At 31.7% G+C, this 60,948-nt stretch overlaps 2 protein-coding genes across 9 annotated transcripts; one reads left to right on the top strand and one right to left on the bottom strand.

Annotated features, from left to right (window-relative positions):
* The first annotated feature begins 1,028 nt into the window (after nucleotides 1-1,028).
* On the top strand, nucleotides 1,029-6,944 carry LOC139517602 (nucleoside diphosphate kinase homolog 7-like). Its single transcript, XM_071308829.1, has 9 exons — nucleotides 1,029-1,152; nucleotides 2,178-2,282; nucleotides 2,745-2,914; nucleotides 3,261-3,422; nucleotides 4,188-4,342; nucleotides 4,884-5,039; nucleotides 5,615-5,850; nucleotides 6,056-6,163; nucleotides 6,713-6,944. Exons 1-9 carry the CDS (start codon nucleotides 1,147-1,149, stop codon nucleotides 6,743-6,745), a joined length of 1,131 nt encoding a protein of 376 aa, XP_071164930.1. The 5' UTR covers nucleotides 1,029-1,146; the 3' UTR covers nucleotides 6,746-6,944.
* Nucleotides 6,945-15,645: 8,701 nt separating this feature from the next.
* LOC139517603 (ATP-dependent RNA helicase DDX3X-like) lies at nucleotides 15,646-58,683 on the bottom strand. 8 transcript variants are annotated; one of them, XM_071308830.1, is made up of 19 exons: nucleotides 58,538-58,683; nucleotides 57,845-57,896; nucleotides 55,255-55,317; nucleotides 52,721-52,831; nucleotides 51,343-51,447; nucleotides 50,737-50,793; nucleotides 48,536-48,734; nucleotides 47,893-48,264; nucleotides 42,163-42,262; nucleotides 41,093-41,228; nucleotides 38,799-38,881; nucleotides 35,681-35,776; nucleotides 32,859-33,019; nucleotides 31,597-31,741; nucleotides 30,859-31,003; nucleotides 25,037-25,221; nucleotides 23,576-23,693; nucleotides 22,956-23,112; nucleotides 15,646-22,543 (listed from the first exon to the last, which is right to left on the bottom strand). In XM_071308830.1, exons 1-19 carry the CDS (start codon nucleotides 58,580-58,582, stop codon nucleotides 22,354-22,356), a joined length of 2,520 nt encoding a protein of 839 aa, XP_071164931.1. In that variant the 5' UTR covers nucleotides 58,583-58,683; the 3' UTR covers nucleotides 15,646-22,353. The 8 variants fall into 8 exon arrangements, with proteins under 8 accessions (XP_071164931.1, XP_071164933.1, XP_071164934.1 ...); XM_071308832.1 differs by lacking the exon at nucleotides 55,255-55,317; XM_071308833.1 differs by lacking the exon at nucleotides 52,721-52,831.
* Nucleotides 58,684-60,948: the final 2,265 nt, after the last annotated feature.

The following is a 60,948-nucleotide window of genomic DNA, read 5'->3' on the forward strand; positions in this document are numbered from 1 at the left end:
TTCCTTTTTTTGATACTAGATAATATTTTTAGAGCACAAATTTGTAATAAGCTAAAACAGGGGAAGTAACTCCAAAATTAATTTCCAACAGGTTTGCGTCAATTAAAAACTGTGCTTGTCGCTAACAAGTTGAGATGGAATGCATTTCTGTGAAGGCATAGTTTTATTTTGATGACTTAAATTCAATTCTAAAGTCATGAAAGTCTTCATTTATACACTCTTCCATTGTGACTTGGAAATCGAAAATGCAGACCCAAGCTAAACACACTCCTGACACATTCATCAAATGTATGACAAAAAGATACATTGTCCTAATTAAATTACCTAGATATTAACACCTTTGAAGTCTTTATCATTGTAATTGATTGTAATGACATGATTAACCTGGGGGCAATCACACAGGTGTCATATATGTAATTAACTTGGAGATCAGAAATCGATGAAACAAAAGGCAATTTTACCAAAACGGCACAAGAGAATTTTGGAAAAAGACGTCAGGGCAGAAGGGCGCGGATGAAGGCACCCAGGGCGCGGCTAGAGGGCATCCAGGGCTCGGCGCCCTTCTATTTTGGGCTAGCGAGACCACTGTAATCTATCACTTGCGAGGATCAACTGCCATTCCCCATATAGTAAACTGATTAACGAGTATTCTTATTGGCGGTAATTACGCAGATGAAACATTTGAAATTGTGTTGTAGTTATTCCTTTCAATATTTCTTCCATGGGGATTGGCCGTATCGACTTTGACTATTGAATTTTGGGCCTAGCGACTTGGTTTGTGGTCGGAACGACCGGAAACTGTAACATTGTCATGCATCACAGGCGCTTAGGATTTGGCTTATTTCTCTTTTTGTTTGCACTGAATATTCAATTTTCTGTTTTTAAACAGCATACCCTACATAGTTTGTCTAAGTACCTTCTTTTCAGGTTGAAAAACAGTAAACAATATTTTTTTCTGCCACCCAAAACATTACAACTTCCGGTTTCATTCAAAGGAAGTGTTCACGGTATCCAATCAGAAAACTCTTAACAAATCAGGTTTTAAAGTTTGTTGCCAACAACAACTTGTACGGACTGCAACACATTTTCAAATATTATTAAGGATCAACACCTCCTACCATAGCATATATACGTACCAGTGTCAACATGGGGGTAAGAGAAAATTTTAAAACGAAATCATCGAAAGAAATCAAATGATTAGATAATAATTTTATTAGTTTAATCATGTTTGAACAGGACCAGGCAAATGCAGGAGCTCTGAAAGCAAATATAGTTTGCTTGATTTGCTTTGGTGTGTACTGTATTTAAATATAGACAGGTGCTATCTGATAAACTCTTGATCATCTTGTCGCCCCACGTAAAATGACTCGTCACATGTAAAATGACTCTTCATGTGCTCACATCCCACATCGAATTCTAGTCAAATCGGCACCTGGTTAAATCAGCATCTGGTCAAATTGGCACCTAGTCAATTTGGCACCTGGTTAAATCGGCACCTGATATTGTAATTTTGGCACCCGTATTAGATATGTTTAATATATGTTTTTTTTCAGTATTTTAAGCAAAAAGATGTTTTAACCGATTTAACCAGGTGTCGATTTGACTTTTTCTATGGGTGCCGATTTGACTTGTACACCCACAACAATCATGACTGTGACTTTCAATAAAAATACACAAACATCGTAGAGAGACAAGAAACTAGAAATAGCAGATCATACAAATTGATTGACTACAAAACAGACATCCGAAAGAACCCTTTTTTTCCCAAATCAATAGTCCAGTGGAACCATCTGGACAAGGATATTGAATGCCCAAAGTCAGTTGAGGGTTTCAGGCCTGCCCTCCTAGAGTTGGACTAACCAACCAGCTCTCCTTCCAATGCGCATATATCCGTGATCGGATCCTGCACTGTGTAACATACATATACAGACAGAACAATCCAATTTTCCAGCCGAAAGTTGGGAGCGGAAAGTTGGTTGCATTCACCAGTTAAATCTAAAATCAGACCCTTCAAATTCTGAACATAATTCAGAACCAAATGACATTTTGGTAACAAGACAATATGAAATCTAGTCACGTTAACTTAGCACCTGGTATAATCAAAACCTGGATATAGTCAATTTAGCATCCCATAATTTATTAACCTTTATATCATGTATATTATATTGTTTATTTAGGAAGAAGACCGTTATTGTTTCATTGCTGAATGGTATGACCCACATGCAGCCTTCATACGCAGATATCAGTTTATGTATTATGTCAAAGATCAAACAGCAGAAATGGTAATACCATAAAAGGTCCATTACATTAAATGTTTTACCAGTTTGATAGCTGGAAATAATAAAATTTAAAATGAAAAGTTGTTTCTTAAATTCAATGATTTTTTTTAAGATTACAAAAAAGAATATGTTAAATTCAATTCATCATTTCTAGTGTTTAAAATCTTAATTTTCACAAGATAGAAATAAAATTCAAAGTAGACCAGCTGGTAGTTAGAGGGTAATATCAATTATGCCCATTAGCTATTACATTCTTATAAATTATTCATTGGGGACATCAACATTTATAATTCAACACAAATCTTTAGTGTTTATCCTGTAAAAAAATTCTCACACTTACAAATGTATAATATGATAAATTTAAATGTTACACCTAATAACTTGAATAATACATTTGATATGTTATGACAAAGTTTTATATCCATTTGCAATACATATATATATATATGATGTTATATCTTTCAGTTTGACATTAAAAATCACAGAGTATTTCTGAAGAAGACAAAAGTTAGTGACTGTTTACGGCTAGAAGATTTATATATTGGTAGTACAGTAAACATCTTGTCTAGACAGCTGAAATTTGTAGATTATGGAGATGATTACACTAGGACCAGATTTTCTCATAAAAAAGAAAGGTTTGTAGAAATAAAATTAGTATATAAAGCAGTTACTTATACTATATTTAACAGGAATACAGTTATTAATAGTCAAATTGTCATTAATAATCATAGTTTTCTTTGCATATTTCAATACTACTTTTCATATTCAAATTTTTAACTAATGTGAATTTCAGGATATACATGAAATAAAAAAAAATAAGATCTGTGCTGTATTGGATAATGAAGGATTGTGCGACATTACAATTTTTCAAACAACAAAATCCCAACATTGAAGTTTTGTTGTGCTGATTTTGAAATAAAATAAAGATCTGTATACATGCAGTTTACTTTCATGAGAGTTTGTGTTACTTTCTATTTGTAGAACTTTGGGTATCATAAAACCCGATTCCACAGCCAAAATGGGTCAAATATTAGATGTGATATATCAAAAAGGATTTATGATTACACAGTTAAAGATGTGTCAGCTGAATAGAAATGAAGCTTTCCAATTTTATCAAGAGCATCAGGGAAAACCATTTTTAGAGTGAGTACTAAAATTATCTGTGTGATTACCATTGTTGCAAATTAAGGTTACTTGAATATATAAAACTGGAAGTGAATCCTAAATCGTATACTGATTTTTTTACTGTTACAAATCTTTAATGATCACTATTTAAATTTAATTTGCACCTGAAAAATGTACTACCATAGATGAACTGTTATACCCCAGTAATACTTTTATTTCTCCATGAAAGAATTGATCTAGAACTTAAATTTACTTTTGTTTGGTAATGCTAATAATGCTAAAATTTAATCAATTGATGTAAATTAGATTTTTCATGAAAAATAAAGCATAAATAGAATTTGTTTTCAGAAGCAATTTAATAAACAAATGTTAAGAAAATATTGTACAAAGAACTCAATGTACCGAAGATGCTGAAATCAGCAAAGAAACCATGAAACAGACACGTATATGTTAAAAGAACACAACTGTTAAAGAAAATAAAATTTGAATAACAATTTTGTTAAACAATGAAACTTTTATCCACAAATAAAATGCAAGAGATCAAAGAAAGAGGAGTAAACAACTATAGGTTACCTTTTGGCCATCAACAATGATCATAGTGTTAAAGCTATTACAGGCCCTGGCAGGAAAAATGTGAAACAGTCTGAAAGAAAAAAAATTTAATAAAAATACATACTGGCAAACAGCAACCATTTAAGACAACCACTAAAATAACATGCTCCTGGCTGAAATACAATAGTTATATGACTTATTAAAGGTAAATAACTTTTCTCTCCAACACAGCAATTTATTAAATTTTATAACTCGAGGACCAGTGATAGCTTTTGAAATGATGGGACCTGGAGTAATCTCTGCCTGGAGAGAGTTACTTGGTCCAACAGACTCAGCTGAAGCAAGAAAAGTGGCACCCCAGTCAATACGGGCAAGATTTGGAAAAGGTTTGTGCTCAATTATTTTAAATAAAGGGATTGTTAGTTTTTATTACAGTAAAACAGCAATCTTAAACACAATTTTTCTGGATTATGAGTTTAGAACATTTACTATTGTTATATTTTGGTTGTCAATTGTCAATATACAAAAAACTATATTTTGATCACATTTTTGTTAAAGAAATGTAACAGAAAGGTTACATTAGTAATTTGTACATTAAGAAATTAATATGATGTTTTTATAAATGCTTATAAAATCACATTTTCTTTACCAATTTTAAGTTTCTCATTTCAGTTTGTAAAGTGTCAATCTACTATCAAACAAACACAATACAGTTTCAGGAATTACATAATAAATTGTTCCTTTTGAAACCTTTGCAGAAATGTATTTAAATTAAAGGTGATGTTGGGTATATATTTGTACTTTGATATGAGACAGCATTCACAGCAAACCAACAACACACTACCAACAGACACATGAAGTCCTTATAACTATATTTTTCATGTCCACATGATCTAACTTGATATATAAAGTGTTGGTAATTTTCAGACAACACAGAAAATGCCTGCCATGGTTCAGACAGTACAACATCAGCTGCTAGAGAGGTGGAGTTTTTCTTCCCCAGCACTGGACCTGGACGACAGAACACTGCTAAATATAGTGAATGTACATGTTGTGTCATCAAACCACATGCAGTGAAAGCAGGTATGGTTTTGAAATAATCTTATGTTTGTATTAATCATTTAATACTTGTCCTTTTCAATATCAATCAAAAATTCTTTCTGATGCATTTGATGTAAGACTGATATAAGCAATGGTATATTTTTATAATACCGCCAAAAAATTGATTGTAATTAAGTTTGAAGATTGTGTCCATTTTTGCCCTAACTGTTCAGGGTTGGACGTACATCTGCTGTCGTATCCAGCTGTGCTAGGCGAAGCCATTTATTATCATTGTAATACTAGCTTTTTGCCAACTGGTTATTAAGTAATGTATGCGTGTTAATATTAATAATATAGGAATCTGGTTACACATCAATGAGACAGTGCCACCAAACACACTGTAGCTAGAAAATTATTTCATAACAAAACTCAGATCAACACTATGAGGTTCAACTATATAAGTGAATATTGAATACTTTTAATAGCTGATTGATAGGAAAATGATTTTGTTTCTTTTTTAACTTTTTACTTTGTAGATGCTTGCAAATAACACTATCTTCAGTAGTAAAAGATTATGACATGAAAATAAATGAAATCTATTCAATGAAATATTGTAGGTCTTTCTGGACAAATTATCAGTGCTATCATGGAGGCAGGTTTTGAAATATCGGTGTTAGAAATATTCCACATGGAGAAGGCAAATGCTGAAGAATTTTATGAGGTGTATAAAGGAGTAGTACAGGAATATGGTTCTATGGTATCAGAATTAACGTCAGGTCCATGCATTGCTATGGAGATCAGGGCACAGGAAGCACCAACAAAATTCAGAGAAATGGTTGGACCAGCAGATCCAGTAAGTTGTGAAGTTTTAAACATGATAAATGTAAAATTAAGGATACAAGTAAAAGAATATGTGCATTTTATGTCTACAAGGCAGCACTAATCAAGATCAAAATAGGAATCTAGAGGCCAACATATAATTCCCAACTATGGATAAAAAAACTTAAAAAACAAAATTTCTGTCACCAATAAACATATTTCTGTTTTTTCTTTTTCAGGAAATAGCACGCCATTTAAGACCTAGAACTCTACGAGCCTTGTTTGGTGTAGACAAAGTACAAAATGCTGTCCACTGCACAGACTTACCTGAGGATGGATTGTTAGAGGTAAGAATTAATGCTGAAAAGATGTATGTTTGTTTATAACATTGATGTTGGGGTGAGGTCAACACACAATAGTATCTGTGGTTCTAATAATGTTTTAATAGGTATACATGGACAACATGCAAACTTGCACTATATAAATCACATTTGACAGGTTGATTTATTGTAAACAGGACATTTAATTCCATTATACTATATACATGTAGCTAGATTATCAGAAAAGAAAAGTAATGATTTTAATTTTTTTTAAATAAAAAACATTTAAAATTGTCAATTTCTAATGTCAAAAGGGGATGGAATGATAAACATACATACTGTATCCACATGCAAATCTAAATCCATAGTAAAGTTACAGTCATTTACTAAGCTTAAAAGACACACATCAGGAAAGTACAAGAAGCCTATTATTATTTATTTCATACACAACATTCATCAGAAATGGAGTACAAAGGATTTAACTTTTTTATTTCATTTAAAAAAAGATTCTGGAAGATAAAGCCAGAAGACTGGCAAATGATGAAACTGAAATATTAATATTACATTTGTTTTCAGGTTGAATATTTCTTCAAGATTTTGGATCGCTGAAGCACCTAGAGACATTTTATTGAATCAGATCATTAAACTCTATAGACAGCTGTGATATCATGTATTGTAGAAGGGAATGAACCACTTCAGCATTTTATTGAAGACTTAATGCATTGACATCAATCTTTTCAAAATGTCCAACTGTAAATATCTAAATCTTTCTATCAATTTTTACCATAAAATGAATTATATATATATATATACTATATTCTCTTTTTCTTATCTTCTTGGCCTCTTGCTATGAAAAGGTGATGGGTATAATGAAACTTACACAAAAAACTTTTCTAGCATGAAATGTTTATTTTCATGGTTTGGTCTATAAGCAATAGGTAAATTTTATTCAGTATATGTCTGACTATTGTGGTTTTATATAATATAGATATAAGAAGATGTAGTATGAGTGCCAATGAGACAACTCTCCATCCATGTCACAATTTGTAAATTTTAAACAATTATAATTCAAAGTACAGTCTTAAAAATGGAGCATTGGCTCACACCGAACAGCAAGATCTAAAGGGCCCCAACAATGACTAGTGTTAAACCATTCAAACAGAACAATGAAAATAAAATGAGAAATGAGAAACACTTATGAACCACATCGACAAATGACAACCACTAAACTTCAGGTTACTAACCTCACATTCTTAAATCTTTAATGTTTACAGCTTTTACATTAACGCTAGCAAGACAAATCTTTGTTTGGCTTGCTTGCTTTGTGTGTATCAATGTTTGCTCAAGCATGGCAATTAAGATAGGTGGGGCTTCAGCTTGTATACATCATACTTAAATTTTATTGGACGTTACGTTTGAGGTTTAGGACACTTAATTTTAAAACATCACATGACAAATATTCTCACATGTTTCCTCACCTGTAAAAATACAATAATTGGTCAATGAAAGAAAAATGTAAATTTATATTGGTTTTTTTTTTTATAACATATCAATCTATAAGTTCAGTTGTTTCCGTGTCTGCCCTTTCATTTATGTAACTGAAGAAAAAATTCCAATAAATGGGTAACAATTGTATCGAAAAGAGAAAATCGAGTGCACCTTTTTTTATGTTAGGGTGTGTTTGAGATGAATATTTTGTCTTGAAAACGTGCAAAGGAAGAGTATTTAATACATCATCTCGCTTCAAATTCTATCATTTTTATATAGCAAAGCTACAGGTTGACTTTATAACATAAAAAAATCACAATACTAAAAGATGAAATGTAGGGGTCTAGTGAAATACCTATCCAATGAATCACAAAATCAGAGTAGGTGTGTTCGAATAGCTATTTTACTAAAAGTATTTGACGACAATCTTTAAGTTGGATGATGAAAATGCATATCTTCGAAAAATTTTTGGTTTCCATTTCTACGATTGTGAAAATGAACTGCCGTAATGGGGAGATAATTTTGACGAAATAGAATCCTGACTGTATTGTATATTTATTTACAGGTAAGGAAACATGTGAGAATATTTGTCATATGATGTTTTAAAATGTAGTGTCCTTAACCTCAAACATAACGTCCAATAAAATTTAAGTATGATGTATACAAGCTGAAACCCCGCCTATCTTAATTGCCATGCTTGAGCAAACATTGATAACAACAAAGCAAGCAAGCCAAACAAAGATTTATCTTGCTAGCATTAATGTAAAAGCTGTAAGTTATGAGATACTTCAAGTATCATACTTGTATTAAAACTATATCTTTAGGATTATCAAGGTAAAATAAAATTTGAAAAAAGTAATACAGGCCAGACTTTCAGCGTTTACACTCATGAGACTGATAAACAAATTAAATGGTCTGAGTTAGCATTTAGTGTTTGTTCTAACTTCAATGCAGCTATCAAATCTAAGGTACTTAACAATTGTGATAATGAATTTTTACTTTGTCCATACTTTCCTCAAATGATTGATTGCATGCATGTTGTTGCTCTAAGGCCATGTTCAGCAGGCTTTGCTGTATCATAGTGACCACTTTTTATTAGTTGAGGAATTTAGTGTGTCCACAAAGAACAACCTCCCTTCAATAAAAAAAAAACCTGGCAATCAAGTTCATGGTTCAAATCAAATGCATCTTGCCACAAGCAGGGTCTACCTTAATTAAATCAATTGTAGATGACAAATTGCTTTATTACAACTATCACATAAGATTAACATGATCCAAGAAAATGAGGTCAAGGTCAAATAAACCAATTTGGAAGTTAATTTATAACTGACAGTCATTCCATACACCAAATATGCTTCAAACATAGCTGACATATTGCCCATAGTTTCTAAGAAACAAATTTAACCAGGAAATCATATTGATCAATGAAACATGAAAATGAGGTCAAGGTCAGATGGACCCTACTAGACAGCCATGTACACCTTACGATCATTATATGCTGTACATATAGTTGACATATTGTATAATATGTAAGTCTGAGAAACTAGTTTAACCAGGAAAACCTAAGATTGACCAATGAACCATAAAAATAAATTTAAGATTAGAAGACAATTGATAGACAGACATGTACACCTTAGGCCCAAAACAATTATACATGTGTTTCCGTTTACCCTGCCTACCCTAATTTTTAGTGCCTATCCTAACACTTTTTGTGCCATTTTAGAATAAGCAATGTTAAAGTTGGACTGATTCCCTAGAAGTAACCAGCTATAAACTATGTTTGTAAAATAAAACTATATTGCCTACATACCTACCCTATTTTTAACACATTTATTATTATTTTGGCCTTACAATTATTCCATACCCCAAATATAGTCGACATACCAGTATTGCTAAGAGTATTAAAAAAACAATAAAACTTAAGATTGAGCAATGGACTATAAAACTAAGGTCACAGTCAAATAAAACATGCCAGGCAGATGTGCATTGTAAAATTCTTTCATACACCAAATATAGTTGACCAATTGCATACAGTATTTGAAAAAAACAGACCAAAAACACAAAAACTGAACTGTAAACACTGAACCATGAAAATGAGGTCAAGGTTGGACGACACCTGCTATTTGGACATGTGTACCTTACAATCATTCTATACACCAAATATAGACCTATTGCTTATCATATGAGTTATGGGAATTGACCATGAAACTTAACCTTGTTCATTCATCCATGAAATGAGGTTGAGGTCAAGTGAAAACTGTGACAGGCATAAGGACCTTGCAAGTTATGAACATACAAAATAGTTATCCTATTACTCATATAAGAGAGAAATTAAGAATACTAAAATCTTTACTTTTTTTCAAGTAAGTCAGTGAACCATGAAAATGAGTGACATGGACAATGGACATACCACAGCACAAATTTCACAACATAAGGCATCTTTATAACTAGAGGCTCTAAAGAGCCTGTGTCGCTCACCTTGGTCTATGTGCATATCAAACACAAAGGACACAGATGGATTCATGACAAAATTGTGTTTTGATGATAGGGATGTGTTTGTAGATCTTACTTTACTGAACATTCTTGCTGCTTACAATTATCTCTATCTATGATGAGCTTGGCAGTGGTAAATATTTTGTATAAATTTACAAAATTTATGAAAATTGTTAAAAATTTACTATAAAGGACAATAACTCCTTAAGGGGTAAATTGACCACTTTGGTCAAGTTGACTTATTTGTAGGTCTTACTTTGCTGTACACTATTGCTATTAACAGTTCTATCTATAATAATATTCAAGATAATAACCAAAAGCTGCAAAATGTTCTTAAAATTACCAGTTCAGGGGCAGCAGCCCAACAAGTTGCCCAATTAGTCTGAAAATTTCAGGACAGATAGATCTTGACCTAATAAACAATTTTTATTATTTTATTATTTTCTCTAAATGCTTTGGTTTTAGAGATATGAGCCAACCAGGTGCTCCGCAGGGCGCAGCTTTATACGACCCCAGTGGTTACCCCCTGAACAGATGGGGCAAATTTGGTCACAATATTCAAGCTTGATTCTGTCTGAAATTGGATTGTGATCAAATTTTTGATATAATATAGGTTTTTGTCACAAAATTAATGTGGTCAAAGATCTTACAAATCTATTGCACTATACTGTGCAATTGAAGATTTCTTCTCGAAACTTTTCAAATTTGAAATTTGAAAATTTTTGAAAAAAGGAAGCCCTTCAAAAAATGGTAAACAAAAAATCCCCCCCCCCCAACGTTTTGATACCCCCTTGGAGCAATAACCCTTAAAATCAATCCCATGCTTTCCATTGCAGTATTGAACCTTGTAGTACAATTTCAGAGAGATCCATACACTGAAACACAAGTTATTGTCATGATTGTTTGGAAACTAGAAACATGCTTCTTTTAGGCCCTTTTTGGCCCCTTATCCCTACATATTTTGGGCAATTAACCCAAAACTTAATCCCAGCCTCCCCTTTGTTATATGGTACATTGTGGTACAATTTCAGAGAGATCCATACAATTACACATAAGTTATTGTCTTGAAACTAGAACCAGATGCTCCGCAGGGCGTAGCTTTATACGACCGCAGAGGTTGAACCCTGAATGGTTGGGGCAAGTATGGACACAACATTCAAGCTGGATTCAGCTCTAAATTTGGATTGTGATTAAATAGTTGACACAGCATAGGTTTCTGACACAGAATGAATGTGTTCTAATAAACTTAAAATTTTTGTTTTCTCTTAGAGCAATTCACTATGCTGTTGAATATTAATCCTCTCAAAAAAATGTTTGAAGAAATTTTCTTTTTTATTTATGAAATTTCAAATGAGAAAAATTGAACCCAATTTTTTTAATCACGTCCCCCTTTCCCTTATTCCAAAACTAATCTCAATTAAAATTTCTAATGGAGTTTGCAACAATAACTACTCATTTAAATACATCATAAAATATTAAGATGTAAAAAAACTGCTTGTTATCACTGAATGGTAAAGATTATTTTAATTTATCAGTTGGTAGTAAAAAGTGAATATACATTGTATATTGTATATAACAAAGATTTAAGTTGATTCTGGACAAAGAAAGATAACTCCAATTAAAAAAAATCTTACTATTGCACAATATTTTGCAATTAGATATTTCTTGCTTACTATTCTGGACAAAGAAAGATAACTCTAATTAAAAAAAAATTTGCTATTTCACAATATTGTGCAATTAGATATTTCTTGCCATTGCTCAATACTGTGCAATTGAAAAGACTTGCTATTGCACAATACTTAATATAATAATTTTAGATCCTGATTTGGACCAACTTGAAAACTGGGTCCATAATAAAAAATCTAAGTACATTTTTGGATTTAGCATATCAAAGAACCCCAAGATTTCAATTTTTGTTAAAATCAGACTAAGTTTAATTTTGGGCCCTTTGGACTTTAGTGTAGACCAATTTGAAAACAGGACCAAAAATGAAGAATCTACATACACAGTTAGATTTGGTATATCAAAGAACCCCATTTATTCAATTTTTGATGAAATCAAACAAAGTTTAATTTTGGACCCCGATTTGGACCAACTTGAAAACTGGGCCAATAATCAAGAATCTAAGTACATTTTTAGATTCAGCATATCAAAGAACCTAACTGATTCATTTTTTGTCAAAATCAAACTAAGTTTAATTTTGGACCCTTTGGACCTTAATGTAGACCAATTTGAAAACGGGACCAAAAGTTAAGAATCTACATACACAGTCATGACAGTTAGATTCGGCACATCAAAGAACCCCAATTATTCAATTTTGATGAAATCAAACAAAGTTTAATTTTGGACCCTTTGGGCCCCTTATTCTGTTGGGACCAAAACTCCCAAAATCAATACCAACCTTCCTTTTATGGTCATAAACCTTGTGTTTAAATTTCATAGATTTCTATTTACTTATACTAACGTTATGGTGCGAAAACCAAGAAAAATGCTTATTTGGGTCCCTTTTTGGCCCTTAATTCCTAAACTGTTGGGACCAAAACTCCCAAAATCAATACCAACCTTCCTTTTGTAGTCATTAACATTGTGTTTAAATTTCATTGATTTCTATTTACTTAAACTAAAGTTATTGTGCGAAAACCAAGAATAATGCTTATTTGGGCCCTTTTTTTGGCCCCTAATTCCTAAACTGTTGAAACCTAAACTCCCAAAATCAATCCCAACCGTTCTTTTGTGGTCATAAACCTTGTGTCAAAATTTCATAGATTTCCATTAACTTAAACTAAAGTTATAGTGCGAAAACCAAGAAAATGCTTATTTGGGCCCTTTTTGGCCCCTAATTCCTAAAATGTTGGGACCAAAACTCCCAAAATCAATACCAACCTTCCTTTTGTGGTCATAAACCTTGTGTTAAAATTTCATAGATTTCCATTCACTTTTACTAAAGTTAGAGTGCGAAAACTAAAAGTATTCGGACGCCGGACAACGACGACGACGACGACGCAGACGCCAACGTGATAGCAATATACGACGAAAAATTTCAAATTTTTCGGTCGTATAAAAATGCTTGTTTGGTCCCCTTTTTGGCCCTTAATTCCTAAACTTTGACCCCATAACCCCTAAAATGAATCAAAACCTACTACTTGTGGTTTTAAACATTGCAGTATTATTTCAGAGCAATTGAAATACTTCTACACAAGTTATTATCCTGAAACTGAAAAATGCTTGTTTTGGGCCCCTTTTGGGCCCCTAATTCCTAATCAGTTGGGACCATTATCCCCAAAATCAATCCCAACCTTCCTTTTGTGGTATTGAACCTTCTGAAAAAATTTCATGAAGATCTATTCACTTAAACTAAAGTTATTATTATTGAAACCAATGTGTCTTAGGACGACGCAGACGATGACATCATACAAATTATACGATCCCAAAAAATTTTTGGGGTTGTATAAAAACTGCATTTTACCCCATGTACAATTTTTAGCCATGTTGGCCATCTTGGTTCACGGGCGGGGTCATCATACATTTTTTTAATCTAGATACCCTAATGATGATTGTGGACAAGTTTGGTTAAATTTGTCTTAGTAGCTTCAGAGAAGATTTTTGTAAAAGATTACAAAAATTTACAAAAATTTGTTAAAAATTTACTATAAAGGGCAATTACTCCTTAAGGGGTCAACTGACCATTTTGGTCATGTTGACTTATTTGTAGATCTTACTTTGCTGAACATTATTGCTGTTTACACTTTATCACTTTCTATAATAATATTCAAGATACTAACCGAAAACAGAAAAATTACCTTTAAATTACCAATTTAGGGGCAGCAACCCAACAACGGGTTCTCTGATTCATCTGAAAATTTCAGGGAATAGATTTTGACCTGATTAACAATTTAACCCATGTCAGATTAGCTTTAAATGCTTTGGTTACAGAGATATAAGCCAAAATCTACATTTTAACCCCTATGTTCTATTTTTAGCCATGGCGGCCATCTTGGTTGGTTGGCCAGGTCACCGGACACATTTTAAAACTAGATACTCCAATGATGATTGTGGCCAAGTTTGGTTTAATTTGGCCCAGTAGTTTCAGAGGAGAAGATTATTGTAAAAGTTAACGACGACGGACAACAAACTCCAAGTGATGAGAAAAAGATGAAATTTAAAGCTTTGAAGAGGTTTGTCATTGTTGTGTCCATGCTGCATTATCCCTATCCATGTGTCAAGCTTGACAAAAATCTTTTGTTTTGAAAATATTTATGTCCAATTATCCATGACCCTCAAGTTATAGTGAGCATTAGCCCAAGATCTACAATATATCATCTAAGTCAGATATTTGAAACACGATTTACTATGAGCTTTCTAATTTTACCCTCACTTTTCACCTTAAGGATGTACTTGGGTGAAATTATATATATAAAATTTTAAATTGATATGATAAGCTGAAGAGCATTAGTTAAGGATAAAAATAAGCTAAAAATATTGATAGGTCATGAAGCTCCTTTTCGAGATATTTGATTTTTAAAATATGGCAGGAACCGACTTTTACCTCACAATTGCATTGGTATTATGGTCTCAAATCAAAAGAATGAAAATCAAAAATCTGCCTAAATTTTGTTAAATTACTTTTATGAGCTATTAAGCCTTTTAAGAAAAGATATATGGCTGTTATGGGACAAAATATCTTACCTTGTATTGTATGGAAAAACACTTGGAGTCTGTACATCCGACACAAATTTCAAAAACCCACCCAAGTACATCCTCAAGGTGAAAGGAATTACATTTAGAATTGAACTTATTTGGGAGCAGATAACAGAGAATACAAAAGCACAAGGTTTTGCTTGAAGATAATTGTCAGCTATGACAAACAAGAAGTAGACAAATGACAAATCTAAATGTGTCCCACTGTGAAAATTACCCTTATGAAGCTTGGTATCAAATAAAAAGCTCTGCTTTGTAGTTTTTAAGCAATGAGAATTTCTGATACACGACTCTGCAAAATTTTCACATGGTATAGCTTTCCAAATGCTAGGTATCAAATACTGTAGTTAGATGCTCTGATTTGTAGCTGCTGAGAAAATGTGACAAAGGATAGAATAAACATTAGGTACCAGTATTTTGGTTCATTATCTTATTGAACTTGCAGAGGTAATCATTTCCATATTCTGGGTTAAATAAATTCTTAACATTATTTCTAACGTACAAGAAATGTTCAAAGAGAACATAAACAATCATTAGTTTTCTTTTTTGAATTGTTTTGCACATGTCATTTTGGGGCCTTTTAATGCAGACTATACAAGTGTTTGTTTTGCTTGTTGTAGAAAGTTGTACAGTGATCATTTAGTTTTATGTCATTTGGTCTCTGGTGGGGAGTCGTCTCATTGAAATCATACCATGTTTCTTTATTTTTTTTATCCACTATGAGACTGAAACTTCAGCTACTTAACGAGTCAAATTCACTGAATGCCTAAGAATGATTAGACATATGGATCATCTGAATAAGTCATGATCTTTTTCAAGTAAACAAGTCATTACAGAAATGATTTTTTTATTGAACAACCACATTCAATAAGTAAAAAAATACAAGTTAAATAGATGTTTGTTCTCAGTATAAAAACGAACATCTCTTGGCCTGACATATAAAAAAAAGTTACAAGTAAATGCCGCCCTATTTTTCTTTGCTCTCATTTCATGCTTTATCAATACACATACACATCAATGGGTTAAAAGTCAAACACATTCAGGCTGGTCCCAAATTTTACCACTGATAGGACCTCTTACAAAAATGATTTGTTCATAATAATTCTCATCAAGTCATATTGATGATTGATTCTTAATATAATAACAGTGGTGTCATTATTTTTCATCCACTAAAATCTAGAAACAAATCTTCTTTGTAAGAAGTCTTGAACTATGCTACCAGGCCTTGCTTCCACTCTTCATTGTGTTATCGCTTGTTTTCTAAAGTCTTGGTAAATTTAAGATTACTGATCAATCTCTTCATAGATCAAATGCATAAATTAATTTTTACCAATTCTAAATTAATTATTCATAATGAACAATTTTTTGGCATTCAGGTTATCATGCAAGACAAGGCCTGTGTAACTAATACAAAATAAATATACTGTTGAAGAATAACTTGGCACAAATCTTGCTAAAAAAATGGTTTCACAACTAAGTTAAGTCTGGAAATGGCAGGTATTAATTATCAAATCCCATCCAAAATTTTCCAAATTGTTAAATTAAATAACCCTTCAGAGGTGGACTGTATATCTCTAATCATATAAACCATTCACTAAAACTGATTGTCACTCCGAAACTATATGGTCAGAATCAAAATCTTTCCAACTATTTCCACCAGGAGGAAAGTTATTGATAACAAATTTTAGAAAATGAAAATATAAATTATTACTATTATTTGACATGGATCCAAGTAATATTCATGACTCCCATATTACTTGATACTTATGACACATAGGTTTATGACTGTTCAGTGCGTAACTGTTGGTGTAAATTATTTTTAGAAATTAGAAATCTTTTACAAATTAATGTGTCAACAAATACCTTTTGTTGTTAAACAGAATCTCTGTATACAGTTTCGAACAAATTACAATGTTAACATTTTAAATTCATAAGAAAAACAATAGGACATTATAAGACAACATTTTATGTTATCAAGGCATAATAAGTCAATGGAATAAAAAAATCATTTGACTACATTTCAGTACTTGACTAGATTTAGAAAACAATATATTTTTACTTTCAACAATGCTGACATGGATCGCACCAAAAGTAATCATCCTGTGCTCTTCATACAAATTTATTTGACAGCAACAGGCATCAACATCTTACCCTGAATTTAAACATTATGAGTTTCTGTATTCCAAACAGGAAAAAAATGCCATTTAAAATTTCAATTGATGACTACTGAACTCAAGTTATATATAATAAGGCACTTACACTAATCTCCTGATAAAACTGATTTATTCATTTAACAGTATTTTGGTGGATTATAACTTTCACGTAGAAAACAAATTGTCTAGAGTTTCTTTTTACAAAGAGATAATCGTTTCATTTTACAAAAAAAGAAAATCATTTAATTTCTTCAGATTTATGACAATGCCCTCAGCAATATCACAGCAAATTGTATAACTGTTTCCAGTGTTCTCTCCACAAATTTTATACATCTTGGTTAAATGAGAATATTGAAATACCATTTGTTTTTAGCACCATGTATCATAGTATATCCATAAAACAATCTCTATTTGACCTTCACATTCAAATGATTCCAAAAGGCAATGGAGAGAACACCGGTTTCAAATAATAATTTCAGTCTATATTTTAAATAACTTGAATTATTTTTATCTCTTTTCAAATTAAAACATTACTGGTGAACCTATAATAATAAGTCAGGAAGATGTTAACAATGAAAACTAACATCTTTCATAGGTACTTAATTATACCATAAAAATATACCTTTTTCAAAACTAAACTTTAACCAAATCATCCCCTGCAACATGTACACTTCCCCACACTCACAACACAAAAATCAAGACCCTCTCATTCAGTTTTATAAAAGATAAAATGATAAAAATCAAAGAGATTGCCATTTGCAAAAAGAAAAAAAATTAAATGAAAAATTAATAAAAAAAATAAATAAAAATGTTTTAAAAAACATTATTTTAACATTTGCTCCTTCTACTTGTCAGTAAAGATTGCACTTAGCTGTAGAAAATAAATCACAGATAACTTGATTCTAAACAATATTAAACAAATATCAAATAACAATATGCAAAAGGAAAAAACTCAGCCAACAGGCTGTTATTACCACTTGCACTATGTTTGATTTTTTCTTTGGAAGCACTATTTTAGAATAATTAATTGTATATAACTGAGCACCAAGTCTTGACTTATATATAAATCAGATCTTTATTTATATCACATAATATTATGAATATGAGGAAACTATTATGAGCAGAGGATGACAATTTGACATAAATAATCACTGACTTGAGTCAGTTTGTATACCAGAACATTTATTTCACAAGCAATCAATATACCAACAGGAAATCTTCAGCAATCACTGATATTACCTGTATGGCAGAAAATTCCTTAATCACACTCATCTTTTATTGAGTTATCAAATTGTACCTTCACATAAGTATATCTAATTTTGAGATTTTGTAAAACAGATTATGATATTAAATTGTTGACAAGAATTGAGATTTAATCTTACATCTATTCATTTTGTCCACTGAAAATATATTTGATGTCAAAATAGTCAGTTGTCACAAATGTGCAATAAATATCATATATATTTATATTGCACCAATCTATGCTGAAAGAATATTACATTTTTAAAGTGGGCCAGATGTCTATATCGACAAAATCTGAGATTCAAAGCAATTAAGCATACCAATGAGAAAATTATCTATTCATACACATAAAAACAAATCCAATTAAAGTCAAAACTAGAACAATGTACAACAAAGATAACTCAACACTCACAAATAATGAAGAACATTAATCTTAAAAACACAGATATTAATTCACATAAACTCTTAAAATGTCTGATCTTCAGAACTTTCAAAAACTTGTAAATATTCACAGAATTTACCATGTCTGACAGGTACAATAACACAACAATGCCTTGTACCAAAACGTAAATATTTTGGAAGTATATATTTACAAAAATCAATATCTTGTGTGTTTGAGACATGATTCTTCAATTATGAAATTTAAAATACATTTAAAGACATGGCAAGTTTTATATATTTATATCATGGAAAGACACTGAAAGTCAATTAAAAAGATTAAACAAAATACACTGGAATGAGGACAAAATTCTTTTTCTTTACAAAATATCGCAGGTAAATTCTATTTTTTCCTGAACACTTGCATTTCTATCTATAATCTATAAAATAAAATTTACCAACAATGGATATGTTTTATAAACAATAAAATGTGTATTTCAACCCAGCAACACTATGACAAGATGATAACAATCTTAACAAGAGAGCTTATTATATTTCATACAATGGCATGTAATGTGCAAAATATGGCATCCTTAATTCTATAAGAATACTGTGCCATTAGACACCATCACTGAAGGGGCACACTTCAAAAATCACAATTCTTTTCATACCCTGAGATCAAAGTCTTGAATACTTGTATACCGGTTGCCCTAACCACAAAAAAATCTAATGAAGAAAATTTGTAGCAAGTCTATAATGAGAATTTTATCCACAAAAATTTCTGTTAGTAGGACAATTGGGCAGTGTTTATCGTATACTTTCAAATTTGAATTGTTTTTATATTTAATATTACAATCTTAATGCACGTATAATAAATTATGAACACATTTTAAAAATTAATCAGATGGTAGTTGTTTTCTTCTTTATTTTTCAAAGTGATATAACCACAATTTAAAGAAAACTTTGAAATAATGCAACAAAATATTAAATGAAGGTTAGTTTACAACTTGTTACATTGACTGAAAACAATCTCCTTTCCATGCATCATTTAAATATATAAATGTCAGCAAGAAAAAAAGATTACATGAAGTTCTTTTTATTTACCCCATTTTAATCATGTTTTGGGCAAGGAAAACTTGTTCGTTGATGCTCATATAAAATTAACAAGCATAGAGCAACAAATATAACACATCTGTTGCATCAAGGCTGGTTAAAACTTGGTGAGTATCAACAATGTCATCAATAAAACGTATAACAATGACAGTAAACAATTCAATATCTGAAAGACTTTGAGTATATTTTGGTCAAGATTCACACTACATGCCATAATACTGTTCCATGATTAGAAAATAACTGGTATCAAAAGTCTGCTGTTCAAATTGCGTGCAGTTTTTAACATTTTATGTTACAATTCATGTATATTATAGTTACTGGAAATGTTATTGTAAGAAATCACACATGTAATTTGATACCAGATATCTTCATTGTTTTTCTACAATCTCGTCACAATCAACTGAGATTACGTAAGTGGTGCCATAGATATTGGCACAACAATTGTCATAAAAATTTGATAGTACATTAACAGGACGGCATATATAGACTACACTACACAATAAAATGTCAGGCCGAGTAACCAGAGGCAGAACCAGTAAGATTGGTATCCCCAAAAATGTATGGCACTCATAACAGGAATGAATAAAAAATATACCTGTACCAGTGCTCTGATCCAACCAGAAACCCTCTTACAGGTGAATGGACATAATAATCAACGATATCTCTTCATTGGACAGGACAAGTTCTTAACACTAAATATGTTATGTCAAAAATCTTATACTTCAATAAATTATCTTGGTCTTTCACAAGACTGTAATATTTATAAAACAAAGTAATGAAATCAAACTAAAATGATTTTAAATTTACCATCTTAACTTTGTAACTTTACAACTGCAAGAGGAAAATTTTCATTTGGAACTTTTTAACAAAATATTTCAAATCATTTATGGACAATAAAAACTAAAGAAATAGGTGTTGTTATCTAAATCAATAAATTACTTTTTATTGTCACAATAAAAAAGAAATAACAAAATGAATGTTTAAATTTAAAATGATTTCCCTTCTACCAGAAATGTGACAATGTATGTTAATAACAATGGTTAAGATACAAATGAAATAATATGAGTTTATTCAACCTACTGATTATCAATTGTAAATAATCACTTTCATTTTCTTTTAGTTCAATATTCAAGGGCAAGGTAAATATTTATTTACATTTATAAATATTGATTGCACAAATAGAATACTGAGACAGTAAAATCTAATAAATACAAAATACTTGGATTTCACAAATGAGCCATGAGAAAAAAACGCATGTATATGTTATATCATTGCACATCATATTTGTTTATCTTAATATTTTAGTCAATGTACAAATGTTTCATCTATTTTAACATGCAAAACGCATCAATTAAATCAACTTTAATCAAATTATTATTCAACAAAATGTATAAAATGAAGAAGTTCAATCTCTAATTTATTTTCTTATTAGTTTTTTAATTCTTTTGCTCAACAAATTAAAACATATAGCAAGTGTGGGTTTGCATGTTCCCTTTTAGCCCTTAATATTGATCCATCAGTTTTTAACAGGATTAGTTAGGATATACATGTATGATAAAAAAAAAAAAACTTATGGCAAAAATTTTAATGATATCTTAAGAAAGCAATAGCAATTTGTATATCATTTTATAGCAAGACAGCTCTTGTTTATCATCTGATAACTTTGAAGTAATCATAAAATCTGTCAATTTACCTTTAAACATACGTTACTTTGTACTTTAATAAATGAAATTATGACGATTTTTGTAATGCAAGCATGCAAAGGCACAACTTAATTTGATATCAGCTCGCCAAGTTTTGGAATGTCTATGTAATAAACCTTTCACTGATTTTATGTTTGCTCTCAAAACAATAACAAGTTATAGATGCACCTGATCATTGCAAATCCTTGGCACCATAAAAACGTAATTACTGTTATCAACAAATTCAAGTCACTGACCTACTTCAGTTGGAAGTGACTATTACAAAATCAAATTACATTTGAGCAACAATTTAAACCAATAACATTTAAAAAAAAAAAAAATCTATCAAAAATGAAGTAAGTACTTTTCTTTGCTTATACTTAATGTATCTCTTCCAATAGGAAGTTTATCTAAATATATGATTCGTAAACAAACGTATCATGTTGATCAAAGTTTGCAATACATATTTAATAATAATAAAAAAGTTAGTCATAACTTAAGTGTACCTGAAGTATGGATGCAAAAATTTTCATCATTTAAAAAATTAGCATTTCTCACAAATTATACCTTCATTTTATTAAGATGTCATTATAAATACTTTAAATCATTTAATATTGACAGCTTGAAACTTTTTAATGGTAATGAAAAATGTAAATGTTTTCAATCCATAAATAAAAATTAGGGTAGTTTATCAAATTAAACAAAAAACCTTCGTCACCCCAATAATGACCAGGAATTAACATTCTCCGTAAACGAATTTTTAGAAAAATTAAATTCTAGTATACATTGATTTTTATCCTATCAAATACAAAATGGCAAGTCCAGATTGTGTCAATAGCTGAGTACCATGGACATGGGAACAAATTTAGATTTGGAAAATCTTACTGACAGCACCGGTTCTCCCTCACTAGTTACCCATCAAAAAAACAATTACACAAGAACAAATGTGGTTGTATAAATTGTCTGTTATTTAGTTTCCCCACCAGTCTGGACCAGAGTTGTTACTGTAGCTTCCACCATATGAACCGCCATAAGATCCACCACCATAATTATTGTAAACTGGAGCAGGCATAGTATTGCCATATCCCCCCATGGTCTGCTGAGGCTTTGGTTTACTCTGTTGACGGTAATCTCTTGACCCAAAGCCAGCTCCACCAAATCTGAAAAGAAATTTTATATGAAAAATACTCTGTCATGAACAATTCAGTAAAAATCACAATCAATTTTAAGTGTAAGATTAATTTAAAATGAAGCCCCTATTTATTTAATTTTATTTAAAAAAAAATTGTGTGGGGGGGTAGACTTGTCTTTGGTGTTTTAAATTGAATGTGAATAAACATGTAACAAAGTTCCTCCAAAAAAAACCAACATTATTAGGTAAAAAATAAAAATGACAAACTACAACAAGTTTTGCATATAAACTTACTAGTCCTAATAATATTTTACCAGTCTGGGGCATTGGACTAGTGGCTAACAGTGCAGAGTGTTGACTTACAGAACAACCAATAAACACATTCATTTTAAAACATTCTAATGAATCCTTTTGTTATACATCATTTAGCGGTTATCTACCTTTTAGATGCACCTCGTCTAGATGATCCACTTGGTCTAGCATCATATCCCATCGATTCTAACCAGGATGGCACTTCCTGATGAGATTCTACTAATAGATCCATTAAATCACGAATAATGTTCTTATTCTTTTCATTGAAGAAAGAAGTTGCCAAACCTGTAAAATTAAATCATAAGTTAACATTATCTTCTTGTGTGCATAAAAATTACACCATTACTATATTACCTATTATCTTATTGTATGTTTTAAGAAGCAACACCATCTCCTTTGATATTTGTTTTATAGTGAGTTTATAACTTGAAATTATCCTTTTAAAGGATTTACAAATCAAAGAATAACTAACTAATATATGTGACAAAATATAAATATGTTTCTGAACACCTGATTATTCATTATAGTTGTCATATGATTTCAATATGTTATTCTGTCCATTTCAAATAAAACTGATATTAAACAGCAACAATTAACAATTTGTGAATGAATACAATGCTTGTATATGCTATCAGAAGTTTCTGCAATCTTCTTTTTTACACACATAGAAAATCTAATATCCTTCTTTCAGACAAAAAAAGATTTTTTCTTTGAAAATAAATTGTTCAAGAATTGCACTTATTTATACCGAGATTTCCTACTCTGCCAGTTCTACCAATTCTGTGAACATATTCCTCAATATCACTTGGAAGGTCAAAGTTCACCACATGTTTTACATTTGGGATATCCAATCCTCTTGCTGCCACCTTTATAATATAAAAAAAATTGATCAATCACTTCTTAAAAGATGTTACAAAAAATAATCTGTTAGAATAACTGAAATTTTATCAAATTCAGGATATATCGACTCTAAAGCGCTAATGTGTAGTTTTGTTTGTTTTGTTGGTTGATAAAATGATGACTTGTTGGTCACTTAACATTTCCTGTTTAATCTTCCAATAAAATAGAGAATGGAAATGGTGAATATGTCAAAGATACAACAACCCGACCAAAGAGCAGAAAACAATACTTTCGGTTGCCAAGTTACCTTGAGGTAGTTCAGAGATCTAAATTAATTTAGATTGCAATTTTCATACTTTGCCAAAATGAAGGAAGATTGCATTATATTTTCAATTATGTTAGTGTCATTCTTTGATTTTTTTTTGTCTACATTCCGCTAGTAAAATAAACTGAACAAATAATCTGCAAATGAAAGGCTCATGGAGAACATTGAATTAAAATCTTTGTCAACCATTTAACTTTGACCCGTTAATTTTAGACACAATTTACCAGAATTCAAGTTAAGGATGTATTCATCTGAAGTTTCAGTCTCGTTGAAATCTCATTTGGGAATTATTTCCAAAACGTGTGATACAAGTGGAAAATATCAATGAATTTTAAAAATATTATAATCAAACTAAAGTCTGTGAAAAATTGTATTATTATAATAAATAAATTGGTGAGGGGTACAAAGAAATGATTTACCAAAAAAATGTACATCCCATATCATTTTTTTTCTTTTCAAAATTTTTAGATATGTATTTTTTCCAATCATTTAATAACATAGAAATTGGAATAATATGCTTTATGTTCTGAAAAAAATATATATGGGGAAAATCCCAAATTTACAAAATTGACAGCATGGTCAATTTAACACGAAAAAGCAACAAAATTTTATAAAACTTTCTAATATTAACACCAACCTATAGTTTTTTTTTAAGCCAGATTTATTCAGATTGGTCCACTTCATTTTCAGAGAAAGTATTAAAAAAAGTTTGATTGTGAAACTGTTAACATGAAGATAGCCCCAAAATGGGTTAAATTTATGGAAAATGTGAAAAATCATTTAAATTGAGTACTTTCAAATGGTTGTAGCAAAAAAAGAAGTGCCCCACCATATTATTTTTTCTTCTTTCTTCATCAATTACTTTTTCAGTCATATAAATCCTAATAAGTTTACTTCTAGATATGTTTGGCTCCTCATAGGTGTACATCTTTAATGATCAGTTTTTTAACATCACATGACTTACATGCAGTCCAATATAAAGTATAAACAAATAATTTTTTTTGCTGAACATTGAAATTTGATACAACTAAAGATCTAACTTACAGCAGTGGCTACAATAATTGGTCTGTCACCATTTCTGAAGCTAGCCAATGCTTCTTCACGTTCCTTTTGTGATCTATCTCCATGAATACTGGTTGCTGGGTAACCTTCACGAATTAAGAAATCTTCTAGTGCATCAGCTCCCTTCTTGGTTTCAACAAAAACTAATGTCAATGAATCTGGACCAGCTGAAAATATAATTCAGTGCAAAGATATAGTCAGTGTGTAGTAACAATTATATTACACCTTTAAATATATCACGCCCGTCACTCCAAGAGATTGGTCTGTAAATCTATATTGAGTATGCGGCTATATGGGCGGTTGGTCTGTTAATCGGGTCGGTTATATGTCTCTTAAGAGTAAAACGCACAATTTAATGTTAAATATACAGATTTTTGGCATATTAAAAGAACCAAATAAAAAAAAAAGAAACGTGTCTGGCAAAATGATATCTATCATAAAACATTTCCCAGTTTTCAGTGAAACTAAAAGGCGTCATATAAGTATGTGGTATTTATGCTTATAAGCTTTGCAATTTTTGGGATAAAAGGCGAATTTTTTTTTTTAGATATTATCTAAAGGACACAAAATAGTACTTTGGTTATAACAATTAAATTGACATTAGTAAATATTTCATTATTGTAATATAAAAGGATTAATACCACATTATACTGATTATTATGGGATTAAGTCTGTTAATGGGTTGGACAATTTCAATTGTGTCAGTTAAGAGTTATTTAGCCACGACAATAGTTTTGCTACCATTATATTTTCCCATTGAAAAACTTAAGAATGAGATGTACTTGAGAAGAAAAAAATGCCAATACTGTGCAACAGTATACTTCTAGTAAGAGCATTTTTATTTTAAATTTTTGCATTTTATTGAAGGGTATGTCACTTCAATGTAGCGTGATATGGATTGGCTGCTGGAATATGCATGAATTTATTATTAACGTTTTCAATCAGCCTTATTTATTGTTTCTGTTTAAAGTAGCATGTTCTAAAATCCGACTGAAAGTGTCTGTCTAATACAGGGTGCATATAAAGTGTTGTCGTCCTCATATGCAAATGATATTTGCCACTGGACATTAAAACCAAATTCGTCAGCATCATCCAGTTAGATCTTTTGTTCTAGTACATAATCATATGTTGTTTACAAATCATTCTAAAGAAGTAAATGGAAAGGAGCGAATACAGCTATATATGGTTATCTTGAGTTTCAATTCATTTTATACTGTTAGTTCATATCTTCATAAGTGCAGAGGAGAACTGCAGTTGCACATGTGCGCTTGTAAACTTCTAGCATTTATCACCAAGTTGAGTACATCGTAATCCGTTACTGTTTCAACCCTCAACCCCCAACCTCTCAACCCCGAAATTTGTTTGCACTTTACAATATTTACTGAGCTATTTAGATTCAGCGCTTCACAGGCTGCCAATGTTTATCGGAGGATCTAAATAGTGCAAAGGGGTGTTTCATGTCTGTTTTCTTAAACAATTTTTATTTATTGTCTCTTTTTTAGCATTGTATCACTTTCTACTGTCTATCTATTATTCTGTATTCTGCGTCTCCATCCAGATTCTCAATCTCATGTATACCACGAGGGTTTAATTTGGGGTCGTTGTTTATTTCTGTATTCTTTAAATAGTTTTGTCACTTTTCTCTACATTATATTTATTTTACTCATTATTCTTTCTCTTTTCTTTATATTTTAGCATCCCAATATATTTTACTTACTGATGTTTAGTTACATTACAATGTTTATCTCTGATTTATATACTGGTTAACAATGTAGATGACAAATTGGTGTCATTCATAACAATGAAACAGAATCCACATGATATATGCAACCATTCTTCGATGAAATTCATATTACTTTAATATTACACTTTTTGAAACCATTTTTATCAATTTTCAATTTCCATTGTCTTAATTTATGTTTCATTGCTCATGTGTTGTTTCTGTATACTTAAGCCACTCGTCTTGAGCCTACCCATTTTATCCGATAACATCCCATATAGCGATCAAATTATACTATATTGCTATTCATAACTCTTTACAGAGCAATTAACAGACCGGATTTTAATAAAAATTGATTTGTCACCAAAATAGAGATATTTGAGTAGAATTTTCACATAATGATATTAATATGGTTAACAAACAGCATGCCTGTCTTTTTTCTCCATGTTCAAAATATTGCATGCAAGTTAATTCAACCAACTTGTTATTTTGTGTACATTTTGTGTGTGTAAAATGTGTATAAATTTATTGATGAGTAACCCGCCTTTTTATTTTATAGATCGTTTATCGAAGCTAGAAAAAAATTAATTACACTTTGGATTCAGTACGCTGAATTGTTTTGCCAGACATGAATAGTTTTTATGATAAAAATATATTTTAAAAGTTATACAATGAAACATACTGACCTTGCAATGATTTTCTCGATAACACATGATTAACAGACTTTAGCCAACCCGATTAACAGACCAACCACCCATATAGCCGCATACTCAATATAGATTAACCGACCAATCTCTTGGTTTTCCCGAGTGACCGCAGTATATATGTCAAATTTCCATTCTCAATTTTATCCTCTACTTTAAATGAAATTAAAATACTAAGGATGTTGTATATTCTTACCCTATTTTGATCTGACACCGAGAGACCTCAAGACATTTCCTGATTACAATGACTTGTAATAAAAGAAGTTGAAAAGCTTTAAACTATGCAGTCAGAGATGCAACTAATCGTTGGACCTGTCAGACCTAAGGGGCAGAATTTATGCAGGTCCGGCAAAACTCGTTGCTGTGCAGGACCTGATGGACGTCAATATTTTAGTCTGCTTGGGTCAGCCAAAACTTAATTCCCCGTCGGTCCTGGCAGAGTATTTTGTTTATAAAATTGTGAATTTACAACCACGTTGCATGATTAGATAGAACAACATTTAAGGCTTCGATTAAATAATAGAAATCGGGAGTTCAAACTGTTTTAATGATAACTATTATAGCCTGACACCTTCCAAATATCCTTCCTTAAAAAATAAAAATAAAACCTTTTGCAGTATAAATTTCAGTTTTGAAATCGTATGTTTGACATCGTTAATTTATTGAAATATTTATATCAAACGCAGTTATTTAACAGAGAATACACACCATTGGTTTGAAAAATGACGTAACTTTAACCTCCGTAGCAGAGTTCAAAAAATCTATGGGTCACTGAATATTCACAATATATTTTATTTTTTAAACTTTTCTTTCAAATTAGTTTTAATCCAGAAACCAGGTGCTCCGCAGGGCGCAGCTTTATACGACCGCAGAGGTCGAACCCTGAACAGTTGGGGCAAGTATGGACAAAACATTCAAGCATGATACAGCTCTGAATTTGGATTGTGATCAAATTTTTGACATTACATGTTTTTTTTTTACACAAAACAAATGCCAAGATTTTACAAATCAATTAAAGATTTCTTCTTCAAACTTTTTAAATCTAAAATTAAATAGTTGACACAGCATAGGTTTCTGACACAGAATGAATGTGGTCTAATGAACTTAAGTTTTTTTTTGCCTTTGAGCAAATCACTATGCTGTTGAATATTAATCCTCTCAAAAAAATGTTTGAAGAAATTTTCTTTTTATTTATGAAATCTGAAATGAGAAAAATTTAACCCCCCCCCCCCCTTTTTTTTTCACATCCCCGTTTCCCTTTTTCAAAACTGATATCAATTCAAATTTCTAATGGAGTTTGCAACAATAACTACTCATTTAAATACATCATAAAATATTAAGATGTAAAAAAACTGCTTGTTATCACTGAATGGTAAAGATTATTTAAATTTATCAGTTGGTAGTAAAAAGTGTATATACATTGTATATTGTATATAACAAAGATTTAAGTTGATTCTGGACAAAGAAAGATAACTCCAATTAAAAAAAATTCTTGCTATTGCACAAATAGGATATTTCTTGCTTACTATTCTGGACAAAGAAAGATAACTCTAATTAAAAAAAAAATTGCTATTTCACAATATTGTGCAATTAGATATTTCTTGCCATTGCACAATACTGTGCAATTGAAAAGACTTGCTATTGCACAATACTTAATATAATAATTTTAGATCCTGATTTGGACCAACTTGAAAACTGGGCCCATAATCAAAAATCTAAGTACATGTTTAGATTCAGCATATCAAAGAGGCCCAAGAATTCAATTTTTGTTAAAATCAAACTTAGTTTAATTTTGGACCCTTTGGACTTTAATGTAGAATTTGAAATTTGAAAACAGGACCAAAAATGAAGAATCTACATACACAGTTAGATTTGGCATATCAAAGAACCCCAAGGATTCAATTTTTGATGAAATCAAACAAAGTTTAATTTTGGACCCTTTGGACCTTAATGTAGACCAATTTGAAAACTGGACCAAAAAAACTTCAATAATCAAGAATCTAAGTACATTTTTAGATTCAACATATCAAAGAACCCAACCGATTCATTTTTTGTCAAAATCAAACTAAGTTTAATTTTGGACCCTTTGGAACTTAATGTAGACCAATTTGAAAACGGGACCAAAAGTTGAGAATCTACATATACAGTTAGATTCGGCATATCAAAGAACCCCAATTATTCAATTTTGATGAAATCAAACAAAGTTTAATTTTGGACCCTTTGGGCCCCTTTTTCCTAAACTGTTGGGACCAAAACTCCCAAAATCAATACCAACCTTCCTTTTATGGTCATAAGCCTTGTGTTTAAATTTCATAGATTTGTATTTACTTATACTAACATTATAGTGCGAAAACCAAGAAAAATGCTTATTTGGGTCCCTTTTTGGCCCCTAATTCCTAATCTGTTGGGTCCTAAACTCCCAAAATCAATACCAACCTTCCTTTTGTGGTCATAAACATTGTGTTTAAATTTCATAGATTTCCATTTACTTAACCTAAGGTTATTGTGCAAAAACCAAGAAAAATGCTTATTTGGGCCCTTTATTGGCCCCTTATTCCTAAACTATTGAAACCAAAACTCCCAAAATCAATCCCAATCTTTCTTTTGTGGTCATAAACCTTGTGTCAAAATTTCATAGATTTCTATTAACTTAAACTAAAGTTATGGTGCGAAAACCAAGAAAATGCTTATTTGGGCCCTTTTTGGCCCCTTATTCCTAAAATGTTGGGACCAAAACTCCCAAAATCAATACCAACCTTCCTTTTATGGTCATAAACCTTGTGTTAAAATTTCATAGATTTCTATTCACTTTTACTAAAGTTAGAGTGCGAAAACTAAAAGTATTCGGACGCCGGACGACGACGACGACGACGACGACGACGACGACGCCGACGCCAACGTGATAGCAATATACGACGAAAATTTTTTCAAAATTTGCGGTCGTATAAAAAGTAAAAACATTGCCTGACTGTACCTTAAGTTGAATATCTATATCCAAATTCAATTAATTAAAGCTGTAATCCATGATCACAAATTGAATGCTTTGTTTACAATTGTTGAAAGCCATGTGCTTTTTAGCGGGAAAATTCGGGAAACCCCTTCACAGGAAACAGTTACATTTCATTGTTATTTATAGACATATTACAAAGTTTTTACATAGATTATTTTGAGTAAAAATATAGGTCTGGCAGAAATGTGATGGGTCTGGCAAAACTTCGTACCCTGTAGGCCCCAATGTCTGACAGGAAAAAAAAACTGTTTGCATCTCTGTGCAGTATCAAATTTAAACAAGAGATAAACAATGCAGCCTATGAGTCATATAAAAAATCATAACTTCCTGATACAGTAATAAGACACAATTAGCTACATATAAAACAAACCTGCAGCATTCAACAAGTCCAACAAGAAAGATCGCTTTTCCCCTTCTTCTACCCACACAACTTTTTGCGTAATATTCTCACTAGTACTTCCAACTCTGCCAACAGCCAAGAAAATGTAGTTTTCCAAGAAATCACGTGCCAGAATCTAAAATTCAATAACATGACCATATATATTTTAACAGATACAGTGATCAAAGTTTATTTAAAAGACAAGATTGCACACATTGTGCTAAGCATTCTGCCATTGTAATTCAAAGTATCAAAAGACAGGAGCAAATGTCCAACTTATCAAAAGTGCTGAAAAATTAAGTCATTGTGTTCAATATTACTGGCGAAATATGTGATGATTTTTTTTAAAGTTCATTCAACATATTGAAATATTTAAAGTATCAGCAAACAGAAAACATGCTTACACGTAACAACTCGTCAATGTCAATCTGCTGAAGTCATTCTGTTCAGTGATTCCTGAGAAAGTAGGACATAAAATTTGTTGGATGAACAGACAAGAAGTCTGCAATAAAGCTTAAGAGTGGGGGCATGGCTGGTTTCATGGGTTACTTTCTTTATTACCTGTTTTTATAGCTTTGGCACTTGATTTAAATTTTACCTCTCGCTAAAATCTGTAAAATATTATCCAACATTATGACTCTATCTATCTGACAAGTCTGTATATCAAGTCTTTATAGGTTAAGATTTTTCTTTAATCTGCACAATTTTGATTTGTACATTGATATTTACCTGAATTTCCTTGGGGAATGTGGCACTGAACATAAGTGTTTGTCTTGTACCACAAGCTGGCATAGTATCTTTCTCAACAATTCTTCTAATCTGTGGTTCAAATCCCATGTCTAACATCCTATCAGCCTCATCAAGAACTAAAAATCTGCAATGGAATAAATGCATTGCAAACTAAACAAAATATCATATGATGTACTTTACAGTTTAAAATAGCAAAGATAGGGTTACTCTTCATGATGCTGGTTATTTAGGTTTCCTTATCCTTCTTGTTCCTTAAAAAGAGAGCACTCCCTGAAATGTCTTGCTTGTATAACTGATCATGTCTGAATTCTAAGTTGAAAGAATAAGAAAGGTTTTACTACTGGTAACTCATTTAAGAATTGAATGCTTCTTTTTGTAAATTCATTGGGGTGTAAAAGTGTTGACCGAAGTACATTTTGTATGAAGCGCAGAAGCACTTCATTCTAAAAATGTGTGCATGGTCAACGCTTTTACAACCCTAGGAAATTACAAAAAGAAGCATTCAATACTTATAATTACATTATTTAGCTCATATCATGCAAACACGATTTCTATAAAGTTTTTCTTTAAATTACCTGTTCACTTTATTGTGGGACCTCATGTCAACATGAATGTTACATTTCATTGTGTAATGAATGTCAATTTCAGGACGCGAGATTGCTGTTAGCCAATCAAAATAATGTATCATAATGAAACATACATGCAATTATATGCTTAACATTATCAATTACTTTGAAAATGAAGTCATGGTCAGATAAACCCTGCTTGACAAAGTGACAAACATGTACACCTTACAACCATTCCATACACTAAAAGATAATTGACTGATTGCTTATAGTATTTGAGAATTACCAAAATCACAGAAATTTTACACTGACCAATGAACAATGAGTCATGAAAATGAGGGCAAGTTAAGATGAACCCTGCCAGATGGACATGTACACCTTACAGTCATTCTAAACACTTAAATATAATTGACTGATTGCTTATAGTAAACTATATATAGATATGAAATGTCCATAACTACCTTCTGAAATATATAGCTTCGAACAAATAGTTATAAAAGCTGCCAGCTTGTAATTTATAGCATCCTTGTAAAATTAAAATTTTGGAGAACCAGAAACTCTTTTCAAACTTTTGTCTCAAACACTGTTTTTGGGTCTTTTTTTAACTTTTCACCAAACAAAAATAATTTATCAAAGCATTTCTGTTTTCACTATCAACAATTTCTGAAAACTTACTTGCAATGATCAAGACCAATTTTCCCTCTTTCAATCATGTCAACAAGACGACCAGGTGTGGCCACAAGGAGATGGCATCCTTTATCAAGATCTCTCATCTGTGATCCTATATCTGCACCTCCATAGACTACACAGGGACGTACTCGGGCACGATAAGCAAACTACAAGTATAGAACAACAATTCAAATGTTAGAATGAAAAATCGTGGTAATAAACAAGTTTTATAGGAATCAGAGGTTTCCAAGATCTCTGCAATGTCCACTTATGGAAACTTAAAAAAATCATTACACTACTCAAATAACAATTCTTAGTTGTTGCCATTCTGTATGGCAATTAAGCCTAAAGATTTAAAATGTATTACAAATGTATATATCCCATTCATTCATGTACTTAGTCAAGCTTATACATTGATTAGGCAAAAATTTGTTAAGGGTTCTGTCACCTAAAAAGTGTAAAAATTTTAAGCTCATTCACAATATTAACCAGATGCTCCGCAGGGCGTAGCTTTATACGACCGCAGAGGTTGAACCCTGAACGGTTGGGGCAAGTATGGACACAACATTCAAGCTGGATTCAGCTCTAAATTTGGATTGTGATTAAATAGTTGACACAGCATAGGTTTCTGACACAGAATGAATGTGTTCTAATGAACTTAAAATTTTTTGTTTTCTCTTAGAGCAATTCACTATGCTGTTGAATATTAATCCTCTCAAAAAAATGTTTGAAGAAATTTTCTTTTTTATTTATGAAATTTCAAATGAGAAAAATTGAACCCAATTTTTTTAATCACATCCCCCTTTCCCTTATTCCAAAACTGATCTCAATTAAAATTTCTAATGGAGTTTGCAACAATAACTACTCATTTAAATACATCATAAAATATTAAGATGACAAAAAAACTGCTTGTTATCACTGAATGGTAAAGATTATTTTAATTTATCAGTTGGTAGTATAAAGTGAATATACATTGTATATTGTATATAACAAAGATTTAAGTTGATTCTGGACAAAGAAAGATAACTCCAATTAAAAAAAAATCTTGCTCTAGCACAATATTTTGCAATTAGATATTTCTTGCTTACTATTCCGGACAAAGAAAGATAACTCTAATTAAAAAAAAATTTGCTATTTCACAATATTGTGCAATTAGATATTTCTTGCCATTGCGCAATACTGTGCAATTGAAAAGACTTGCTATTGCACAATACTTAATATAATAATTTTAGATCCTGATTTGGACCAACTTGAAAACTGGGCCCATAATAAAAAAATCTAAGTACATTTTTGGATTCAGCATATCAAAGAACCCCAAGATTTCAATTTTTGTTAAAATCAGACTAAGTTTAATTTTGGACCCTTTGACCTTTAGTGTAGACCAATTTGAAAACAGGACAAAAAATGAAGAATCTACATACACAGTTAGATTTGGTATATCAAAGAACCCCATTTATTCAATTTTTGTTGAAATCAAACAAAGTTTAATTTTGGACCCCGATTTGGACCAACTTGAAAACTGGGCCAATAATCAAGAATCTAAGTACATTTTTAGATTCAGCATATCAAAGAACCTAACTGATTCATTTTTTGTCAAAATCAAACTAAGTTTAATTTTGGACCCTTTGGACCTTAATGTAGACCAATTTGAAAACGGGACCAAAAGTTAAGAATCTACATACACAGTCATGACAGTTAGATTCGGCATATCAAAGAACCCCAATTATTCAATTTTGATGAAATCAAACAAAGTTTAATTTTGGACCCTTTGGGCCCTTATTCTGTTGGGACCAAAACTCCCAAAATCAATACCAACCTTCCTTTTATGGTCATAAACCTTGTGTTTAAATTTCATAGATTTCTATTTACTTATACTAACGTTATGGTGCGAAAACCAAGAAAAATGCTTATTTGGGTCCCTTTTTGGCCCCTAATTCCTAAACTGTTGGGACCTAAACTCCCAAAATCAATACCAACCTTCCTTTTGTAGTCATTAACATTGTGTTTAAATTTCATTGATTTCTATTTACTTAAACTAAAGTTATTGTGCGAAAACCAAGAATAATGCTTATTTGGGCCCTTTTATGGCCCCTAATTCCTAAAATGTTGGGACCAAAACTCCCAAAATCAATACCAACCTTCCTTTTGTGGTCATAAACCTTGTGTTAAAATTTCATAGATTTCCATTCACTTTTACTAAAGTTAGAGTGCGAAAACTAAAAGTATTCGGACGACGACGACGGCGACGACGGCATCGCCGACGACGACGCCAACGTGATAGCAATATACGACGAAAAAATTTTCAAATTTTGCGGTCGTATAAAAATTCAAAGAATCAGCAAACAGGATGTAGTTATCTGACATTTAAAAAGTACCTACTGACCAAGTATAAAGTCATTCTGTTCTGTAGTACATGAGAAATGTGTGTAAAGTTCATACAACATATTGAAATAATTAAAAATCTGAAAAGTGCTCATACGTTATAACTCATCACTGTCAAGTTGAAGACAAAATATGAAGTTGTCCTGTTCAGTGATTCCTGAGAAAATATTTGTTGAACAAACAGAAAGGTCAGGGCAACTGAGCCCCACTTTATAAGTGGAAGTTTAATATCATACTTTGAATTTTTCTCTGGCTATTCCAAGAATATATCAATGGGCTCATATTATCATCATGAGATGACAATAAAGGCCTGCCTTTTAAAATTGGGGGCAACAGTAAAAAAAAATTTGAAAGAGACCTCAAAAAATTAAATATTTTGTTTGTGATTACATCTACAAATTTTCAACATTTTCATTAAAAAAAATTACGTTTTTGAATTGGTTTACCTTTCTAGCTTCATCATAGATCTGTGAGGCCAACTCTCTGGTTGGAGCCAAAACCAAAGCTAATGGAAATTGTTTCCTTCTTCCATACTGTCTTCCCTGTAATAATAAGTATGGATCTTAGTTGTGATTTTAGCAATACTATATTTAGTTTATAACTCAATAAAATGCTTTGCTGAGCGCAGCCTGATACAACTGCCGAGGTCAAACCCTGAACAGTTGGGGCAAATTTGGACACAATATTCAAGCTTGATAATGTCTAAATTTGGATTGTGATCAAATTTTTGACATAATATAGGTTACTGACCAAGGATCCGGAAATTTTTTCACCTAATTTCGGTCATTTTCATATAACTTAAAAGTTGGTGCCCCTTTTCAAAAACAGATTGTCAAAATCTCATTACTGCATAAGTATGCTCCTACTCGTAGCATCAACGAACTTGTTTAACTGTTGCATCGCGTTTACTTCATGAATTATCCTACCATTTTCCTAAAATCAAGAGCAATTAAGGGAAGGCAACAGTTTAAGAATAAAATGATTTTAATGACTCAAAATCGTAATTTTCTCAGTCATCGTTTACGTTTCTTTCGATTCTGAAGTCGAAATTCAAACCGGATGTAATGCGACAATACTAAAACGAACAATTCCGGACTTATTCCCGGGATTAGTTTTGTTTATCAAATTATCACAGGAAACATCGTTTTTTTAATATTTTACCTTTAATAGTGTAAGAATATTAATGAAAATAGTTGCACTTGCTTTATTTAGCAAGAAATCATTTTAAATTTACGATTTAGTGTCAAATCTGCGGAAGAGAATTTTAGGCATGCGTATCATAGTAAACAAAACACGTGTGTTAGTAGTGAAAAAAATCTTTTTTCTACGTAAATTAAATCAAGTTTTAATTTAATTTTAAATCATAATTGACAATTGTCTTAGCTGAAAAGTAATTGAATAATGAAGACAGTTGGTATTGAATTTTAATTTCTTTATAATATTAGTTCGGAGCTTGTGATTAATAGCCAGGTGTGAATTAAAAACACAGGTAAAGAGATTAGCGATCATTAGCCAATAGCTCCCCGAGGCACTATTATAGCTATTAGGAGGGCCCTCAGGATTATAACACTTTACTGGAGTGGCAGTTTAATTACATAAAATCGATAACAAAATAAAAATATGTTTAAAATGGCGATTTGAAACTCAAATTAAACGAAATGACCGAAATTATTTCTTTTGAAAAATAAAATTGACCTAAATCCCAATAAATGATTTAGGACTTTTGAGTTTCCAAATCGGTCATGTCTGGCATATATGACCGTTTCCGGACCCTTGTTACTGACACAAAATAAATGTGGTCAAAGATCTTACAAATTTATTGTGCAATACTGTGCAAGTAAAGATTTCTTCTTGAAACTTTTCAAAAATTCGAAATTTTAATTTTTTTCTTCTTCAAAAATGTGAATCTCCTCTAAAAAAAAATGGAAAAAATCCCCCCCCCCCCCTTTCCAAACTATTTGAAACCCCTCTTTCAAGCAATAACCCCATAACTCAATCCCAGCCTTTCCTTTGTAGTATGGAACCTTGTAGTACAATTTCAGAGAGATCCATACACTTAAACACAAGTTATTGTCTGGAAACTAGAAAAATGCTTGTTTTTGGCCCTTTTTGGTCCCTAATTCCTACATGTTTTGGGCAATTAACCCCAAACTCAATCCCAGCCTTGCCTTTGTGATATGGAACCTTGTGGTACAATGTCAGAGAGATCCATACACTTACACACAAGTTATTGTCTGGAAACTAGAAAAATTAAATAAAATGCTCCGCTGGGTGCAGCTTGATAAGACTGCAGAGGTTGAACCCTGAACAGTTGGGGCAAGTATGGACACAACATTCAAGCTTGGTACAGAATTTTGTGATTAAATATTTGACACAGCATAGGTTTCTGACACAGAATGAATGGGGTCTAAGAACTTAAAATTTTAAATTGGACATTAACCTTTTATGGTCCAATATCCAAAATCTAAATACATGGTTAGATTCGGCATATCAAAGAACCTCAATAATTCATTTTTTAATGAAATCAAACAAAAAAAAAAGTTTAATTTTGGACCCTTTGGACCTCAATGTGAACAATTTAAAAACGGGGCCCAAAATCCAAAAACTTAATAAACGGCTAGATTCAGCATATTAAAGAATCCCAAGAATTCAATTTTTGATGAAATCAAACAAATTTTAATTTTGGACCCTTTTGACCTCAATGTGGACAAATTTGATAATGGGGCCAAAAAATCTAATTTGGTATTTAAATTAGAAAGATCATATCATAGGGAACATGTGTACTAAGTTTAAAGTTGATTGGACTTCAATTTCATCTAAAACTACCTTGACCAAAAACTTTAACCTGAAGCGGGACGAACAGACGAGCGGACGAAAGGACAAACAGACCAGATAACATAATGCCCCTCTACTATCATAGGTGGGGCATAACCTTGACCAAAAACTTTAACCTGAAACTTCATTATCATTTTCTTTGTTCAGTAGACTGTGCAATTGGGGTCAAAAATCTAATTTGGCATTTAAATAAGAAAGATCATATTATAGGGAACATCTGTACTAAGTTTGAAGTTGATTGGACTTCAATTTCATCTAAAACTACCTTGACCTCAACCTTAACCTGAAGCAGGACGAACGGACAGACGAACAAACGGATGCATAAAAAGTGTAAAAGCTACAATAAATCCTACTGACCAATTCCAGAAAGTTCAAATAAAATTGAATCAAAATTAAGACCACAAATAAAACATTTATTTTTGGGGGAAAACCTGATTTAGGCCTCCTATAGGACATATTTTTTAGCTATGCATATCCATTGACACAATACACAAAGCGGTTACCAAGAAGGTTTATGAATTTTTCTTATTCAAACTGGGAGAGAAGTTCAAAGAACCATGCAAGTCAGCCTTAATTTTGTACCAAGAAATATTGTCTGAAAATTTCAAAAGGATTGGTCTGTAATTCGAATGTTTGTGAAAAAAAAACCACTGTGTCCCTTTGATGGAAGGAACTTTAAGTCATCAACTATGGATCTTTCATGCTTCTTTCATATAGATAAAGATTTACCTCTTGTGCAGTTTGTTCAGCAGGTCCATTCTCATACACACGATTCAAAATTGGCACTAAAAATGCAGCAGTCTTTCCAGAGCCTAAAGCACACAAATTAGATGATGTACAATATAATTACTCAAGGGTTAAACAGTTATGCATTGCAAATTCATTTACATAGTTACTGTATTAAGTGAAACACAAAGTTTTGAAAACTACAATTTCACTGGCCTTATTGGGTGTGTTGTTGTCTTTTCATGTTTTAGTTATGCTATTGTCTTTCTTTGACTAATAGTTCTTTATTGACCCTTATAGTAATGCTATTGTCTTTCTTTGACTAATAGTTCTTTATTGCCCCTTTTAGTAATGCTATTGTCTTGCTTTGACTTATAGTTCTTTATTGCCCCTAATTAGTAATGCTATGGTCTTTCTTTGACATGTAGTTCTTTATTGCCCCTAATTAGTAATGCTATGGTCTTTCTTTGACATGTGGTTCTTTATTGATTCTTATAGTAATGCTATTGTCTTTCTTTGACATGTAGTTCTTTATTGACCCTTTTAGTAATGCTATTGTCTTTCTTTGACTAATAGTTCTTTATTGCCCCTTTTAGTAATGCTATTGTCTTGCTTTGACTTATAGTTCTTTATTGCCCCTAATTAGTAATGCTATGGTCTTTCTTTGACATGTAGTTCTTTATTGCTTCTTATAGTAATGCTATTGTTTATCTTTGACTAATAGTTATGTATTGACCCTTTTAGTAATGCTATGGTCTTTCTTTGACTTAGTTCTTTTTTGACTCTTATAGTAATGCTATTGTCTTTCTTTTACTTCTAGTTCTTTATTGCCCCTAATTAGTAATGCTATGGTCTTTCTTTAACATGTAGTTCTTTATTGATTCTTATACTAATGATATTGTCTTTCTTTGACATGTAGTTCTTTATTGACCCTTTTAGTAATGCTATTGTCTTTCTTTGACATGTAGTTCTTTATTGACCCTTTTAGTAATGCTATGGTCTTTCTTTGACATGTGGTTCTTTATTGATTCTTATAGTAATGCTATTGTCTTTCTTTGACATGTAGTTCTTTATTGACCCTTTTAGTAATGCTATGGTCTTTCTTTGTCATGTAGTTCTTTATTGACCCTTTTAGTAATGCTATTGTCTTTCTTTGACATGTAGTTCTTTATTGACCCTTTTAGTAATGCTATTGTCTTTCTTTGACATGTAGTTCTTTATTGACCCTTTTAGTAATGCTATTGTCTTTCTTTGACTTATAGTTCTTCATGGACTCTTTTAGTAATGCTATGGTCTTTCTTTGACTGATAGTTCTTTATTGACCCTTTTAGTAATGCTATTGTCTTTCTTTGACTTATAGTTCTTCATGGACTCTTTTAGTAATGCTATGGTCTTTCTTTGACATGTAGTTCTTTATTGACCCTTTTAGTAATGCTATTGTCTTTCTTTGACATGTAGTTCTTTATTGACCCTTTTAGTAATGCTATTGTCTTTCTTTGACTTATAGTTCTTCATGGACCCTTTTAGTAATGCTATTGTCTTTCTTTGACATGTAGTTCTTTATTGACCCTTTTAGTAATGCTATTGTCTTTCTTTGACATGTAGTTCTTTATTGACCCTTTTAGTAATGCTATTGTCTTTCTTTGACATGTAGTTCTTTATTGACCCTTTTAGTAATGCTATTGTCTTTCTTTGACATGTAGTTCTTTATTGACCCTTTTAGTAATGCTATTGTCTTTCTTTGACATGTAGTTCTTTATTGACCCTTTTAGTAATGCTATTGTCTTTCTTTGACATGTAGTTCTTTATTGACCCTTTTAGTAATGCTATTGTCTTTCTTTGACATGTAGTTCTTTATTGATTCTTATAGTAATGCTATAGTCTTTCTTTGACATGTAGTTCTTTATTGACCCTTTTAGTAATGCTATTGTCTTTCTTTGACATGTAGTTCTTTATTGACCCTTTTAGTAATGCTATTGTCTTTCTTTGACTGATAGTTCTTCATTGACTCTTTTAGTAATGCTATTGTCTTTCTTTGACTTATAGTTCTTTATTGACCCTTACAGTAATGCTATTGTCTTTCTTTGACTGATAGTTCTTCATTGACTCTTTCAGTAATGCTTTTGTCTTTCTTTGATTTATAGTTCTTTGTTGCCCCCCTGGTATGTTCTTTTCTGCGAAAATCTTAAAACAGTTCAAATATAGAAGATTTTTTTTCAAACAAATACAGTCTAACATAAGTTATAATTATTATTTTAAACAATATTTTTTTGCAGTTACTTTTTTAAAAGTCTTACCTGTTTGTGCACAAGCCATTAAATCTCTCTTGTTTAGTACAATAGGAATAGAATATTTCTGTACAGGTGTAGGTTTACTGTATTTGGTCAGTATAATATTATTTCTAATAATTTCTCCCAAAGTTGTTTCCTCAAACTGCAAAAAAATAACATAATTCACGTATGACTGCTTATAATTGCATCAGCTGTAATTAGACAGAATAAGTTGAATAAAGAACTAGTGTGTTTCTAATATTTACAAGAATGAAATACTGAATACCAATACTTTTCAGTAATCAGTTTGTTTCATTCAAGTCAAAATAAGCTACAAAATAAATTGATGATAAAATATTTACTTATCAATTAGACCTAATTTGTATCTGATTGACCTTAGGTGGAGATCATGTGTGCACATGTGCTTAACATGAATAATTGACCCTTTCAAAGCTACACAAAATCAAATGCTCCGCAGGGTGCAGCTTTATACGACCGCAGAGGTCGAACCCCTAACGGTTGGGGCAAGTATGGACACAACATTCAAGCTGGATTCAGCTCTAAATTTGGATTGTGATTAAATAGTTGACACAGCATAGGTTTTTGACACAGAATGAATGTGGTCTAATGAACTTAAAATATTTTTTTTGCCTTTGAGCAATTCACTATGCTGTTGAATATTAATCCTCTCAAAAAAATGTTTGAAGAAATTTTCTTTTTATTTATAAAATCTGAAATGAGAAAAATTTAACCCCCCCCCCCCCCCCCCCCCCCATTTTTTTTTCACATCCCCCTTTCCCTTTTTCCAAAACTGATCTCAATTCAAATTTCTAATGGAGTTTGCAACAATAACTACTCATTTAAATACATCATAAAATATTAAAATGTAAAATAAAGTGCTTGTTATCACTGAATGGTAAAGATTGTTTAAATTTATCAGTTGGTAGTCAATCTGAATGGAACTTATATCTGATCATTAATCAACCAATGAACAATTATATACTACATTGGCCTGAATATCTGCAAGGACTCTAATCAGATGAGCTAAGAAGGCAAGATCCATCAAAAAGTTTGTTGAATTTAATAATGAGACTTACAGTATCTACACATTTTGGTACATTTTCTCCTGTGGCTTCTACAGGAATATCATCATACTTGTCAAAGTTTATGCCACTATTATTACCACCGAACAGTTCACTGAAATCAAAATTTTAAATTAGTTTAAATTCATTATAAAGATACAATATCCCACACTGTAAAACAAATAATGTATAGAAATATAGTATCACTGTTTTTATTTTTTCTCATTCTTTTTATATTCAAATTAAACAGACCATTACCATTAGGAAAATATTTCAATTCCATACAAAATAAAAAAAATTTTTTTTACATTTAACAAGCATTCTGAGAGTTTTGCATGGCAATACATACATGTAGTCCCCTACCGTTTAAAAAGTAATTGAACTGGAACAAAATGCTAACTTGGTCTATAATTTGTCATGGTGTAAACTATATAAGAAATATCAAGTCAATATCTTCAAGCATGACCAAAAAAAGTGTGGAAAACTGATAATTTAGGTGAATTTTCTAAGTCCAAGGACCATAAATCGCACAAATCATCAGACCTAAACAAAATTCGTACTTGGTCTGTGCCTTGTCATGATAAAACTTTTTACCAATTATCAAATCCTTATCTTTCAAGCATGACAAGATAAACAGCTGCGCCATGAGCGCATGATACGCCCGTCACATTTTCAAAGAATAAAGATCAATAAAGTTCAATTAATTCTCAATGTCATATTAGAAATTTATGAAAATCAAAACGGAGCTTACATCAATAGATATAAACCAGGTGCTCCACAGGGCGCAGCTTTATACGACCGCAGAGGTCGAACCCTGAACAGTTGGGGCAAGTATGGACAAAACATTCAAGCGTGATACAGCTCTGAATTTGGATTGTGATCAAATTTTTGACATTACATCGGGTTTTTTTTTTACACAAAACAAATGTCAAGATTTTACAAATCAATTAAAGATTTCTTCTTCAAACTTTTTAAATCTAAAATTAAATAGTCGACACAGCATAGGTTTCTGACACAGAATGAATGTGGTCTAATGAACTTAAAAGTTTTTTTTTGCCTTTGAGCAATTCACTATGCTGTTGAATATTGATCCTCTCAAAAAAATGTTTGAAGAAATTTTTTTTTTATTTATGAAATTTGAAATGAGAAAAAATTAAACCCCCCCCCCTTTTTTTTCACATCCCCGTTTCCCTTTTTCCAAAACTGATATCAATTTAAATTTCTAATGGAGTTTGCAACAATAACTACTCTTTTAAATACATCATAAAATATTAAAATGTAAAATAAAGTGCTTGTTATCACTGAATGGTAAAGATTGGTTGGTAGTAAAAGTGAATATACATTGTTTATTGTATGAAACAATAAAAAAAACTTCATCAGCAACATTTTATATTGGCAAATTTCCAATGAAGTTATTTACATAAAGTTATTGGCAAATAAAAATAGAAAATGACATCATAGTCATGTCTGGCAAATGTCCAACATACATTATCTAAAAACATTTTAGATAAGATAAGGAAAAAAAGCTTCATCAGCAACATTTTATATTGGCAAATTTCCAATGAAGTTAATTACATAAAGTTATTGGCAAATAAAAATAGAAAATGACATCATAGTCATGTTTGGCAAATTTCAAACATATATTATCAACAACTTTTCTATACAAAGAAAGATAACTCCAATTGAAAATTAATTACTATTGCACAATATTGTGCAATTAGATATTTCTTGCTATTGTGCAATACTGTGCAATTGAAAATTTCTTGCTATTGCACAATACTTGATATGGAATCCTGATTTGGACCAACTTGAAAACTGGGCCCATAATCAAAAATCAAAGTACATATTTAGATAAAGCATATCAAATAAGCCCAAGAATTTAATTTTTGTTAAAATCAAACTTAGTTTAATTTTGGACCCTTAGACCAATTTGAAAACTGGACCAAAAATTAAGAATCTACATACACAGTTAGATTTGGCATATCAAAGAACCCATTTATTCAATTTTTGATGAAATCAAACAAAGTTTAATTTTGGACCCCCATTTGGACCAACCTGAAAACTAGGCCAATAATTAAAAATCTAAGTACATTTTTAAATTCAGCATATCAAAGAACCCCAAGGATTGAATTTTTGTTAAAATCAAACTAAGTTTAATTTTGGACCCTTTGGACCTTAATGTAGACCAATTTGAAAACAGGACCAAAAATTAAGAATCTACATGTACATACATAGTTAGATTCGGCATATCAAAGAACCCCAATTATTCAATTTTTGATGAAATCACACAAAGTTCAATTTTGGACCCTCTGGACCCCTTTTTCCTGAACTGTTGGGACCAAAACTCCCAAAATCAAACCCAACCTTCCTTTTATGGTCATAAACCTTGTGTTTAAATTTCATAGATTTCTATTTACTTATACTAAAGTTATGGTGCAAAAACCAAAAATAATGCTTATTTGGGCCCCTAATTCATAAACTGTTGTGACCTCAACTCCAAAAATCAATCCCAACCTTCCTTTAGTGGTCATAAACCTTGTGTTAAAATTTCATTGATTTCTATTTACTTATACTAAAGTAATTGTGCGAAAACCAAGAAAAATGCTTATTTGGGCCCTTTTTTGGCCCTTAATTCCTAAACTGTTGGAACCAAAACTCCCAAAATCAATCCCAACCTTCCTTTTGTGGTCATAAACCTTGTGTCAAAATTTCATAGATTTCTATTCACTTAAACTAAAGTTATAGTGCGAAAACCAAGAAAATGCTTATTTGGGCCCTTTTTGGCCCCTAATTCCTAAAATGTTGGGACCAAAACTCCCAAAATCAACCCAACCTTCCTTTTGTGGTCATAAACCTTGTGTTAAAATTTCATTGATTTCTATTCACTTTTACTAAAGTTAGAGTGCGAAAACTAAAAGTATTCGGACGACGACGACGACGACGACGCCAACGTGATAGCAATATACGACCAAAAAATTAAAATTTTTGCAGTCGTATAACAATTCACCAAAGTTTCATGAGAATTGCTGACAGCATTTTTGAGTTATTGTCTGAAAACTGGAAAATCCCCCCTTTTTTAATGAATAAAACCCAATAACTCAGAAATGTAAAATGTAAAATTTATAAAATTGTAAAGGGAGCTTACATCAATAGATATTAACAATTCACCAAAGTTTCATGAGAACTGCTGAAAGCATTTTCGAGTTTTTGTCCAAAAACTGAAAAATCCCCCTTTTTTATTATGAAAACCCTATAACTCGGAAACGTAAAATCTAAAATTTAAAAAATCAAGAGGGACCTCATGTCAATAGATATAAACAATTCACCACAATTTCTTGCAAGTTGGTGAAAACATTCTTGAGTTATTATTGTCTGAAAACTGGAAAATCCCCCTTTTTTTAATGAATAAAACCCCATAACTCAGAAACGTAAAATCTAATATTTATAACTAGAGGCTCTTGAGAGCCTGTGTCACCCACCTGTATTTAATGATGCATTGGAAATCATGTATTAAAAGGTTAAAATCATAATTCATAGTATTAGATATTAGACATTTTTATTAGATACTATAATGATATCTAAGATAATAACAAATAAATCGGGAATATGTCCATGGGACAGAGATGATGCCTCCGCTTGCATATCATATAAAGTTATAAAGAAACACAACTTTAGTAACAGTAAAAGTGACACCACCGAAATTCCAACTTGATCTGTATTTATTGGTAATAAGCATTGTGTAAAAGTTTCATAACATTTGGTACAGGCAAACTAAAATTAGAGAATGGAATAAAAAAATTCAGCAATTTTTATGTTTATAAAGAGGCATAACTCAAGAACTGTAAAAGTGACGCCACCCAATTTCAAACTTGATCTGTATTGTGTGGTAATAAGCATTGTGTACAAGTTTCATAGCATTTGGTAGAGGCAAACTTCGGTTAGAGAACGGAAACAAAAAATTCAGCAATTTTTCCATTTGTAAAGGGGCATTACTCTAGAACGCTTCAAGTGACACCACCAAATTTCACACTTGATCTGTATTTTGTAGTAATAAGCATTGTGTATAAGTTTCATAGCATTTGGTTGAGGCAAACTAAAATTAGAGAATGGAATCGAAAAATTCAGCAATTTTTATGTTTATAAAGAGGCATAACTCAAGAACTGTAAAAGTGACGCCACCCAATTTCAAATTTGATCTGTATTGTGTGGTAATAAGCATTGTGTACAAGTTTCATAGCAATTGGTTGAGCCTAACTTCGGTTAGAGAACGGTAACAAAAAATTCAGCAATTTTTCCATTTGTAAAGGGGCATTACTCTAGAACGGTTAAAGTGACATCACCAAAGGAGTATTTTCGATAAGGTCATAAAATGGCCCCCTTTTTTAGTGTAAATTTCAAATTCGGATTTATTTCCCAATATCACGATAAATTATAGCTAATACATTGACTAGATAGGATATAAGCCATTTTATTGAAAATTTCACGTTTTTGCGTTTCATTATGACGTCACAAGTTGTACTCATATTGATTTTTCACGAAAAAATCAATAAAAATGGGTTAATTTCCATAGATTATTGGACAGGAAACATAGAGCGCATACGTCGACAACAAAGATCTTTTAAAATAATGTTTGTGAAGACATCTCACATGTCTTATTTGAATATTAAGCTTGTCGACGCCTGCGCTCTATGTTTCCTGGTCCTTTATTTGGTTGAAATCAAGCTGATTTTGTCAAATTTCACAAAAGTCCCTTATCTTGACCTTTTTGGGATGTAAAAATCAACGTGTTAGAATTAAACTTTGACAAAAACAGTTCTGTTTAACTTTCTCATATGTCTTTAAGGCAACTTAAAGCATTTATTGTCTTGTAACTATGAACTTTATAATTGGGGCCAAATATGGTCCTTACCGAACTTACTCCTTTCACACTTGATCTGTATTTTGTGGTAAAAGCATTGTGTATAAGTTTCATAGCATTTGGTTGAGGCAAACTAAAGTTAGAGAACAGAAAAGAAAAATTCAGCAATTTTTTCCATTTGTAAAGGGGCATAACTCTAGATTGGTTAAAGTGACGCCACCAAAATTCAAACTTGATCTGTGGTTGTGGTTATAAGCATTGTGTATAAGTTTCACAACATTTGGTTGAGGCAAACTAAAATTAGAGAACGGAAACCAACTTTGGGACGGACGTACAGACGGACAAGGGTAAAACTTACTGCCCCCTCCCCTACGGCAGGGCATAAAAAAGTGTGGAAAATTGATTTACCGGACTGACAGTTGGACAGACAGTTTAACACCCATTTATGAAAATACAGGAGATGCAGATAATCGAACCTATTGCAACTATGGTGCTGTTTAAAATCAAGACTAAATCTAAGATTTCATGTCAGACCTTAGTGACCAACTGACGGATTGCAAACCTAAAGGCCCTTTCAACTTTGTCAGTAGGGAACTAAAAATGAATAAAATTCTATTTATCCTTAATTTTGAAGTTCACAGATTTCATCTACCCATCACAACAATTTTAACCCTTATCAGAAGATCAAATATCTAACAATCTAATTTGCATATGGGTATGGTCGATTGATTTTGAAATGGAACTTTTTTGTAGTTTTCTACACCTGATCATATTTCATGGGACTAAAAAAAAATTTATTCTGAAAACCAGTAATATATCTACCCTTAAACTGAAAACTAAAGCAGGATATTTTAATTGATTTTAGGTATTAATGAATTTCTATATACTTTTCGAGTCTGTCATTTCTAGGAAGAGGAACAGTCCAGTTGTCCTTTGTGGCCTCAGGGTAACCTCCTTCAGGACTGTTATATTCAGTTCTATTGTCCCAACGATTATTTATCTGCAAGCCACTGTCACGGGCCTGACCGCCTCCTCTACCCATATCACGTCGATTGTAGTTCTGGTATCCACCAGCTCCATTTGCTCCACCACGGCCACCATCAAAGCTAGTGTTGTAGCCACCACGGTTATCACTGTATGGTTGGCGAGAGTCATCTTTGAGAGCATCCCATCTGGAGCTGCCTCCTGCATATCCTCCAGAGAAAGGTGGTGCACTGCCCTGTCTGTTCATTCTATCACCACCACCTCCACGGCCATATCTGAAACAAAGATTACAAATTTTGTTTTCAGTGGGATAATTTCTAATATTTTTTTTTCTTTTAGTTATATCTGTTAAGTCGCTAGTTACATGAAGAGTCTTGTAATATTTGCTTGAAGGTTAAAAAGCTTCTGAGCAAATAAAAAAACCTGGTTCTTCTCTAAACCAATGTTACAATATTACAAGCATTTTAACTAAAGCAACAGGGAATAGTTTGAAGAAGATGTTTGAGCACTGATTTTTATAATTTAGAGAGACAACAAAATACCAACCCTCCTTGGTTGCCCTGATAACCTCCTCCACGATTGTTATAGTTGGTGTATCCTGCCTGGTTTCCTTGGAAACCACCTTGGTTATAACCTCCTTGACCTCCTTGGTATGCTCCACCTTGGTTACCCTGGTATCCTGCTGAGTAACCACCTCTTCCTCCACGATTGTAAGAACTATATCCACCACGATCATTTCCCATGTCTATAAACATTAAATATTTTGTCATTGCTTATCATAAATTAAGGGTTCTCTTTCTTATGATAATCAAGGAAACCTTGATGGTTAATCTACTAATTGTACAATATTTTAAGGTCTTTTGGTATAAAATACTAGGAATTACTTAAGTGGGTATCCTAAGGCAATTTTTCATATTTGTTATTTAAAAATCAAAATATGCTGTTTTTCAGAGGGAACAATATGGCAAGTTATCGCACCGCGGGTAAATTATCACGTTGTGATTGGTTTAAAGACGTCACGTGGTAACCCCCTATGAGACCGTAGGGGGTTAGTAAATTTCATAGGGGGTTCATGACGCGTTAATGGTGACGTCATCTATTAATGTTGTTGTGTTTCATTGTTTATTTTTCAACATAACGCAGCAGAAAAAGTCCAGCGTGCGATAAATTCGTTATACGGTTAACTACTGACCCCCTACAAACCATAGAGGGTGAATAAAATCCAGAGGATTCGGCCTCCGGCCTCACCCCCTATGAATTTTACTAACCCTCTATGGATCCGTAGAGGGTCAGTAGCGAACCATATAACTTATATTATTCAGTTCGGAAAACTCACTAATCAAAAGTAGCTTGTATTGTTTTGATCTTAACTTCTGAATAATTTCCCTGTAATCAAAAATTAACTTTCGCATTGAAAATCTTTTTCTGTTTAATCGAAAGGCAATTTTTCAGACCACATTAGTTTTCTATTTAAAATCTTACAACCCTCACCATGCAAATAACTGAAATTTGATCTCTCCCTAATGAAAATTGACAACATAAGAATATTACAAGTCTGTTCAATAACCAATTTTCAAAATCAAGATGAACATTTTGCTAATCATTTAAATATAATCCACCATCCCACTTTTTAATTTTCATATTTAATGACAAAGGGTCATGGAACCTTAAAGACCATAAAAACTTGAGCATAAGTTGACCTGTCTATAAATAAGTGCATTTTTGTTAAAAAGTCAATAAATTAAAAGTGTGTAACTCATCCCATGCACAATATCTAATCATTTAGAAATTGAAGAAACATTGGGACAGGTTGGGTTTCTATGGCAGTTCTGTCCTTCAATTTTTGTGTTTATACATTTCATATTCTTTATTGGGATGATTGAAGAAATCAAGAAACCCTAAACAACTAATTCATGATCAATTAAACTCCTAACAGTTGAATTTGCCCCAGCTGTCACTTAAATATTTCACATCTTAAAGGAAAACTATTATTTTAAACCACTTAATAAAGGGTTAGCTATGTCAATCAATATCATGATAACCACCCTTGTATTTAATATTTAGATGAAGTGGTATGGGTCTTTCAAATCTTATACTGTTGAGCAATTTTATATAGTAAGCAATCAAAAAAAAAATTAATTATATTTTGTAGGGTCATATCCTTCATATTCTTGTTTTGAGCACTTCTTGTGATTTATAAAATAACCAATGGCAATACACAAAATGAAAACAATGGGGAATTCAATACAAAATATGAATCAAAATAGCTAACAGAGAACTAAACACATCAGTAGGGCCATAAAAAAGAATAGGTTTGTTTGCCCAAACGCTACCTACCCAGAATAAAGCTGCCTACTCAAATTCTTTTATTGTCCTGATTTGAAGAAGTTTTTTTTTAATCATATAGGCACCCGATACTTCAATTTCTCTTTTTGAAAAAAAGAAAAGAAAATGCCTACCTACCTACCCACTGTCTCCACCTTTGGGTAGGGTTTGGGCAAACCAAAATATTTTTAATTGTGGCCTAGTGCTCTTTTGTTTTCAATGAAGATTATATATTCAGAGACTTAAGTTAATTTTGCTTCCAATACCAGATTCCTGGAAATTACTTACGATTACAAACATTTTTTGTTAACTTCCAAAACTGAACTTCATGACATGATGTCATAAGGTGACATGATGTCATAAGGTCTTTTTTTATATTTAATATGAAAATTGGAATGTAAACATATTGATTCAATATCTACCTGTTTCTAGTTCCATTCCATTTTTTGTTGTTAAACTGTCCTTTTGTTCAAGTCCATCTATTAAAATTTTTTTGTGTTCTAGTTAATAATCAAAATTTCAGTAATGTTTATCAGCAAAATTTACTGCCAATTTTCTTTAAAAGGACATAGTTCCAACTCCTTAGAAACCCATCCTAAATTAGACAGGTTCAGTTTTTTCTTTCTTTTCTTACCTGTATATTTAATAAGTAGTTCTAAAAATACACAACTTTCACTGCATGTTTTAAACATATAACAGAATTTTGGTCCATCACTGTCACTGATGTAAATCAACCCGACAAGAAAAAAGATTTGCAATGACACAAAGTTCACCGAGTTCACAAATACTTGTATCCAGATTGTGTCAAAAAAGAATTGATTTCTAATACATAATCATTTAGTTTGATAATGTATTATGACGACTTTGATGCAACAATTACCTAAAAAGTTTTCAAAATGAAGGACCAGACAGGTAAGTCATTGATCTAATCTATCAGACTTTAATTGGTTGATTAGACATTTTTTGGTGTCCAAGAAAATTATTCAAGGACCGGGTTGACTGACCAAATATTTGGTAAATTATCTTACTTGGTTGACTATAGCTCTGTGGAGGTCCTCCATTCATAGCATATCCTCCACCACCGCCTCCTCGGTTGTAGTTTGGTGGCTGATAAGCACCTCGGTTTCCACCCTCTGTAAATACATCATATACAATCAGAACTTTTAGCTTAAAATCTTTATATAGAAATACACAAGTAAACACATAGTGCAATGACTTTAATCTGAAGTTCTATTGACAAAGGTTCTATTAGCAACAGTCTTACAGAAAATAAATAATCATTTAGTCTGATTTTCTATAATGATTTTAATATTGCTCATGGAAGAGAAAATGACACAGTTGTTATAATGTTTGTACATTACGTCTGTATTGTTGATATAAAATGATCATTTTTGTGCAGTATACTATTGTGAAAGTACTTTTATCAGTTGGTAGGAATCATGGTTTGAGCAAAATTTACATGTTGGTGGGTTTTAAATTGATGGATTTTAATTTCAGAGAAGTATTTGAAGCCATCATGACTGAAGATTCCTGAAAATAAACCATACGTAAAGGTTGTTTAATAATAATTTGCAGGACATTGCAAAATCATGTTCGCCTAATTATATATAATTGGTCCATCTTTCATCAATCAAAACTTATATATCAAGAGAATTAAAAGGTCTCTAGCCGTACAGTTTAGTGACTTTTGTCGGGTTTTTTTGGAATAGCATGTGGGTAAAATCCTGTCTGAAGCAGCTGGTCTGAAGTTGTATATAAAAATTCCATGAATTTACTAATATGCGATGTACTCTCTAGATAATATGACGGTATCCATGTAGTCAAACCTACATGGGAATCTTTTCATGTAATGATTTGTACAACAGTTTTTGTTGGTCACTTAAATTCATGGCCATCCACAAAAACCAAATACCATGAAAGTTTGTACCCTATGAATAAAAGTATGTTTACAGTATTCAGTGAACCCTTTTTTTCTAAAATGAAATCATCCTAAAGGTAGTTGTGTATAAAAAGTAAATCTGACATTACCAAAGATCTTTTTCAGTGCAGACACCAGAGGCGTTATGAACATTACCGGTAAATGTGAATCTGATAGTGATATTAGCAAAGGAAGGTCTACAACTTCAATGTTTTAGATCAAGTGTCTAGTTTCTGGTGCATTTTTATGGGGGTTCAAAATAATGTCTTTTTTGGTTGTTGCTGTCTTTCAATGGTAACAGATTGAAATTACACAATGAGATATGGAACAACTGTGCATGATGATTATTTTTCAATTGTACTAAGACAACCTTCTTTTCAGTTTACTAAATGTACTTGGTTTTCTTTGAAGTTGTTGTCTCTTTTTTGTACTCTAGGAAATATAACAGACAGTGCTGTAAACTTATTTAGGCCTATTAAAATACAAACCTTTTTGGTCATTCTGCGGGGGTGGGACATTGGGTGGTGGCCCTTGTCCAGCATTTCTCACATGGGGCGGGACATAACGGGACCCAGAGTCATTTAAATCTTGTCCTTGTTCTGCAAAGAACAGTTTGGACGTAAGTCATTGAACACACGCCACCAAGATAAATATTTATATTGTTAATGTTATAGGTGCACAGTAATTTCTACCAATATCCAAGAAATTGAAGGTCTTCATTAATTTTTACTGAGTATTTTCAACTCCTTCAAGTAAAACTGGTAACATATGCATGCAGACTGTTTAAGAGGAATCGAAATATTAGGCAACTTCATTTCAACTCTTACTCATATGGAAACATTAATAACAGGTTATACTATATACCTTGTAACCATCTCTGTGAAAATGTCATTTCTAGTAAAGTTAGCATTTGTATCTTTCGAAAGCCTTATGGAAAAGGACAAGTTCAAGCTTATTCTCAGCTGATGAAGTAGTTTCAGCAAAGATGCTTGAAATAAATTACTTTGAGTATCAACTGATGACTATAAACTGCCAATTGATGATAAAAGCTCACAAAATTATACTTTCAACATTTGAGCTAAATTTGTGGGCTAGTGCAAATAATTGTACATTTTGAAATTTTAAATGATTTTTAAAGAAAAACAACTCAAATTATCATTTAACCAATCAGGCTTATGAGTTACCAAAATACATGTTTAATCATTTTCCATCCGTTAAACAGAAGACTAGGAGGTGTTAAATCTATCTATTTATTTATTTCACATTATAACTTTTTCTCAAGACAAGTCAAGATGTCAAAATGATGACTATAAGGAGAACTTGGATGTCCATTACACAAATCTCAAATAATTCCAATTGTAGTGGCATATTTTGAAAATCAATAACTAAAAAAAAAATGCTGCTGAAGTTTCAGGCAACACATGTTTAAGTCAAAGACATGCCACAATTTCAAAAGGATTAAAACAATGTGTCAAAGATTGATGAGATTTCCAAGTTAAGATACATTTGTTAAGTCTAAGGCCAGTTTTATGAAATCTAGGGTTAAAACCTAAAATATGGCACCCTCTGTAGTCTGGTTGTTTTTCTAATGCTGTATTTTTGTAAAAAGGTAAATGACTTCTATTGTTAAGCATTCCAAAATATGGTAAGACAGTGCAGTTATCTGCCAATGTTGAGAACACCGATTTTTCTTTTTAAGTTCGGCTTTTAAAACCAAAAATACAATGTAACTGTTTTATTTTTGTTTTTCAATCAAAAGTTAATTTTTAATTTTATTTACCCAAGCGCAACATTATGCACAATTGGCCTTTTAAAACATCTATCATGTCTATTGGTGTGATAATTTAAGAGTTATTTTTTTAAACCAACAAGCATGATTTTTAATGAGCAATATATGTAGATAACAAAATGTATAGAACTACAAAATGTATGAAATCTGATAAATTGTTAAATTAATAAAAATATTGATAACTTGCTTAAAGTACGTGTTTTGTTAATTATTGTGTCAGACATTTATCCACTGTGGCAATTTTTGAAAAAATTGAGTGAATGTTGCTAGCTTAATGTCCAGTTGCAGTATTTGATGCATTTAAAGGATGACAAATTATTGACATTTAATACTTTGGTAGATTCTGTACGGGGAACAGCGGGGAAGATAGTTAGGGAAGTTGACTACATTTGGAAAATAATGGTACGTTGCAACTTGGATAAAGACAGTAATTTTGCCTTCAACAGACCACTAAAAGATTTTCACCATAGTAGTTCCTTCACATACAGAGGATGCAACACTCTCTCTAAAAGAGGAATCAGATTTAACCCCATTTTTACAGGATGTGGCAGTGAATTTTCATATCCCTCACAGCAAAATTTGGCAAAGGTTTTACAGTCAGTTGGATGAAGACCAGTATATCTATATCCTTGTGTTTTGTAGAAATTGGTATAAGAGAACAAACTTATCATGGTTTATTTCACTTACAGATCTTAGATTTAGTGATAAATCATGAAAAATTTAATCAAAGGAAGTATTAACAGTACTGGACATGTATGTATAAATACTAAATCATGGATTTTTTTTAATGTCAGATGTGTTGTTTTGTTACACATTTTTTTTTATATTAATTTCCATTCAGAAAAATAACTACATGCATTTATTTCTAAAGTAACAATAATTGCTGAAAGCACTATACTAAAGCCTCACTCAAAAAACACTGACAAAGTTTCCAAATTGGTTCTTCAAATTTGAAGTACACAACAGGACTGTTTGTGTGAAGCAACATTTAAATACAACATACACTGTGATATTCATGTATTCATTCATTTTCCATTCAGGAATGACTAAGAGATGGGAAGAAAATACAATACAAGATTTTCCTAAGGTCTTTGTGGGCCAAATAAGGCCCTTTTAGAAACAATTAAGGGGCCTTTTTGGCCCTTGCAAATAAACCGTAGGAAAATCCATTGAAATAAGAATTATAAATGTGCATGCTATGTTTAAAGCTTGAACATTTGATAATGATCCCACCTTTGTAGTTGGGAGGTGGTCCCTGAAATCTGTTAGCTTGGTTAGGCCAATATTTCGGTGCATCTACAAAACAAATGTATTAATCTTGACTTACTTTTTCATTTTTTTCCCTTTCATTTAAGAATATTGTATTCTAAATTTGATGGAACAATATGATGATTACAAATTATATTGCTCTCATAAAATCTGAATACCTCATTCTTCAAGCATTTTTTCATCTAAAAACAATATATCATTCTAATGTTTTTATACAATCCTGCTGCTAAACACATTGAAAGATTAAATATATGTTTGCTGTATTTAGATATAAGAGAGGACATGCCAGAGCTTCAGAATTCCCATTTCCCGTTTCCTGGGGAAAGAAAAAAAAAATTTGGATAAGGGCTATTCCAGAAAAAAATGTATGGGGGTGGGGGGGGGGGGGGGGGGGGAGTCAGTTTTTGACAGCACCCACCACCTAGACAATTGTAATTGAGAATTACAGTGCATTATAGTGTGAAAAGTTGCTCTGATACCCATCACCCATGTATTATTAATATAATGTGCCTTCCAACCCCCCATACATTTTTTTCTGGAATAGCCCTAAGTAAAAACCCAGGTACCAGTTTCCTGTCTGTAAAGTATTATAAACTTGTCTTTAAGTGGTATATTCCAGTGCATTGTATTCTTCTTTGACTAAGTCAGTAATTGGACATATTCTAGTAAAGAAACTGGTTTACTGAATTTATCAATTGTTTCCTTGTGTATACAGTTGTAGTTTGTTACTATCAGTAAACAGTTATGAAGGTCATGAAACCATGAGTTTGCATAATTTTTTTTATCTTTGCTGATTCATCAATGAAACGGAAATGATTAGACTACTGCAAATCAAACCTGTTGGGTGTTCACAAATAAAGTTGTTTATGTTTTTTCATTGTTCATTTATCAAGCCTTTTTTCACACTAAATAAAAATATAGAATGGAAAAGTGAAAACTGATGTGGGAAATAAAAATTTTATGATAACTTGCCGATGGGTAAGTGCTTTTAAAAAAAATTCTGAAGCCCTGCATGCAAAGATCTCATCAGCTTAAAGTTATTTGAAACGAGTGACTGGTGAAAAATGATGTGTACCCAATTCTTGAACCAATGTATGTATATATCATAAACTTAGTCTTCAGTGTATTATTTTATCATTTTGTACGCAAATATATCGTAAAATCGTAATTTTTTCTCTCTCTCTCTCTCTCTGTCTGTTATGAAGTGAAAAAATGGAAGCTACTTAATTGTTGTTTTTTGAAGCTGTAGTTTACAGATTGTCATCTTATAGTAAACAATCAACAAAGACGCATGCGGCATGGATATTGAGCATGTGTTTATCATGTACAATCAGACAGATAATTGTTTATTTTTATGACAGATCCATCACCGTAATTTTAATAGAAGCGTCATATTAATTTTATAATGAAAACTATCCACTTGGTTATAAAAAACATATGCATCATTTTATTTTAATTTGAGTTTTCATATGACTTTAACTTATGCGATTTAGGGGAAACAAAGTATATGAAAAATGATGGCTGTTTTTATTTGGTGGATTCTCTGTTGTAAAAATTGATTTTGTTCACCTAAATTGATGTCTTATTTACTGATTATACTCTAATACAGAGTACCCTTCACTTAAAATTTCAAATGGTCCTGGACCTCTCATTACTTAGAAGAAAATTTAAAATTTAAACCCCTTTTTCAGCTGCCACTGTAATAGGAATAGGATCTTAGAAGAATCCTAAGACTTTGTTTACATGCGAGACAAATAAAAATTAACAAGGAATTTCATGTACTTTATTTCAAATAGAAATGAATAAATCTTGAGAAGCTGTCAGTGTGTCTTTGTTTCTAGCTAAAATTTAAAAAGATCAAGTTATTTTTCTTTAAATTTCTAATCAGAAAAGGATAATAAATGTAGGATGTCTCATGAAAAACCAATAAAACATTTGAACCTTCTTTCAAAAGAATATATAATAGGACAACTTGGCCTGTGACAAATCAGACAGACTAATAATAACTAAAACCTTTTATAAAGTCAACCCTCACAGTAAATAATGACAATTGAAATCATGTGAATTTGATTGATTTATTCATTTGTATTATCTTGCTTTTTTTTTATTTTAATCATCACATTTTTTTGTTGTATTATACCTAAAGTTCATTAATGAATCAACTTTTATCATATATAAGTCAACTGGGACCGTCTAAATGACAGCTAAGACAATGTATAAAATAGAATTTCCCCTCTTTAAATGATGAAATCTAATAAATGCTGCAACAAAAATAATTTGTTATATGTAACTTTAACATTAAAGACAGTTTGGGTTGAAATTCAAGTCTTAGTCATTCGTGTAGACAGTCCAAGTTGTCTAGCACCTCTCCTAAATCAATATATATTTATACTAATTATAGAAAAGTACATACTTAACAAAGTAACCTTCATTCAGCACTGCAAATAATTTACATACATTGTATAAAGGTAACACAAAAATCACAAAAGAAGTGAAGTAAATAAAACAACAGGTGTAAATTTTTAGTAAAAAAGAACAAGTCAATATAACTTACTGTTGTAGTTGTTGTAAGGACGACTGTTGTCTCCTAAGCCTAGACCAGCAAACTGCAAAATAAAACATTCAAAACATCTTCGTACAAGTTATGAACAAATAAATGCCTGTAAGTTGGAACTTTTAAAAATTTTAAAAGTCGTGTCCACCAAGTAACTACATGCTCATACACCTTATCCCTATTGCATAGATGTCATACAACAATCACTTTTCCATAGACTAGTGCTTGCTTTGTATTAATGACGTCAAATCTTATAGGAACCTTTGAGATGAATAGCACTAACTAATCTTGATTTATTGAGAAATTACATGCCTACGTTAACTTCGAAAAATTGACAATTTTCAAGCCTTACAAACGTTTTTAAATGGGCGTTATGAAATATTTTGTAGACATCCTCACTTGACCATCAAAATTCTGGATTCGCTCATGATCTGAAAATTGCCCTCTTCTGTCAAGGAAAATAAAATAGGTTTCCATTTTTCTGTTATATTTCATACTTATGAGTCAAATCTATATTTTAACGCTATGAGTTCGAATATGAACAAAGGCAATGATAAAAAAAAAAATTCAGGCATCCGCCATTTTAACACGAAGCGGCGCCTCGCCACATGAGTTTTTTTGCTTCATCTTCACATTAAAAAGATTTTTTGGGTGTTTTTTTCCTTTAAAATATTGAATTTATTACTCTCTTACCTGCTGATCTAGACCCTGTCCATTTTGATTGGGAGCATTTGACATATTATAGAAGTTTATGATGTTCTGTTCTGTAACGATGTTCGGCCTCTTGCTTAGTGGTAAAAGGACAAGGTCGTTTCAGCAGCACGGATCGGAAACGTGGTAAGGGACAAATCATTTCACAATTTAATCAAAATATTAATTTTGTGTTATTTTCTTTTTCTTTTCTTATCGTTTGTTTACAAAAACTAAACTTAATTTTCAAATTGTACTATTTTTTATCTAAAAATTTTGATCAAGTGATATCAATCCTTATCGAAGGACCCACGATCTAAAATAATACAAATAATTTCCCGTCGGAAATTGCCGATTGACACTCGTATGAAATTAGTGATCAAAGGACATATCAGCGGATTTATCCGAGGATTGGCTATTCGTTATATCTCGATCTTTCCCGGTTTTCTTCGTCTTTTAAAAATCTGATCCCACGTGGCGTCCGTCGTCCGTCGTCCGTCGTTAATTTTTACAAAAATCTTCTCCTCGATCTGAATCTACTTGGCCATTTGAATGGTTTTACACTACAAATTATGTAATAGGAAACTGTGACTTAAAAAAAAGCAAATGATAGTTCCTATAATGAAATCACGATACATTATTAATTGACAGGTCTCATAAAATTGTTTAAAAATTTAATCTGGTTGTTCACATTTGTGTCGTCTGTGACACATGGATAATATCAGATTATTACATGGCATTTTTCATATCGCATGTATAGTCCAGCCCTGGCCTCAGTGACTCATTTTTTTTGTTGTTGTCAGTGACAACAAAAAAAAAAAAAATGAGTCACTGAGGCCAGGGCTGGACTAATCGCATGTATTATAAGCCCTAGGTTTAATATCATCCCAAGAGCCGCATGGCTCGAGGGCTGATATTGACCGAGGGCTGATAATACATGCGATATGAAAAATGACATGTTATGATCTTTTTATCATATGCTTCAACAGTAGAGAAAAATAACAGATTTATATATTGATCCTTCTACGTGGTTCCCGAAAAGATCTTGAAAGAGTAAAAAATTCACGGACGTCGGACCCAAAATTTGATACATTCAATAAGAAATCTTTCTATCATATGCCTCAACAGAGAGAAAAAAAAAACACATTTTAATATGGACGAATCGACAAAAAAATAATTCAACAATATACATAATGAAAATTGTTTGGAAAAGTCAACTTTTTTTAAAGTAACTTTCTAAATTATGTTTCAGAAAAACTTAAAAAAGGCATTTTTTTTTTTTAATTTAATTTAATTATTTTACACAATATACTTTCCAGTATTCATATAATTGTTTTGTACACTACTTTGTAATGTTTTTCACTGAAAACGTAGCATTAAGGTGTATTTTCCGGAATTTGCCGAGTATCACCGGAATGCCATGTGATAACGTTACGAAAAGGCATGTGATAACAATCGAAGCATGTGATAAACTTTTCATATCAGCCCGCTAAGCACCAATTCGAAAAATATAGAAAATACTTTAATTTAATGCTATTATCATACGGTAAAAATCATATGTTATTAAGTCTATAAAGTATGTATGATAACAAATGTTATATTCCGAATTGGTACAGTCATTTTCTTGTGTAGAAAATGGTGGATTGGACCTGGTTTTATGGCTAGCCAAACCTCTCACTTCTATGACAGTCGCATAAAATCCCCCAAAATGGCATAGTAACGAAAAATATTCAAAACGTCTTCACTAATTCATTACGATCTCTTATATATGAAGAAAGAATAAAAAGTAACAATTTCTAGGATTTTATTGTGAGCCCCTGCATGTATAGAGACTCATGTCACCGTCCTTGGTTGTTTTTTTATGGCCCTGCAACAAAGTTGTCCGGTGACACATAGTTTTACCCTTGTCCGTCATTCCACAACAAAGCATTATACGGACTTTTTTCTAAACACAATCAGATATTGGGCTGAATTTTGGTATGTGAGTTAACCATGATGAGTTACAGATCAGGTTTAGTTTCGTTCCGCTCCGATAATTTTTGCCGAATTTACGGGCTTTAATTGGACCAAGGATTTGAATCCTTGATTGGACTTTGGTAAATTGTTGAAAATCACAGTTATACAGACTTTTTATACAAAAGCCCTCAGATATTGGGCTGGTTTTTGGTATGTATAAGTTAACCATGATGAGTTACAAGTCAAGTTTAAGTTTAGTTCCGCTCTACTGAATTTTGCCTCAATGAAGGGTTTACGACTTTGAAAATTGTTGAAAATCACAGTAATACGGACTTTATTTCTATACGCCTTCAGAATTTGAGCTGATTTTCGATATATGTGAGACTACCATCATGTTTGTGTCCACATGTGTTATTGAAATTGCAGATTTTTCGACACATCTTGCTTCAAAGTTGACC

This window comes from Mytilus edulis, chromosome 3 (genome assembly GCF_963676685.1).
Source record: "Mytilus edulis chromosome 3, xbMytEdul2.2, whole genome shotgun sequence".
NCBI classification, from domain to species: domain Eukaryota; kingdom Metazoa; phylum Mollusca; class Bivalvia; order Mytilida; family Mytilidae; genus Mytilus; species Mytilus edulis.

Bases quoted from the DNA above. Each gene is read 5' to 3' on its own strand.
- LOC139517602 (XM_071308829.1), top strand. The intron at 2,283-2,744 runs GTAATACCATAA...TATATCTTTCAG, and splicing joins AAGATCAAACAGCAGAAATG to TTTGACATTAAAAATCACAG. The intron at 3,423-4,187 runs GTGAGTACTAAA...TCTCCAACACAG, and splicing joins CAGGGAAAACCATTTTTAGA to CAATTTATTAAATTTTATAA.
- LOC139517603 (XM_071308830.1), bottom strand. From the start codon at position 58,582: ATGTCAAATGCTCCCAATCAAAATGGACAGGGTCTAGATCAGCAG. The intron at 55,318-57,844 runs GTAAGTTATATT...TTTGTTTTGTAG, and splicing joins TCCTTACAACAACTACAACA to ATGCACCGAAATATTGGCCT. The intron at 41,229-42,162 runs GTAAGTCTCATT...ATTTTTTTGCAG, and splicing joins TACCAAAATGTGTAGATACT to TTTGAGGAAACAACTTTGGG.